This window comes from Schistocerca americana, chromosome 5 (genome assembly GCF_021461395.2).
Source record: "Schistocerca americana isolate TAMUIC-IGC-003095 chromosome 5, iqSchAmer2.1, whole genome shotgun sequence".
In the NCBI taxonomy this organism is placed as follows: Eukaryota; Metazoa; Arthropoda; class Insecta; order Orthoptera; family Acrididae; genus Schistocerca; species Schistocerca americana.
In genome coordinates this window covers 386594716-386666804 of record NC_060123.1, presented here as the reverse complement: position 1 = coordinate 386666804, position 72089 = coordinate 386594716, and the positions used below count along the sequence as shown (strand labels likewise).

The 72089-nt window shown below is 40.3% G+C and overlaps 2 protein-coding genes across 2 annotated transcripts; one reads left to right on the top strand and one right to left on the bottom strand.

Annotated features, from left to right (window-relative positions):
- Positions 1-20048: 20048 nt before the first annotated feature.
- On the bottom strand, positions 20049-20543 carry LOC124616396 (NADH dehydrogenase [ubiquinone] 1 alpha subcomplex subunit 11). The gene has a single exon (XM_047144701.1). It carries the CDS (start codon positions 20541-20543, stop codon positions 20049-20051), a length of 495 nt encoding a protein of 164 aa, XP_047000657.1.
- A 323-nt stretch (positions 20544-20866) lies between these two features.
- Positions 20867-71411, top strand: LOC124616039 (protein XRP2-like). The gene is made up of 7 exons (XM_047144264.1): positions 20867-21060; positions 21164-21373; positions 23389-23561; positions 23709-23865; positions 23970-24126; positions 40422-40577; positions 70933-71411. Exons 1-7 carry the CDS (start codon positions 20894-20896, stop codon positions 71053-71055), a joined length of 1143 nt encoding a protein of 380 aa, XP_047000220.1. The 5' UTR covers positions 20867-20893; the 3' UTR covers positions 71056-71411.
- Positions 71412-72089: the final 678 nt, after the last annotated feature.

Below are 72089 nucleotides of genomic sequence, written 5' to 3'. Positions count from 1 at the left end.
GATGAGTCAAAGAATTAGTGCATAAGGCACAGGAAGTAAATCCTAACTTACAAACTGACCATTGTCTCATCCACTGTGAAGCCATAGTTGCTAAGTCTTTGCCATTTCCTCTGAAAATTGTGACGGACGAAATGGTAAAATTCATGAACTTCATCAAATTGTGGATCTTATAGAAATGGATTTTCATGTTTTGTTTCAAGAAATGCGATCACAGCATGTCACTCTTCTGCTACATACAGAAGTACTACAGTTATCTTGAGGTAACATGTTAAGGCAAATTTTTGAACTCAGAAATGAGGTACCTGCAATTTTTACTATTGAGGGGCATGATTTATGTGGATTTATTTGCAGGTGATGAATGGATGTCTAAGTTGGCATATCTTTTCAATATTTTTGTGCAGTTACATAAACTACACATAAAAATGAAAGATACAAATTAAAATATTCTGACTAGTGTGATAACATTCAAGAAATAATTCAAAAGTCAAATTTGTGGATACAGACAACTGAAAGTGGACCATGCAATATGCTCCAAACTGTATGGGCCCTTACTGATGATAATCAGGTGCTGATGGACTTAATTACAGAACTTTTAACAATCTTGCACAAGGATTTCAAAAAATATTTCAGAGAAAGAATTGAAGATTCTGTCTGGATTCATGATCCACTCATGAACATTCAGAATAATTTAATTTTAGGCTTGCAAGGGGGACTGGCAGATTTTAAAGCAGACAGAAAATTGAAATCTAAATTTTTCAAATTGCCTTAGGTTAAATTGTGTCTGTCAATAATTGGCGAATTCAATAATTAGTGAATTCCAGGCCGTCTCAGAGATGACAGTTAATGTGTTGTTGGAGACTAGTGTTTAATGTCTCATTGACAACAAGGTCATTAGAGACAGAGCACAAGCTCAGATAAGGGAAGAATGGGGATGGAAATCGGCCATGCCCTTGCAAAGGAACCATCCCGGCATTTGCCTGAAGTGATCTAGGGAAATCACAGAAAACCTAAATCAGGATGGCCAGACGCAGGATTGAACAGACGTCCTCCCGAATGCAAGTCCAGTGGACTAACCACTGCCCCACCTCGTTCGGTTTTAATATGTTGTTAGTGAATGTGAATGTGAACTGGGCTTCTCAACTGAAATTGAAACAAAGAGAGAGAGACTCAGATCCATCAGTGAAGGAATGAAGTTTGCTTTATGAATGATTCTGCCATGAATCAGCCATCTGTGTGCAGCCGAACAGGCTCAAATACATACTGAATGTAGGAGTAGAGTTATTTACTTTAAAATTAATATTACAAATGTCTATTACCTATTGTGAATTAAAGTTAATAAGTTGTTAATAAATTCACAAGACCATTCCTGTTTTATAATAATAATTGCTTACATAATTATGTAACAATTCATAATTATACACTCCTGGAAATGGAAAAAAGAACACATTGACACCGGTGTGTCAGACCCACCATACTTGCTCCGGACACTGCGAGAGGGCTGTACAAGCAATGATCACACGCACGGCACAGCGGACACACCAGGAACCGCGGTGTTGGCCGTCGAATGGCGCTAGCTGCGCAGCATTTGTGCACCGCCGCCGTCAGTGTCAGCCAGTTTGCCGTGGCATACGGAGCTCCATCGCAGTCTTTAACACTGGTAGCATGCCGCGACAGCGTGGACGTGAACCGTATGTGCAGTTGACGGACTTTGAGCGAGGGCGTATAGTGGGCATGCGGGAGGCCGGGTGGACGTACCGCCGAATTGCTCAACACTTGGGGCGTGAGGTCTCCACAGTACATCGATGTTGCCGCCAGTGGTCGGCGGAAGGTGCACGTGCCCGTCGACCTGGGACCGGACCGCAGCGACGCACGGATGCACGCCAAGACCGTAGGATCCTACGCAGTGCCGTAGGGGACCGCACCGCCACTTCCCAGCAAATTAGGGACACTGTTGCTCCTGGGGTATCGGCGAGGACCATTCGCAACCGTCTCCATGAAGCTGGGCTACGGTCGCGCACACCATTAGGCCGTCTTCCGCTCACGCCCCAACATCGTGCGCCTCCAGTGGTGTCGCGACAGGCATGAATGGAGGGACGAATGGAGACGTGTCGTCTTCAGCGATGAGAGTCGCTTCTGCCTTGGTGCCAATGATGGTCGTATGCGTGTTTGGCGCCGTGCAGGTGAGCACCACAATCAGGACTGCATACGACCGAGGCACACAGGGCCAACACCCGGCATCATGGTGTGGGGAGCGATCTCCTACACTGGCCGTACACCACTGGCGATCGTCGAGTGGACACTGAATAGTGCACGGTACATCCAAACCGTCATCGAACCCATCGTTCTACCATTCCTAGACCGGCAAGGGAACTTGCTGTTCCAACAGGACAATGCACGTCTGCATGTATCCCGTGCCACCCAACGTGCTCTAGAAGGTGTAAGTCAACTACCCTGGCCAGCAAGATCTCCGGATCTGTCCCCCATTGAGCATGTTTGGGACTGGATGAAGCGTCGTCTCACGCGGTCTGCACGTCCAGCGCGAACGCTGGTCCAACTGAGGCGCCAGGTGGAAATGGCATGTCAAGCCGTTCCACAGGACTACATCCAGCATCTCTACGATCGTCTCCATGGGAGAATAGCAGCCTGCATTGCTGCGAAAGGTGGATATACACTGTACTAGTGCCGACATTGTGCATGCTCTGTTGCCTGTGTCTATGTGCCTGTGGTTCTGTCAGTGTGATCATGTGCTGTATCTGACCCCAGGAATGTGTCAATAAAGTTTCCCCTTCCTGGGACAATGAATTCACGGTGTTCTTATTTCAATTTCCAGGAGTGTATTAAGATTCACATGGTTTTGAGGGAGTAGACATTTTGGTGTACCAGGTTGAGTCTAAGCTCATCTGGATGTACTGTGAGTGACAAAAAGTTGTGTAACACTGGGTTAAATAGTACTTCTTGACCTAACCCTTGGGTACGGACAGAGCCTGAAAAAACACACAAGGCCAAGTGCCTTGGAAGATGCAACAGCATTAAATATCCTAGATGACACTAACAGCACAAGAGGTGCCATAGCTGCTATGCCAGAGTCCAGCCTAGGACAGAAATCATGTGAGACTTATAAAAAGTTAAAATACAAACTTCAAAGAAGCACACCATTCTGTACCCCGTAATACCACACAAATTATAGGATTTATTGGCTGCAGATTTCTATGTTCCACTGCATCAATGGTGGTGGGTGGGAGAACAGTGTACATCTTTACCATTTTGGAATACTGGTCTAAATCAGTCAAATTATACCCATTGAAGAGAGCTATGACCAGTAGTGTTATTTTTAAGCTGAGGGATAATTATTTCAAACATATGAAAACACCTAAGAACTAATTTCCTGATAATGGAACCCAATTTACAGCTAAACAGGTTAAAGAGATTCCAGCTTGGGAGAAAGCAAATCACATCTTGATTTCTAAATACCGTCCACAAACCAACCCAGGTGGAAAGACTATGCGTGAATTGAACAGGCAATGCCAGACATATTGTCAGTGGTAGAGTAAGCCCATCATAGGCCCAGGGCAGCAAAACTACATGAGGCCCCAAGTCTGGTTAGATATTAATGTATTTTTACATGAAACAGTTTGTAAAAAGTGAGTAATTTAAATGTAAAGGCAGACAAAAAAATCAAGTATATTTAATTTGTATCTTCTGCACACTCTTAATTTTATTATGAATTAGCATTTAATACAGCAGCCACCATATAGAGCGCAAAGAAATAATAAAGAATAGAATAAGAAAATTATCTTTTATCTTACACGTCCAGAAACAAAGGTTATGCAATTATAACAATATCAGTTAGTTTCACAACCTTAGTACAAGATAGTACTTATTAATGATACTAAAATTCTCAATGACATCACTGACATCTGTTTCATTTGAAACTTTTCTTTCAGTTGATAAAATGGGCAGATTGGTTAGTAGTTCGTGATTCATCACAAAGTGAAGAAAATTATTTATTTGTCTGAATTAAAGAAAAAAAAAAAAAAAAAAAAAAAAACTTCTCTCACATGATGTGACTGAGACACAAATGGTCTAGAAGCATTGGATTATGAGTGATGCACAGGGTAATGATTCGCTGAAGTCAATTTAGTTATAAATTGAAGGATTTCCTGGTCTATCCATCTACCAGTGACATCCACACTTGTATTTGCTGCACATAAATGCCTATATCTTTTATTTCTTGCAGTACCTGTTCCTTACCAAATCCATTATAAATTTCTACCAGATTCTCCAGCACTACAGCCAGAGCAGTGTCGGAAAATTCAAGCATAAATTTTGTTTGAACAATCGGGAAAACTTTGGTGATTCCCTTAATGGCCTTGTATCGTTGCAAAAATTCTTGTATAAATCAGTCTATCCATCAAACACCTATTGACAAACTTTTTCTTAAATAGATAATCCAGTGACATATGCTAGTTCACCTGGCATTGTTTTATTTACCCTCCTTCTTCCTTGTTAATATCCATATCATCACATTTGTAGTGCCAAAAGCAATAGCATTGCCTATAATTGTAGTTCATTTTGTCACTAAAAACTCATTCAGTGATTTTAATTTGGCAAGTCCTTTATCCACAATTCATTTTTGAAGACTAGATATTCTTGGACTAAATTTACCTCCTCATGAGCCAAAAGGTGATGTACCTAAAAAAGGTGAAATCACAAATAGCTGGAAGAAGCAGATTGCTGCAAATATAGTATCAAGGTTCGCCTTGTGTGTACCTTCAACAGTGCTCATAATTGTTTCCGTATTTTCTTTTATGAATTTAACTGGATCATCATGAGCACCCCAGTGAGTATCAAACATTTAACAATATTTTGAAGAGGATTGTTTCTACTCACCATATAGCAGAGATGCTGAGTCGCAAATCGGAACCATCATTTAAACTTTCTTTTGTTTTTCTCGAAGTACTTCCCATTTATATGTAGAAAGCGTGAATAATGACTATAACTCCTCTACAGGTCCAAAACAGGCGATGTTAGAGGGAATAGATCAAAATGCATGAACTTCACAAACATTTAAGGAATGATTAGCACATGGACTGAACAGAGCTTTTGGATTGATTACTTGAATTTTTGTTGTATTCTTCCATATACACCTGACATGTGGTAGTGTCATAAACTTGAACACTACATGACACAATATGTAGCCCATCTTTTTCCAGTTTCTGTTCAATGTCCTTTGACATATCCTCTGCAGTCTTTCCCAACATTAAAAAACCTAAAGATACTCCAGCTTCCACAATGTTGTCTTCTGTAGGGACATATCTAATTATTTGACTCATTTGGTTAATTCTGCTTTCATCAGGAATGCTGTCAAAAATTATTCCTTAAATTTAGCCATTTTCTTATGAAACAGCTTCACAGTGACTATGGAATGTGAGATTTTGCTAGGCTAAAAATGGTGTAATATCTAAAATGTAATGTAAAATGTTTCTCCATTTCTCAGTCCCATCATTAACAATCAGTTGACTATTGTAATGAATCACTGAAAGATGTCTACAAATGGTCTACAGAGAATAAAGTGACCTTAAATATTAAGAAAACAAATAGCATACGCTTTAGAATAAACAGAAAAAACAGTCCCCTAAAGTTAAAGCTACATAACACCTCTGTAGACGAAGTGCCCACCACAAAATTCCTAGGGTTGCATATTGACAGCCAGCTTAGGTGGAGTGAACATGTTAAAAAACTCACAAAAAAGATATCTACAACGTGTTACGCACTTAGAGTTCTCTCCTCAGTATGCAGCGATGAATGTCTAAGAACTGTATATTTTAGCTATGTACATTCAGTCATAAGCTATGGGATAATTTTCTGGGGAAATAATGTACTCAACTTACAAACAGTTTTTAAAGTGCAGAAGAGAGCAGTGAGAATTATAACTAAAAGCAGTAAGTGGGCTCACTGCAGAGAACTATTCAAAATACTTGGTATTCTAACTGTTCCCTGTTTATTTATGTTCCACACTATAGTATATATAAAGAAAAATATAGTGAATTATAGTACAAACAGCATTTTACACAGCTATAGCACAAGAACAAGCCACTGCCTTCATCTAGATAGGAGAAACAAGCATAAGACCCAAAAAAGTTTCTTGTATCAGGGTGTAAAATTGTATAACAAGCTGCCACAGGAAATCAAAGAAATTAACAGCATGTACTGTTTCAGAAAAACTCTTAAACTGTATTTTCAGGAACACTGTTTTTACACAGTAAGTGAATATTTAAATGTTTGAATGTAATTTAAGTGACATAATGACATTGTATTGTATATTCTGTAAATGTATAACAAGCTGCACAGGACATCAAAGAAATTAACAACATGTACTGTTACAGAAAACCCTTAAACTATATTTTCAGGAACACTGTTTCTAAACAATAAGTGAATATTTAATTGTTTGAATGTAATTTAAGTGATAAATGTCATTGTATTTGTATACTCTGTAAATGCATATAAAAGTGTCAATGTATCTGCAAAAATCACTGTATCCAAACTGACAACATCCATACATTGCAAAATGTCTACGGATGGCTAATCAAATAAATAAATAAATATTTTTGTCAATGGTTATATGAAGTTTCAGGCTCATAGCAGTGTTTTTCATTTTGCTAAATTTGATATATGTTCAGGCAATGATTCATGGTTTGATATCTATGGATTCAATTTTCACCACTGGCAGAAGCCAGAAATAAATTTATTTTTGTTAGTGTCACCCTTAGAGGCAAATAACCAGCAGCAAAATGGTACAGTTTCTTTGTTGATGTTGAGTACAGTGACAATTATCTTAAACATTCAGTCTCATTCAAATATGAGTAAAACCACAACAAAATTAAACAATGGTGTGTTCCTTTACAATGTTCACTTGGTCTTTCTGAAAGTTCAAAAGGTCCCTTCTTGTTTTTATATACTTCACTACCATTTTCAGTAATCTTGATTCTGATATGTTCTGTAACAGTTACTGGCCAATTTGCAGTATTATTGGATGACGAGAAATTGAAGTTCAATGCATCAGAAATATGTTCATTCTCAGTAACTTTCTCATCATTACCATCTTAAGCAATTCCCCCCCCCCCCCCCCCCCCCCCCCGGTGTCACTTATGTCAAAATCTTCATTAAAGTTACATGTACAAGGTTTTTCATTTGTGCTTGTCATCTCAACATCAATAATTATCTGTATAATAGAGGGAAACATTCCACACGGGAAAAATATATTTAAAAACAAAGATGATGTGACTTACCATACGAAAGCGCTGGCAGGTTGATAGAAACACAAACAGACACATACATACACACAAAATTCAAGCTTTCGCAACAAACTGTTGCCTCATCAGGAAAGAGGGAAGGAGAGGGAAAGACGAAAGGAAGTGGGTTTTAAGGGAGAGGGCAAGGAGTCATTCCAATCCCGGGAGCGGAAAGACTTACCTTAGGGGGAAAAAAGGGCGGGTATACACGCGCACACACGCGCACACACACACACACACACACACACACACAGCACACACACACACACACACACACACACATATCCATCCATGTATGAGTATACACTCGCACACACACACACACACACACACACACACACACACACACACACATATCCATCCATGGATGGATATGTGTGTGTGCGAGTGTATACTCGTCCTTTTTTCCCCCTAAGGTAAGTCTTTCCGCTCCCGGGATTGGAATGACTCCTTACCCTCTCCCTTAAAACCCACTTCGTCTCGTCTTTCCCTCTCCTTCCCTCTTTCCTGATGAGGCAACAGTTTGTTGCGAAAGCTTGAACTTTGTGTGTATGTATGTGTCTGTCTGTGTTTCTATCGACCTGCCAGCGCTTTCGTATGGTAAGTCACATCATCTTTGTTTTTCAATAATTATCTGTATAGATGTGAGCCTCAACAGTTGATTACACTTTCCTTCACCGTATTTATTTTCTCCAAGAACTGAAAAGTATTCGGATAAAGATCCAGCAAGCAATTTTGCATCTTTAGTCTTTGCTTTTCTTTTCTGAGAGCCAGATGGGTGTAGCTCATGTTAGTGAGTAGATAGGTACCATCATGATCATAAATTCATGGTCATTTTCAACTCAGTGTTGTATATAGTGTTCATATTGCAGCTGACAATAAAGCCAATTTTTCAGTGGATAAAAAAAAAAATATTTTCATTTTATTATTTGATAAACCATTACTTGTCCATTAAACATCAAGATTCCATTATTTGTGGCATCTTTCAATATTACAACAAAGTGTTATTTGCTATAAAACAGTGTAAAGAAAGAATATAACGCGTGCAAAAGATTTAAGTGTATATGTGTTTTGGATCATGATAGTATGCACTAGAAAATTTTGAGATAATAATAATTTAATTAGAAATGTAGGTACTTGTTTTTTGGTCTCTTCTTTGAAACACAATAATACAATCACTCTTTAAATTCACTTAACATGCCACAACAAAAATCAAAGAAGAAATTACTTTAATTTTTTAGTATTTCTAATTGAGTTTTATGAAGAATGAATTGAAATGATTGCAAGCTCAAGATAATTTAGATTTTAGAGTGCATACACAAGCAGAATGAGTGTTCCCTGTTACAGTGAGTATTCCCCAAGAGTTTGAAATGGAAGACAAAGGGAAGCACACCGTGGCTACCATCTTCAGTGGTCTCCTAACAAGTTATACATTATAACATAATTTCATAACAATAAGGTTCAGACAGATTGCGCTCTTTGCTAGTCTATAACAGGCACGTTGTTCCTCTTATGAAAGAAATTATCAGATAATTTCTCTGGTGTTCAGATCTATTATGTATTTTATGTTCACACAGAAGCCATCACAGAGCAAGCAGGGTGCACTGCTTCAGTGTGCTACTATAACTAAATAAAGATTTATGTGATGTTGGGTGTGTTCAGCAGAAAAAAGTTACAAAACATTTTTCTATGGTTAGTTCTGATGTGTAAAGTCTATATGGCTCTAGAATTGTATTGATGTCTACATTGCTTAAATCAGATTACTAGTTCATCTAACTGGATTTTCATATTCATAAAATAAACTATAAAATTAATATAATATTTTAGGATAATGTACTTGAATGAAGTACCAATAATATAATATAATAATATAATATAATATAATATAATATAATATTTTAGTGTATATAAAAACAAAGTGCTGTAACTTACCAAACAAAAGCATTGGTATGTTGATAGAGACAATAAAAAACACACAAACAAATTTCAAGCTTTCGCAACAAAAGGTTGCTTCATTAGGAAAGAGGGAAGGAGAGGGAAAGACGAAAGAATGTGGGTTTTAAGGGAGAGGGTAAGGAGTCAATCCAATCCCGGGAGTGGAGAGACTTACCTTTGGGGGAAAAAAGGACAGGTATACACTCGCGCGCATGTGCCCCCCCCCCCCCCCCCCCTCACACACACACAGAGACAGACATATGGCATTTACATATGTCTGCCTGTGTCTGTATACGTGCGGAGTTACCCACGTGCACGAGTTGCTTCCTGTTGACCTGCCAGCAAGAGAGACCTTTGCTTGCTTTAGAATTTCTTGCTCGCATGGAAGTGGACAATTCTTGGCTGTGGAAGATTTTGTGGACAAACTAAGCCCACTTCCATCTGACAGAATATGTCAGTACACAGAATTGTCGAATATGGACAATGGAAAATCAACACGCAAATCAGTCAATACCACTTCATCCTGAACATGTCATTGTATGGTGTGGGTTTACAGCATCATTTATCACAGGGCCATATTTCTTCAGAGACGGGTGCTTCCAGTCCTGTTATCTGTACCGTCACTGGTAAGCGCTATGAGTGCCTTTTATACAACCATGTCATTCCAGCTCTCCAAAAGTGTGGATGGGATCATTTTTATGCAAGATGGCGCACCTCCACACATTGCAAATCCAGTACCACTTCATCCTGAATGTGTTATTGTATGGTGTTGGTTTACAGTATCATTTATCATAGGGCCATATTTCTTCAAAGAGACGGGTGCTTCCACTCCTTTTATCTATACCATCACTGGTAAGCGCTATGAGTGTCTTTCACACAGCTACATCATTCCAGCTCTCCAACAGTGTGGATGGGATCAATTTTATGCAAGATGGCACAGCTCCACTCATTGTAAACCCAGTTAAGCAGCTGCTTAAGAGCCATTTTGGATATGCTAGAATTGTCAGCCACCACTTCCCTACAGCCTGGCCGTCCCGGTCACCTGATCTTAATCCGCGTGACTTCTGGCTGTGGGGCTATCTGAAAGATATTGTGTTCAGGGTTTTGATTGCAAACTTAGCTGCATTGAAGGCACATATTGTGCAACACATTCTGAATGTGACCCCAGAAACACATTGATCAGTTGTGGAACATGCTGTTTCTCGATTGCAATATGTTGCAGAAAATGGTGGACAGCATATTGAACATGTTTTGCGCCAGTCACACAGAAATTAATAATCTGAATGGATTTTGATTTATGCTTTTTATGCAGTTTTTGGCCTCAGGACAATTAAAAACTGATTTTTGTCATCCGATGTGATGTGACCTTGCTGTGGCGGATAGGCTTACGTAACCAACTGCATCACGCCTCTACACCCATGCATACTGAATACTACAGTTTGTTTAACATCAGATGTACACCTTTAGCATTGTTGTATGATTCATTTGTAGTTGACCACTATTAAATTATGATGCTTACAGCACCATCTATTGCTACATTTTGTAACTATTTATTTTTCTTCTGCCATATGTTTTCCCCCTTCTCTGATAATATTCCATTGCAATTCGACGTCATTTTGAACAGTGGTGTTAGTTCTACAGCAGTATGAAAGTTTAACTTTAATTATATAGTCCTGGAAGAATTACTTAAATGCATCTATTAGTGGACTACAAATGACCCACCAGAAGCATCATATTTTGTTTGATATCTATTCTGATATCATCCTGTTGAGTACTTTATGTAACACATGCTGACTGACAAGTTCAAACTCCATAGTCTTTACCAATAACTTCAAAGGTAACGATATCTGAATTTTAAATTGTAACTCTATCAACACCCAAATAGGGCACAACCTACACAACTATTTTGAAAAAGGAGTCCACGTGATGTAAAGATACAAAGTTGGGATTTTAGATACTAATTATGGATATGTAACACAGGGAAAGAGAAAAAGTTTTTATTGAGTACATAAAGCACAATATTCAGATATGATTATAATACATTAGTTATATAAGTGTGTAGTTTAAGAATCATTTACTGAATTATAGGGGCACTGGATGTAAAAGTACAAGAGCATTTTATGAAACAAACGAGAGTTTGTGTGACATTAGTCAATGGACTTTTTGATTGAGCAAACATGATCAGTTCAGATTACAATTCACCAAAAATGAAGGTGTTTATTAGTTGACATGGTAGTATGATTCTGTATTTGGTTGGGTGTGTTTTTTATGTTTGAGGCACTCCTGGAACATTGTTTCACAATGCAAAGTATCTATTTGATGTGCTTGCATCATCACCAGTGTTTCCTCAGAGTCTGCAATGCAATGCAATAACGAGCAACACATCCTTGATGTACATCCCAATTAATGAGCCAGTCTGAATAGAGTGTCTGTACAAAGTCCAATGAAATACTGTAAATGAGTTGTTCTGTAGGTAATAAATCCAGTCACCAACCACCAAGCCAGCCTTCCAACCACTTCTGTTCAAATTAAATGAAGTTTTATGTCCAATATATATCGAGGTAATATACAGATTGGTTACAGCTCTGCTGGAGGAAAAACAAGATTAGAAATTGCTGTGGCATTTTGAATTTTTATAGGGAAGCAGCAGAGTAGTGTTAATGTGCTGCTGACTATAGAAAAACACCAAGAAAGGCAAATCAGTAGTACTACACCAGGTTTTAAATGTGTGCATGAATCCAGTACTTAATCTAAGGTAACTGTCTGTATGAATCACAATATTCTCCTAGATAAACTAAAGTATTATGGGACTGATTGTATAGCCAACCAGTGGGATAATGTCATATACAACCAAAAGAATGCAGAAAACTGTACTTAGTAATTCAACCAATGTAGTTCAGGAGCATTATTCTGATGGGGAAAAAGTTGTGTATGGGGTCCACCAATTCTCAATTTTAGTCCACTGTTTCTTCTCATGTTGTTGTTGTTGTGGTCTTCAGTCCTGAGACTGGTTTGATGCAGCTCTCCATGCTACTCTATCCTGTGCAAGCTTCTTCATCTCCCAGTACCTACTGCAACCTACATCCTTCTGAATCTGCTTAGTGTGTTCATCTCTTGGTCTCCCCCTACGATTTTTACCCTCCACGCTGCCCTCCAATACTAAATTGGTGATCCCTTGACGCCTCAGAACATGTCCTACCAACCGATCCCTTCTTCTGGTCAAGTTGTGCCACAAACTTCTCTTCTCCCCAATCCTATTCAATACTTCCTCATTAGTTATGTGATCTACCCATCTAATCTTCAGCATTCTTCTGTAGCACCACATTTCAAAAGCTTCTATTCTCTTCTTGTCCAAACTATTTACCGTCCATGTTTCACTTCCATACATGGCTACACTCCATACAAATACTTTCAGAAATAACTTCCTGACACTTAAATCTATACTCGATGTTAACAAATTTCTCTTCTTCAGAAATGCTTTCCTTGCCATTGCCAGTCTACATTTTATATCCTCTCTACTTCGACCATCATCAGCAAATAGCAAAACTCCTTTACTACATTAAGTGTCTCATTTCCTAATCTAATACCCTCAGCATCACCCGACTTAACTCGACTACATTCCATTATCCTCGTTTTGCTTTTGTTGATGTTCATCTTATATCCACCCTTCAAGACACCATCCATTCCGTTCAACTGCTCTTCCAAGTCCTTTGCTGTCTCTGACAGAATTACAATGTCATCGGCGAACCTCAAAGTTTTTATTTCTTCTCCATCGATTTTAATACCTACTCCGAATTTTTCTTTTGTTTCCTTTACTGCTTGCTCAATATAGAGATTGAATAACATCGGGGAGAGGCTACAACCCTGTCTTACTCCCTTCCCAACCACTGCTTCCCTTTCATGTCCCTCAACTCTTATAACTGCCATCTGGTTTCTGTACAAGTTGTAAATAGCCTTTCGCTCCCTGTATTTTACCCCTGCCACCTTTAGAATTTGAAAGAGAGTATTCCAGTCAACATTGTCAAAAGCTTTCTCTAAGTCTACAAATGCTAGAAACGTAGGTTTGCCTTTCCTTAATCTTTCTTCTAAGATAAGTCGAAAGGTCAGTATTGCCTCATGTGTTCCAGTATTTCTACGGAATCCAAACTGATCTTCCCCGAGGTCGGCTTCTACTAGTTTTTCCATTCGTCTGTAAAGAATTCGTGTTAGTACTTTGCAGCTGTGGCTTATTAAACTGATTGTTCGGTAATTTTCACATCTGTCAACACCTGCTTTCTTTGGGATTGGAATTATTATATTCTTCTTGTAGTCTGAGGGTATTTCGCCTGTTTCATACATCTTGCTCACCAGATGGTAGAGTTTTGTCAGGACTGGCTCTCCCAAGGCCGTCAGTAGTTCCAATGGAATGTTGTCTACTCCGGGGGCCTTGTTTCGACTCAGGTCCTTCAGTGCTCTGTCAAACTCTTCACGCAGTATCGTATCTCCCATTTCATCTTCATCTACATCCTCTTCCATTTCCATAATATTGTCCTCAAGTGCATCGCCCTTGTATAGACCCTCTATATACTCCTTCCACATATCTGCTTTCCCTTCTTTGCTTAGAACTGGGTTTCCATCTGAGCTCTTGATGTTCATACATGTGGTTCTCTTATCTCCAATGTTCTCTTTAATTTTCCTGTAGGCAGTATCTATCTTACCCCTAGTGAGATAAGCCTCTACATCCTTACATTTGTCCTCTAGCCATCCCTGCTTAGCTATTTTGCACTTCCTGTCGATCTCATTTTTGAGACGTTTGTATTCCTTTTTGCCTGCTTCATTTACTGCATTTTTATATTTTCTCCTTTCATCAATTAAATTCAATATTTCTTCTGTTACCCAAGGATTTCTACTAACCCTCTTCTTTTTACCTACTTGATCGTCTGCTGCCTTCACTACTTCATCCCTCAGAGCTACCCATTCTTCTTCTACTGTATTTCTTTCCCCCATTCCTTTCAATTGTTCCCTTATGCTCTTCCTGAAACTCTGTACAACCTCTGGTTCTTTCAGTTTATCCAGGTCCCATCTCCTTAAATTCCCACCTTTTTGCAGTTTCTTCAGTTTCAATCTACGGCTCATAACTAATAGATTGTGGTCAGAGTCCACATCTGCCCCTGGAAATGTCTTACAATTTAAAACCTGGTTCCTAAATCTCTGTCTTACCATTATATAATCTATCTGATACCTTTTAGTATCTCCAGGGTTCTTCCATGTATACAACCTTCTATCATGATTCTTAAACCAAGTGTTAGCTATGATTAAGTTGTGCTCTGTGCAAAATTCTATCAGGCGGCTTCCTCTTTCATTTCTTAGCCCCAATCCATATTCACCTACTACGTTTTCTTCTCTCCCTTTTCCTACGCTCGAATTCCAGTCACCCATGACTATTAAATTTTCATCTCCCTTCACTATTTGAATAATTTCTTTTATTTCATCATACATTTCTTCAATTTCTTCGTGATCTGCAGAGCTAGTTGGCATATAAACTTGTACTACTGTAGTAGGTGTGGGCTTCGTATCTATCTTTGCCACAATAATGCGTTCACTATGCTGTTTGTAGTAGCTTACCCGCATTCCTATTTTCCTATTCATTATTAAACCTACTCCTGCATTACCCCTATTTGACTTTGTGTTTATAACCCTGTAGTCACCTGACCAGAAGTCTTGTTCCTCCTGCCACCGAACTTCACTAATTCCCACTATATCTAACTTCAACCTATCCATTTCCCTTTTTAAATTTTCTAACCTACCTGCCCGATTAAGGGATCTGACATTCCATGCTCCGATCCGTAGAACGCCAGTTTTCTTTCTCCTGATAACGACATCCTCTTGAGTAGTCCCCGCCCGGAGATCCGAATGGGGGACTATTTTACCTCCGGAATATTTTACCCAAGAGGACGCCATCATCATTTAATCATACAGTAAAGCTGCATGTCCTCGGGAAAAATTACGGCCGTAGTTTCCCCTTGCTTTCAGCCGTTCGCAGTACCATCACAGCAAGGCCGTTTTGGTTATTGTTACAAGGCCAGATCAGTCAATCATCCAGACTGTTGCCCTTGCAACTACTGAAAAGGCTGCTGCCCCTCTTCAGGAACCACACGTTTGTCTGGCCTCTCAACAGATACCCCTCCGTTGTGGTTGTACCTACGGTACGGCTATCTGTATCGCTGAGGCACGCAAGCCTCCCCATCAACGGCAAGGTCCATGGTTCATGGAGAGGGTTTCTTCTCATACAAGTAAATAATCTTTTGTCTAATTTACAACAAGCAGAATTATTTCTTCTTGCAGATAATACCAGTATTGAAATCAAACCACGCATAAATACAGAAACAGAAAAATAGTGAACACTGTACTCAAGAGCGTCATTAACTGGTTTTCTGCAAATGATCTCACACTCAATTTTAAAGAGAGAGATATTCAATTCTGCACATCTAGGCATACTACTCTAATGATAAGCACAACAAATGTTGAGGAAATAATAAATTGGGTGGAAATTTCAAAATTTTTCGGTGTCCGAACTGATTAGAATTTGAGCTGAAAAAAGCACATTTTGGAACTGCTAAAACAGTTCAGCCACATTTGCACTGAGAATCATCATGAATCTTGGGGAGACAAAAATCAGTAAGTTGGCATATATAGCATATTTTCTTTCCATAATGTCATATGAAATAGTGGTCTTGGGTAACTTATATTTAAGAACAAAAACATACTGTAAGAACATTATGTGCTCAGCCACAATCATCTTTTAGATATCTGTTTAAGGATGGTGCTGGGTGCCCCATGGTAGGAAGTTTGTTTTTGTTGTGGTCTTCAGTCCTGAGACTGGTTTGATGCAGCTCTCCATGCTACTCTATCCTGTGCAAGCTTCTTCATCTCCCAGTAACTACTGCAAACAACAACAACAACAAACATAAAATTCACGATGGAACTGGAGAAGGAGGGACAATTTCCATTCCTGGATATACTAGTCAAGAGAAAGGCATATGGCACATTTGGGCTCAGTGTGTACCACATACCAACTCACACTGACCTATACCTGCAAGCCAATAGCTGCCACTGCCAGCACAGCAGAATGGAGTGCGCAAAACTCTAGTCCGAAGGACATATGATCTGTCAATCCTGACAGTTTTTGCGACAGAAATAGAACACTTATAATTGGTGTTCAGCAAAAATGGGATTTCCTCTAGAGAGATCCAGAAGGCACTTTGACCTGTCAGTCAGCCACAGGATCCAGAAGTTGAACCAGAAAAGACAAAGAAGACGGCATACCTGCCATACGCTGGACTGATCTCTGTCAAGATCAGCAGAATTCTCATGAAGGATTACATCAAGTTGGTATTTTGCCCACCCACTAAATTTGGGACAATGCTGGGGAATGTAAAGGATGACCTGGGGCTACGCAAGCTCGGTATTTACAACATCCCATGCCAATGTGGAATGTCATACATCAGCCAGACCACCAGGACTGTGGACATCAGGTGTAAAGAACACGAGAGGCACACCAGACTCAGACAGGCAACAAAATCAGCCATAGCAGAACACTGTCTACAACTTGGTCACTCAATAAATTACAAAGACACCCACCACTATCACACAGAACCCAAGATACTGGGGCAGTGTTATGAAAGAATCCATTGAGATAACGGTCATTGAGAATCTCATCAACTGTAACTGGATACCAGCTCAGCATTGCTTGGGACCTCACTCTTGGGCTTCTGAAAACTCAACATAGGACACTTCAAGATTTTGCAAGAAACAGAAGTGCAGACCAAGAAACCAGCCATGAGCAAGAGCACCAGACATTACAAATTTGGTTTGACACACCTCAGATGATGACCACAACCACAGAAGACGGACAAGCTGGGCGTAGCTGTCATTTGGAACACCAGTGCGAGAGAGGACCATTGGAGCCACTCCTGATGGGCGTGGACCACGGACGGAACATCCCATGTGATGCAAACTGGTTACAGAATGCCCAGCAAGAAACAGAAGTAGAGACCAAGGAAACAGCCATGTGACAGAGCAACAGAAAATTACATACCGGCTTTGACACACCTCAGATAACGACCATGATCCTTGGGATACTGAACACTATCCACCTATGAATCATTCTCAGGTGACTCCTGAAAGAAGACAGCGAGTTAAGCCGTCAAAATACCAGGTGTGAAGGACACGAACATCAAGCAGAGATTCCAATTATTCAACATGTCACCAGATCACTGGGAAAGCCTGAAGAAATACATCTGTTTAAGGAGTTAGGCACTCTGACAACTGCTTCACAGTATATTCATTCCCTTTGCAAATAATCTAGCTTACTTCAGTGTAAAAGGAATAATGACAAACAGAATTACAATACCAGAAGGAAAAATGACATTCAACACACCACATTAAGATTGCCTTAAGCACATAAAGGGGTGTACAATGCTGCAACCAATATTTTTCATAACTTACCTGGTGATGTAAAATTTCCAACGGACAGCAAAGTAAAATTTGGATAAAAAAAGAGCTTAAAGTTTCTCCTTGACAACCCCTTCTGTTCCATAGAATAATTTCAATTGCTGTTCCTATGAGAGAATTGAAGTTCCCATGCCTCATGCAACCCCAGACGATTTCTATTACTGTAATGTGTAAAAGGTGGTAGGTAAGAACTCCTACCTCACATTTGTATAATTAAAGAAACACTTATAAATGTTCAGAATGTCACCACATTTACAGATTAAATTGTGCTCTTGCAGTTTGACATACCTTTGTGTGTTCTTTGCACGCCACAATCACTGGCAGTAGTAATGTGATATGTAATAACAATATTAAGAAAAATTTTAAGATATGAAATTAGTTTTCTTGCACACATTTACATTCTTAAATGCATAAGATGCCTAGTCACTACAAAAATTAATAATCTAGTCAACAAAATCTGCTTGGGAGTGATATCAAGTCAATTGTGAGCGAGTAATTTATGCAACATCACATAAGAAAATTACAATTAAACTGAAAAGTAAAGGGAGAAATATCCAAAAATATTTCTCAGTGGTTTGGTATTGGTACATAGAAGTTTACCTGCAAAGAAAAATTTGGAATAGATTTAGTGGCTGACCTTCCTCCTGTAAATCTTTTTGATGTGAACCTATACCTGAAATCCAGAAGTAGCCACATGCCTGTTGGTTGGTTTGTGCGATTAAAGGGACCAGACCACATGCCTGTGCAACAGATGTGGGAGAGTGAAGATAAGGGTAAGTTGTCGTCAGTGTGTGTAACTGACCACAGTCGAAAAAGTGTAGAACCACTGATACAGGTCGCCCGTATTACCACAACCACATTACGTATACTAGGCCTGTAGCTATTATTTTGTTTCCCTGGTACATCTTCAGTATTACTTCCTAGTTGTGTTGCATGGATAAAGGTAATGATTTGTATTGTCCATGCTTCAGTTATATACTCTGGAGGTAACATATTCAATAAGCTCCATCTAATATAAAGCAAAAAATTGGTAATTCCTACCAACTCAAACTAAACTTAAAAACATACATCATTAGCTACTCTTTTTATAAATTATCAGAATAGCTAGATACGGGCACTGGAAGGTTCTGTTAGCCACATGACGATTAGCACTGTTTGTTACAACTAAAAATGTATTACGCATAATCTCAGTATCCATAGATGTAAAAACCAGCTTCTTTGAAAAATGCTGTTGCAACCAAGTAAATATTAAACTGCCTACGGCAGCTATACAATAAATTGAAGGAGCAGCAGCTTCCTTACCACTTTATTAAATTTACATGGCATTAAGCACTATAGTGACAGTTTATTGTTACTTCAACATAAAAATCAAGACTGTCTTACGTTACAGATTTATATCATGTAAGCTATAATTGTTTTGCCCATATATTTAATTCAGATTATTCACTGATAGTTTTTACGTAATATGTTGTTATTCATATTTTTTTCTGTATGTAACATATGACAAATCCCATATCAATGTACATGATAAAACGGGTGCTCAATAAACTGAAACTGTTAATGTCACCCTTGACTCATTTCACACCACTAATGTTTCTCTTTCTTGATTGAATTCATGAAACAATGAATAAATAGGTGAATTAAAATTTTCAGGATATTATTGTTAGTGTAATAGAAAAGTTGCATGATACCTTCTCCGTCATGTTAACATGTAATATGCTGCAAACAACAAATTTGAACAATGATGAAAACACTATCAAAAGACAGTCAAATGAAAGTACTTAATATTTAAGATATCAGTTGTCATATGGACACATCAATAAAACAAGAATTCATTGTGAAGAAAGCATGAATTTCATTTCGGTAATTTGCATTTTCATTGCACCTCTCTACAACTTATAATACAGACTTTCCTTGACAGCACAGTTTCAAAGTTGTTGACATTCATGCATATTTATATAATATTGCACTTTCTAACTGTCTTTCATGGATCCTTATTAAACAATCAGGAACTGGGGGGAGGGGGTGCCAAAATTAATTTCAATTGTAACCAGGCTATGCTACATCAAAATATAATTCCAAACTCGTTTCCCGAAGATTACCAGAGAAAGCTTTGTAAAACGTCTACTTCATTGCCATACATCATTTTCTTATTTGATGCAGGTCATGTATGTATAAATAAAAAGCATAAGTAAAAGCATACAACAGCCATTAGATAACAATTTTGCTTTATTCACATTAAATAAGCTACACAGACTCTTGACAGGTAATGTCACTGATCACATTCATCTATAGCTGCTAATATACACATTAATCAGTTGTATACAGTTACTCTGAAACCTTCCAGTTTCCTGGACGGTGATCAGTTATAGTCCAGTCCTGTCGTACCCCTCGAAGAGATCCATGGATATGTCCTGGAGGTTTACCGATGAACTCCCAACCTTCTTCAATTGACAGCTTCTTGGCGACAGCGAAGCCACCCAGCGCCACACAACCAAGAAATCCAGCAAAAATACTCCTCCTCCACGCCCCGAACACTCCACCAGCAGCACAGCCACCCAGGAAATAGTTAAGTTTTCCGTCCTTCCCGCGAGCATTCGTAGCAATACATGTTGTGGCAGAAAATGAGGCTGCCATTCCCATAATGGGAAGGGTAATATATCCATATCTCATTAATGTAGGAAAATAACCTTTTGGCCGAGAATACATAATAACGTCAAATGACGACAGTCCAAGGCCGATAAGTGCTCCAATTTTTGTGGTATACCACATTTTTTTCAAACAGTCTTGCCCGTCTGGGGAATCATAATATTTGTAGCCCATGTTTCGTCTATGCGTTCGTTTTTGATCTCTTCGACTACCGCTCAACTATGTTAGTACGTTGGACTACACTCTCGGATCTCGCCTTCTGCGCCCCCCCCCACTTCACGGCAGTGAGCAGCAGCAGACTTTTATTGTAAATACTATGCCTCGATCAAAGTTAATGCGACTATTTATACTGAAAGAATATATTTTCATACTTTTGTTTTAAGGAACTACGTTACTTCCCCCTTAAATGTAATATAGGGTCGCTATATGCAATAAATTAATAAAATTTCAGATTTCAATCCGTAACCGAAAATGTAACACGATATGTTACTCGCTCGTCAGAGATTATAGTGGTGTGTAAACAAATGGCTTATGGCGTGGGTCGGGTATCTTATCGAAAACAAACACTGCTAGAACAGTATTTTGTGCAGTGGCTGAATTTGCAGCAGGAAAAAGCATCGATTATGGGATGTCTTTTCCACAAGGGAAGGCGACAGGATACTAAAGATTCAAAAGTAAAGGAATATTCGTGGTATGACACTGTCAATAATTTGACAGTTTTTGTTAAGTTTTCTCCTTTCGTGCCATTTTTCTACATCTATCCATTTTTTTTATCATCCATATTTCATTCTTAGGGACAAACGAGATAAAGTCAACCTGAAAGATTTTACTGTGGAAAATTTGGACAACGAAGAAATTTGGAAGCTGCCGGGAACAATTAATGGCCAACAGTTTGTTATTCAGAAATGCAAAACATCAACTGTATATTTATTAGATCATATAAATACCATAACTATCGACGATTGTGTGAATTGTAAATTTGTAATAGGTGCTGTAAAGGGCAGGTGAGTTAAGTGTCATGTCTGTAGCCACCATTTGTCAAATGATAAAACGCGATTTACAGCAGAATATACATAAAATAGTGCATACCGTTAAAAAACCAATACATAAAATAGTGCATGTCATTAAAAAAACAGTTTTTAGAAATTTTGCGTTAGATTATGTAAATCATACACAACAAACCCATAGAGAAGAATCTGATATGTAGCAAGAAATAAAGTGTGTTCTATTTATTTAACTACAATACAGTAAAATGGCTAAAATATTACATTATATTATACTGTTAACATGTATTGTGCTACTGCCCGGATGAATTATAGTTGTCTTCCATGGAGTAGAAGAAATCACTCTACAGAAAATGTGTGTTAAATGACAAAGAAAACGATTTTTGTAGCTAGTAAATTGCTTGCTTCTAGGATGTGCATATCTAATACTTAACTAAATACACCTTAGAGTGCACACACTGTTCGAGCTAGGAGAAGTATTAGTTTTTTCTTTGGGAGTGTGAGAGGAATAACGCGCGATAGCTTAAAAGGAAATGTGTACTACATACATCTTCAAAGCATGCAGATCCTTCCCTTTACTGTGGCCTAAGTGACCAGCTCTTCCTTCATATTTTTCCCCAACCTGTCCTTATTTCCTGTCCGAGACAGGAATTATTAGGCTAGTTTATGTGCATATTTTTATGTGAGAGATTTCATTTATTCACTGTTACACTGCTGCATATTACTTAGTAGACATTTAACAACTTCGTTATCATGTGACACTGACATCAACTCACAGGCCTTAATGCCATTCAGGACGTATTATATTCACAGGCACTTTGCTTATATTATGCCAGTCATATCATATTTACCATTTACAGCTATGTACAGTACCATGTGCATCAATGGCCTTGCCGCAGTGGTAACTCCAGTTCCCGTCAGATTACCAAAGCTAAGCGCAGTCAGGCCGAGCTAGCACTTGGATGGGTGACCATCCAGTGTGCCAAGTGCTGTTTGGCAAGCAGGATGCACTCTGTCCTTGTGGGGCAAACTGAGGAGCTACTTGATGGAGAAGTAGTGGCTCCAGTCTCAGAAACTGTCATATGGCTGGGAGAGCGGTGTGCTGACCACCTGCCCCTCCATGTCCACATCAGGTGACACCTGTAGGCTGAGAATGACACGGTGACCAGTCAGTGCCACTGGGTCTGCTCGGGCTTGTGGGCGGAGTTTATGTTTACAGTAGCATGAAATAGTATTATACTAAACCTGCTGAACTATCTATCCAGTGAGGCCTGATGCTCGTTTTAATTTATAAAACAACAAATCTCAAAACTTGATTCACTATTATAAACCTTTTTATTTTTGATAATGCTTTCAAATTAGTTTCTGCATAAGAATTAGATAGAGAAAACCTTAATGCTATTTTCTTGGGGGGGGAAAATTGAATGTGCCATCTTTCTAATCACATCATAAATCAACACACATCAAAGAAGCAATCCAGACGATAGTGTTTCTCACAGGATGGTCATTTGGCCTTAAACTGTGGAGTTTTTGTCGATAACATACTGCTTCCTGATTCACAGTTACCATTGCATAAAGCACAATGTTCCATCTTCCTTGGATATGTATAACTTCCAGGTCGTGAGCAGAGATTTTCTGCTGTAATTTTGGCATCTGAATAGTCAGTAGTTACAGCTACTAGCATCATATGAGAATTACTGTAGTTTGTATAATGGGTCATTTTTAACTTAGAATGCCATCCATTTACTTTGAGATATATTGATAGTTTTTTAGATATTTTAATAGCTGTCTCCTCAGTAAGTGAGAACTAGTGCTTTATTTTCACTCGTATTTGTATCATCTGTAGAGAAGATAAAAATTTCCATGCCGTGTCACTGTAAGTGAGAGTTCATTAATGTATGTTTGAAGTAACAGAGAACCCAAATAGTGTGCCGTGTCTGATTGTTTCAATTTCAGGTTACGTGTTACTGTGTGACACTGAGTTGTACAAGGCTTTGCTGTTCTCCTTGTTCCAGCATTTTTCTGAGAAACTGCAAGGACTGTTCTTGTGTTGTGGCTTGTGGACAGTTTCGATCCCGTGACTGCAGGAAAATAGATGTATTTTTATGTTGCCCAACACAACCTGTCATAGAAGCATCAACTAGTATGCACTTCGGCTGTTATCAGTTGTATTATGATGACCTCGAAGGTAATGTAGTTTTTATAGTTATTCCAATAATTTCCTTATGGAGAATGTACTAAATATCTTTTGTTTGTGTTTTCCTTTTTATTGTATCTACTATATTACATTCAGTTGTCTGTAGTTAATTCATATAAATGAGTATGGAAATTGCAGATCAGTTTCATCAAGCAGGGTTAAGTGCATTTAATAATGAGTGGAGTGTCATTCATGACTACACACCTGTAGAAGGAGAAAATAATTGGTGCCTTCTTCCCGATACAATAACAATCCATGATTATATCTCCATTCCAAAAGCAGAAGAACTGAAAAAGTAAGCATGAAAGGCTATTGTTGTGACTATTAAGTATTCGTCAGCAATTATGACTGAATAGTTTTCAAACTAATGCTCATGAAATGTATCAATTTGTCTTGTAGGTTAAATCTGTCTTTGCTTGAAGATAAAAGTGTTGTGCCATACACTTGGGGACCACACAAGACAATGGATGGGGAATCATGTCTTGTAATATTTTTCACAGATGGGCAGCAAGTTCAGCGTGCAAAAGCTTTCATCAACACCCTGAAGAGAGAAAACGTAAGACATAAATGAAAATATGACATCCATATTATGTTTCCAGTTGATGATTTAAATTAAACCTTTTCGTTTTGGCAAGTAGAATTTACATAGCAATTTAGACATTTTCTGTTATTAAAATGTTTATCAAATTTTTATCAGCTTTAAATTAAGTTACATTTTGATGCTAATGTGGTAAGCAACTAATGTGGAAGTGTGGGACAAAATAACAGAAAACTGTTTTAATAAAACAAAACTAGTGGTTCCAAAGACATTGGACCAGCCTTGGGAGAAAACAAGATTCAAATTTCTATCTGGCCATCCTTTTTTAGATGTTCTGCAATTTCATTGTCTCTACAAAGAAGAATAGCAGCATGGCTGTATTGAAAAGGGCACAGCCATTTCCCTTCCCCCACCATTTTCTTGTCCATGATTATGCTCTGCCTCACGAAGTTGTTGGACATTAGATCCTAATCTTCCTTTACATTTATCTTCTGTTGATGCCTTTCTTGATTTTATGCTGTATCTGATCTTTGGTTTGCTATCTTTTATTTGTAGAATATCAGAAGCAAGTGGTACGAAAATTAAGTTGTATCAGACTTCTGAAGGTGCCTAATATGCTGATATATCTATAACAAGGACTGTGTATTAATTTGTGTTCAGACCCCAGCACCTTAATTTATGCAGACATGCAAAAATTATAGACATTTTATCAGCTAAGAGAAATTCTAAATAAAAGCCAGTCATAATCCAGAGTTACCACAAGCATCTTGAAAGAACTGTGTTCTTAGAACCTGGTCCCTAATCCATAACAATCAACACAGATTCATCACAAATTAGACAGAGTTATGGGGGCATTCCGAAACTCCTCTTTTTACTTGTTAGTGCATATTGTATTGTCATGAATATAGACATGTCAAGTTCTTCATTTGTTCAATATTGTCCTGTAGTATTTAAAACTGCCATTGTGCCAACACACACAGTTACAGATATTGTTATTGTGTTGCACATCTGAAAGCCAAATATAAGTAATTTTTCTTAGTAACTCACGTGTCTGATTTAGATATCATGGATAAAGAAACTTCCTGGCAGATTAGAACTGTGTGCCGGACCAAGACTCAAACTCGGGACCTTTGCCTTTCGCGGGCCAGGTCCCGAGTTCGAGTCTCGGTCCGGCACACAGTTTTAATCTGCCAGGAAGTTTCATATCAGCGCACACTCCGCTGCAGAGTGAATATCTCATTCTGGATTATGGATCAAGTTTTTCAGTTTTATTGGTGATTATGTAGGTCACAAATGAATGATGGAGGATGAGACCTCTGACCAACTATCCACTTGGATAAATGTCCACTACCAAACTGTGACCAGGAGCAGAGTTGACCATCCAATGGGGAACACATCTGCTGTACATACTCATTTTCACGAATACCTGCTTTACAACCCATACTATCTGGAAGCCCCCCCCCTCCTCCACACCCCAGCACCAGATTTTCTGAACTACATAGATGGGTGTTTATCTTCGCAAGACATGTCCACATGATTCTCCACGTCTCAATCTCCTGTAATCCCCCACCTCACACTTGCCTCTCAGCTCCACCATACCCCAGAAACCTAACTTTCTCATCCACCATCCACACATGCTCTTCGTCTGAGTCTCCCTTTTCTCTGCTGTTATGTCACCCCTTCACAGTGCAGTCCCTCATGCAATTGTTATTGTAAGCTGCACAAAGTCTCTCTCTCTCTCACACACACACACACACACACACACACACACACACACACACAAATTGTGATAAAGTTGTGTAGGTGTTGTGTTGCGGTTCGTAGTGCCCTCTGGTGATGTGTTTAGGGGTTTCGCGTTGTATGGTGTAATGGGTTCACTTTGGTCTTACTGATTATAATGGCTGGTTTGCGTTTTGGCTGTGTTTCGAGCGGAATTGGTTTCAGTGAGTTAATGATTTAGTGGTGTTGTGTGAAAGTTATTGTAGTGCTGTTCACTGTAGGTCGTATGTTAATGTCAGTAAATGAATTTGTTGTTGGTCTTGTTAGGTATGGATATGACTGATAAAATAAATAGTGTGCGACTCCGTACTATGATGGGCGCGACTCAGTTGGAGCTGATCAAATTTCTACGAGTTTTTGGGTTGATTGCGGAGCTGGTCAAGTGTGCTGTCTGTCGTAAGGAAATGACATTGGCAAAAGTTCCAGCGTCTCGGACCGGGGACGGTTATATGTGGTGGTGCTGTAGGGATAACCTATGGCACTCCATACGTCACGGTTCCTGGTTCAAGAAGTCTAGGTTTGCGCATGCGCGAGGTTGTGTTGTTGATGTATTACTTTTGTTATAGATCCTCTCGAAGTTTTTGCGTGCATGAGACTGGGGTGAGTGGGAGGAGGGTGCTTGACTGGTTTTCGTTTTGTCGTGAAGTATGTTCTGAGTTTATTAAGTGCAGGGGTAAGTTAGGTGGGCCTGGGGTTTTGGTGGAGGTGAACAAGTCACAGTTTGGGAAAAGGAAGTATGGCAGGGGTAAGTCTGTGGTTGGTCTCTGGGTGTGGGGGGGCTATTGTACCGGGGGGTGGGTGGGTGTTTGGAATGTGTTTTCAGGGTTGTGGTGGGGCAGTCTAAGGTGGAATTAGTGGGGTTAATTGATTAGTTTATAGAACCGGGTTCCACTGTAGTTTCAAATGCTTTTTCTTCTGATAGGGGGTTGGGTGAGAGGGGGTACAATCATTTAGTTGTTAACCATAGTTTAGAGTTTAAAAATTATGAGACGGTAAGGGCTATTAGTAAGATGTACAGGCCGAAGGAGGTTGGTTTGGGTGGGTGGGTGGCTGCGGCTCAGGGTGGGGGGGGGGGGGAAGGGGGGTTTTAATTGCTGGTACTGTTTGTGAGGGGGGTGGGAGTGGTTGGTTTGTCATTTAGTTGTGGAGGATCTATTTTGTTGAGCTGAGTTGTAGTGTGTGATTGAGATTTTTTTATTTTGCACTTGGTTTTTGTTTATGGGTATTTTATTTTGGGGTGGGGGAAGGTTGTGTTGGGTGTGAGTGGGTTGGGTTGGGTCTTTCTATTTGCTGTGTGTTTTTTCGTGGGTTTGTGGTTTTTGTGTGTGTGTGTGTGTGTGTGTGTGTGTGTGTGTGTGTGTGTGTGTGTGTGTGTGTGAGAGAGAGAGAGAGAGAGAGAGAGAGAGAGAGAGAGAGAGAGAGAGAGATTGTGGTGGCCGACCTAGGTTGCGGTGCCGAAACTTTGTTGTGGTAAGTTTTTATTTATCTTGTTCTTAGTGTATTTGTTGTGTGTTAGGTTCGAGGGAAGTGTTCCATTACAATGTGTGGTTGTGGCTGTGGGTGTTCTGGTATCGGGAGTTGGTGTTGAGCCATATAGGTCAAGGGAAGTGTTAGATTCTAATTTGTGGTTGTGGCTGTTTAGGTATCGCAAGTTTGTGAGAACGGGAGCTGCTGTTGAGCTACATAGGTCAAGGGAAGTGTCTGATTCCAGAGGATATTGTGTTTAGTGGAATTTTGGGAGTTTTGTGTTGTCGCTTTTTTTTTAGTCGTTTTGTGTGGTTTGGTATGGAGGTGTGTGTCTAAATGTGTTTTTATTTACTTTGTCCCCACCCAAAACCCCCAATTTCCCACGCTTGTCCCGTTAGTGTTATTAGTTTTTTTGTGGAACGTGTGTGTGTTGGTCTTTCGATATTTCCATGTTTGTTATCATGTTTACATAATGACGTCATTGGCGCCATATTGGAGTTGTGGTGGATGGTGTGACTTCATGGGTCAAAGCAGATGGGTGGAATCGAACACTTCTGTATTTCCCAAGGTGCAATGGTTTACATTAATTTTTATCTTCACTTCCCCTTACCCCCCCCCCCCCCCCCCTCCCCAATACTATCTAAGCCAGTCAACTGTGGTATAACTTTTTTAATCATCACCACCAGTATGATCATCATTTGTATGCCCACTAGCTATTCTTCCTTCCTGATACTCCTCCCATAGCATGTCATCATCTATGCGAACCATAGCATTGAATATGCAGCACTTTTTGAATTATCGTAAAGAAGACGCATTATAAGTTGCAGACAGGCACAATTAAGACACTTACTTAAACCTTTCAGCCACAACCTTCATCAGTAAAAGAGAGACATACACACCATTCGTACACAGAAGCAAACACACGTCATACACACATGACCACAAACTCCAGCATCTCAGGCTGAAATGCCAAGATGCTGGAGTTGGTGGTCATGTGCGCATGTGCAAACCACTTTCACCCTAGCATCACGTCATTTCTCATCCGTCTTTTTCTTGGCAGCTAAAGATGAGTCCAGCAGCCATGAACACTTTTAACACCCTTCACATCAATGGTAACTTTTGATGGCATTCCAAAATAAACAGGGCTCTGATCAGCGTGGCCCATGTGGCTAAGCAAATAATTGTCCCATTTCCTTAGATTGGTCATGTTGTTGTTGTTGTGGTCTTCAGTCCTGAGACTGGTTTGATGCAGCTCTCCATGCTACTCTATCCTGTGCAAGCTTCATCTCCCAGTACTTACTGCAACCTACATACTTCTGAATCTGCTTAGTGTATTCATCTCTTGGTCTCCCTCTGCGATTTTTACCCTCCACACTGCCCTTCAATGCTAAATTTGTGATCTCCTGATGCCTCAGAACATGTCCTACCAACAAATCCCTTCTTCTAGTCAAGTTGTGCCACAAACTCCTCTTCTCCCCAATTCTATTCAGTACCTCCTCATTAGTTATGTGATCTGCCCATCTAATCTTCAGCATTCTTTTGTAGCACCACATTTCGAAAGCTTCTATTCTCTTCTTGTCCAAACTATTTATTGTCCATGTTTCACTTCCATACATGGCTACACTCCATACAAATACTTTCAGAAACAACTTCCTGACACTTAAATCTAAACTCGATGATTCAAATTTCTCTTCTTCAGAAACGCTTTCCTTGCCATTGACAGTCTACATTTTATATCTTCTCTACTTCGACCATCATCAGTTATTTTGCTCCCCAAATAGCAAAACTCCTTTACTACTTTAAGTGTCTCATTTCCTAATCTAATTCCCTCAGCATCACCCGACTTAATTCGACTACATTCCATTATCCTCGTTTTGCTTTTGTTGATGTTCATCTTATATCCTCCTTTCAAGACACTGTCCATTCCATTCAACTGCTCTTCCAAGTCCTTTGCTGTCTCTGATAGAATTACAATGTCATCAGCGAACCTCAAAGTTTTTATTTCTTCTCCATCGATTTTAACGCCTACTCCAAACTTTTCTTTTGTTTCCTTTACTGCTTGCTCAATAAACAGATTGAATAACATCGGGGAGAGGCTGCAACCCTGTCTCACTCCCTTCCCAACCACTGCTTCCCTTTCGTGTCCCTCGACTATTATAACTGCCATCTGGTTTCTGTACAAATTGTAAATAGCCTTTCGCTCCCTGTATTTTACCCCTGCCACCTGTAGAATTTGAAAGAGAGTACTCCAGTCAACATTGTCAAAAGCTTTCTCTAAGTCTACAAATGCTAGAAACGTAGGTTTGCCTTTCCTTAATCTTTTTTCTAAGATAAGTCGTAAGGTCAGTATTGCCTCACGTGTTCCAGTATTTCTACGGAATCCAAACTGATCTTCCCCGAGGTCGGCTTCTACTAGTTTTTCCATTCGTCTGTAAAGAATTCGTGTTAGTACTTTGCAGCTGTGGCTTATTAAACTGATTGTTCGGTAATTTTCACATCTGTCAACACCTGCTTTCTTTGGGATTGGAATTATTATATTCTTCTTGAAGTCTGACGGTATTTCGCCTGTCTCATACATCTTGCTCGCCAGATGGTAGAGTTTTGTCAGGACTGGCTCTCCCAAGGCCATCAGTAGTTCTAATGGAATGTTGTCTACTCCTGGGGCCTTGTTTCGACTCAGGTCTTTCAGTGCTCTGTCAAACTCTTCACCCAGTATCGTACCTCCCATTTCATCTTCATCTACATCCTCTTCCATTTATATAATATTGTCCTCAAGTACATCGCCATTGTATAGACCCTCTATATACTCCTTCCACCTTTCTGCTTTTCCTTCTTTGGTTAAAACTGGGTGTCCATCGAAGCTCTTGATATTCATACAAGTGCCTCTCTTTTCTCCAAAGGTCTCTTTAATTTTCCTGTAGGCAGTATCTATCTTGCCCCTAGTGAGATAAGCCTCTACATCCTTACATTTGTCCTCTAGCCATCCCTGCTTAGCCATTTTGCACTTCCTGTCGATCTCATTTTTGAGACGTTTATGTTCCTTTTTGCGTGTTTCATTTGCTGCATTTTTATATTTTCTCCTTTCATCAATTAAATTCAATATTTCTTCTGTTACCCAAGGATTTCTACTAGCCATCATCTTTTACCTACTTGATCCTCTGCTGCCTTCACTACTTCATCCCTCAGAGGTACCCATTCTTCTTGTACTGTATTTCTTTCCCCCATTCCTGTTAATTGTTCCCTTATGCTCTCCCTGAAACTCTGAACAACCTCTGGTTTAGGCAGTTTATCCAGGTCCCATCTCCTTAAATTCCCATCTTTTTGCAGTTTCTTCAGTTTTAATCTACAGTTCATAGCCAATAGATTGTGGTCAGAGTCGACATCTGCCCCTGGAAATGTCTTACAGTTTGAAACCTGCTTCCTAAATCTCTTTCTTACCATTATATAATATATCTGATACCTACTAGTATCTCCAGGATTCTTCCATGTATACAGTGAAACCTCTTTATAACGGTCCCTCATACAATGTTTTCCTCTATGTTACATCTGTTTTTTTCAGTCCCGGCTAAGCCCATATAAACAATGTTAAATTTTCCTGTTGACTGCGTTTCCTCTATATTGCAATTTCCTCCATGTAATGCTTATATTTTTGGAACCCTGGTCAGTTATTTACCTCTTTATAACGTTTAAGTGACTAGATGCATCGTTTTCCATTCTGTGGATTCACAGTTTGCACCGGCTCGGAAAGCCCGCGCTCAGCGTGTTTCATTTGTCAGCGGCAGAACCTGGTCATGTGATATATGACGCACATTCTACTTGCGATCTTTTTAGCGCCATTTACTTTCACCCATCCACCTAATGGCCCCATGTTTTAATTACAAAAAACTAATCATTTGATACATTGATGATTTGCAATGAATATCATATTAAAGTGTTGTGAAAATTTAAAATGTCATCTATGGCACCATTTGTCAAAGCTGATTAGTGGTATCCCGATCTTCAGTAATGCCCTATAATTATTATTTGGAAGTCTTCCTGTTTATAGTGTTTTCCTCTATACAGTGTTCAGAATTTGTGGTCCCTTGAAAAATGTTATATAGAGGTTTCACTGTACAACCTTCTTTTATGATTCTTGAACCAAGTGTTAGCAATGATTAAGTTATGCTCTGTGCAAAATTCTACCAGACAGCTTCCTCTTTCATTTCTTAACCCCAATCCATATTCACCTACTATGTTTCCTTCTCTCCCTTTTCCTACTCTCGAATTCCAGTCACCCATGACTATTAAATTTTCGTCTCCCTTCACTACCTGAATAATTTCTTTTATCTCATCATACATTTCATCAATTTCTTCATCCTCTGCAGAGCTAGTTGGCATATAAACTTGTACTACTGTAGGAGGCGTGGGCTTCGTGTCTATCTTGGCGACAATAATACATTCACTATGCTGTTTGTAGTAGCTTACTCGCACTCCTATTTTTTTATTCATTATTAAACCTACTCCTGCATTACCCGTATTTGATTTTGTATTTATAACCCTGTATTCACCTGATCAAAAGTCTTGTTCCTCCTGCCACTGAACTTCACTAACTCCTACTATATCTAACTTTAATCTATCCATTTCTCTTTTTAAATTTTCTAACCTACCTGCCCAATTAAGTGGATCTGACATTCCACGCTCTGATCCGTAGAACGCCAGTTTTCTTTCTCCTGATTACGATGTAACCTTGAGTAGTCCCTGCCCAGAGATCCGAATGGGGCACTATTTTACCTCCGGAATATTTTACCCAAGAGGACGCCATCATCATTCAGCCATACAGTAAAGCTGCATGCCCTCGGGAAAAATTACAGCTGTAGTTTCCCCTTGCTTTCAGCCGTTCGCAGTACCAGCACAGCAAGGCTGTTTTGGTTAGTGTTACAAGGCCAGGTCAGTCAATCATCTAGACTGTTGCCCCTGCAACTACTGAAAAGGCTGCTGCCCCTCTTCAGGAACCACACATTTGTCTGGCCTCTCAACAGATACCCCTCCATTGTGGTTACACCTACGGTACGGCCATCTGTATCGCTGAGGCACGCAAGCCTCCCCACCAACGGCAAGGTCCATGGTTCATGGGGGGGAGATTGGTCATACAACACTGATATATAAATCGTTTTCCATCAGCCATAGCGGAAAGTTGCAGAGCTACCACTGTTTTGCATCACAATGTAAGCCCCATCCTCTTCGTCATCCTTGTGCATCAGGCACAACTTGGTTTGAATTCCATTACACATGTAGTTGGAAAATCCTCTTTACCTCCTGTGCCTTCATTTGAAGAATTTGTCAAGTAATCAGTGAGCCTTCACTGTGTTTCTCTAGTACATGCTGAACAACCTGCTTCTTCAGTTCAGGAAACCCTGCCCCTCTTCAGTCCCCTGAAAGTTTGGCATGTGGAACTGCTTTCTTCAGTTTATTCTTTATCTGATACCACCTAAAGACATTCATTTTTGTGACACCAAGTTGTCTTCCTGTTTCACAGTTATTTGTGGGCTTTGCTTCATGATTCACTATTCAATCAGTATTTTATGCATTTATGCAATTGTGAACTGTGATCTTGTAGGTCTATATTTCACAGCAGAATCGTGGCTGCTATTTCCACGCATTATTGAGTCCTCCAGTTTACTGTTCTGACAATATAAGCAAACTGAATCATAATAGTATGTTCTGCTCTCAGCTCCCTACAGCTGTATTGGTTGTAATCTTACCTGCTTGGGCTAATACTGCCACCAGCGTAGAAAAACAATGGTGCTGTAGAGCAGTAGTAGCTTTAATCTTTTTTTTCAAGTGTTCTTTGTGAACAAATTTTTGTTAGCATTAATTTATCTCCTATAGAAATGTATATCATCAGTGAATATGTGTCCAATTTTAAAGGCAATTAAGTTCTGACAAAAAATGAATTGAAATGAACTTCAGTTTAAAACATAATAGGTGTCCAGAAAAAGCCAAGGTGCACATTCACACAGTTAGCTGTGCAGTGAAATTTTCTACCCACTAACTACTTCCCTCCTCACATTTGTCCTAGTGCTCCACCAGGCTGGTGTTGCTGTTCCTCCTCCAGCCCTTCTAAAATCTTCTAATTAAATGTGTAAGTGACCTCTTTTGCCAGTTTAATCTGTAAAAGTAAGACAATCCATACATTAATCTAGTACAAAGCATAAAAGCATTGACTGCAGTAAAAGTTCAGTCTGTGAAGGTAAGACAAACCTTCATTTTTTAGTGACAGATTTGGGAAAAAAAACTCATCTTATAGCCATGTAAATACAGGATGCACTATAGCTCAAAAAAGAGTTTATCCAGAAACTAACAGAGTTTTCAGTCGGTTTATGTGCATGTTGACAGTCTTAACACACCTACTATTCAGTAAATTGTTACCTTTCCTCCAAAATTATTTATGTTCTGCCAGAACATTCCATACCTCATGTATCATAGTGGTGATTTGTGTTTTAAGTCAGGAAAGAGTAGTGAAAGGACGCCCACGTTCAGCGTCATATTCTTCAATCCAACATGGAGTTCATTACAATAATATCAAAATGCTCATATTGCATATGTAGCAAAAAATATGAATACACCTACTTAATATGTAAGTTGTGAAATGCAAATCTTTTTGCTAGTGGTACCTGTTATTTGTTGATCACTCAGTTGTGACCATCTCACCAGCTCACAGTATCAGTCATGAGGGCACACAGTCAGTGAGCAACTTTACACAATTTCATATTTAGTGAGCTTGTCAACCACTCTGGGGAAACTAACGGAGTAACTGATATTTTATGAGTGTCGTACAGCAAATTCATGTAGGGCTGGTGGCCTGTAGTGTGTTTTTAAATGTTGTAACAAAAATAATTTGGGAGTGGTGACTTTTGTAAAAATAATGAATCATTAATACAACTGAGGAGTGCTGTGAAAAGTGAAAGTTGAGATGTTCCAGTGACTGGTACTTGCCAGCATATTCTGCACTTTGATATCTGATTATGCAATACAACAGTAGTTAACCTAGAAGCATACCCCTGATGACCTTATGCAGTAGACAGTGTCAATGTACTTTGACTCTCTCATCTGTAACTGGTGTAGATTACCATTATAAACAATCTAGTTGGTACTACTAGCTTATCAGTTGGGTGATAGACACATATTAAAAAGTCTCGCCAAATGAAGTGGGACAGTGATAAGTCACCAGACTTGCATTTAGGAGGACAGTGGTTCAAATCCCGATCTGTCCATCATGAGTTAGGTTTTCTGTGGTTTCCATAAGTCTTAAGGCAAATGCCAAAATGGTTCCCTTCAAAAAGACTGTGTGCTCCATTTCCAATGACCTTGTAGTTGACATGATATTAAACCTTAATCTTCCGTCTTTCCTTATTAAATGTATTTTAGCTTAACAACTTGTCAGCTTTCCATTACTCAGTTTGTATTTTTCATCAACACTTTGGTGTTATTTATCCATGACAGAAGGTGTCAAAATGGCAGACGAGTGATGGAAATTGTATGGTCTGGGGTATGTTTAAGTGACAGGAACTGGGACTTCTAATACCTGTAGGGAAATTCGTGGAAGATTTACAATACTGCCAATATGTAGAGCAGAATGCAGCTGACAATGTTGCAAATTTACCCAAACAGAGGGGTATTTTTCATGGTAAGTACAAATTGTGCTATGCTACATATTTCATACAGGAATTGTTCAAAAATTCTTTATCAGTTAGAATGGTTTCTGAATTCTTCATGTCTTAATCCTACTAAATGCATCTTGTCATAATCCACACATATGCCATTCTTGGCATGTTGTATATTCCGCCATGAATACATTCCTCGTAGTTGTTAGTCTAGGATTTTTTCAGTCATTGTACAAGTTTCTGCCCTCGCCTACCACCTTTCACGAACTCTAGCTGTCACTCATTACACTTCCACCTAGCTAACAGACCATATTGCTTGCAACGAGCCTGTCATGCCCACTCTGGCTATGGTGATGTGAGATGGTTTACCACATGAGGGGCCATCACTGATGACACAGTTATTGCAGGTTTTTGTTCTGTGGTTGAGAAGGGTGGGGGGGGGGGGGGGGGGGCAATTGCCGTTGTTTGATGTTTGTCTTTGAAGTGACAGATTCACTGTTGGGCCTCTTGTGGCAAGTGCAAGTAGGACCTACTCACCTAATTATTAAGTCATGCCAAAGCAGTCACTTCAACTGTATGAGCTTTACAACCTAAGGGTGGGAAGCTGTGTTACATCGAATTACGTCATTGCTTTGGTATAGGATGAACATTTGATCACTTTAATTTCTTCTCTAGAAAGAATGGGCATTGTTTACTCCATGTTCAATAATTTTTCTGAATAATTAATATAGTTTTCAAGACATGTATGCAGTACCATGCTAATGAAAATCTGTACAATATTTACCACAAGTTCCTCGACCATACATTCCAAAATTGTGTTGTCAAACCTGTGGCACTTGTAACAACTCTTTGGGTGGAGGAAGTGCAGATGTAATTTCATATGTAAAAACTTGTAACAATAAATTCATTGAGTACAGGAGAAATGAAAGCCGTAGTTTGCGTTTCACCTTCCTCTTTCCCCCCTCCCCCCACTCCCCCACTTCTGTGACTTCTTTATACTTCCATCCTTATTGGAGCTTGGAGTTCTGTACAGCTCATGTGTACTGTAGCTTTCTATGCTACAGAATTTTTGTTATTATTTTTATTATTATTGTTGTTGGCTATTGTCCAAGAGTTTTATTTCTGAGAAGATTATTTTCACTTCCAGGACGATACCAGTGTGTATGGACATGATTGTATGTGGAATGGCACCTGTCAGTTAGCAAATGTGGGGTCCATAGAAAGTTATTGAGCTCTGCTAGTAAGGCTCTTTCTGGCTCAGTGACTTGATTTAGTGTAAAGCATTTATATTAATTTCATCTGATCCATTACTCTTATACTCTACTATAAGATAGCTACTAAACAGTTTTGTGATATTTCAATTATTTCCCATTCTATGCACTCTCTATTTCAGTGGTAGCAAAGGTACTGGGGAAGAGTGTGGTAAGTAGCAGTCTATCCTCTTCATGACATTGTCAATTTATGTCAAAATATACCCGTGAGTTGACATTCACTCACGTTCTGTTACTGAAAGAATACCAGCTTCTGCTCCAGTCCAGTTAAAAGCTGAACTGAGATTACATGACTGTTGTAATTTTTTTCTCTTACTCTATCTTCTTTCTACACTTGTGAGACATTCTTTTGCTGATGATACTAGGTAACTACAGATTCTACAAATTTATTCAAACTCTAAGACCTGATTGTACAGTATGTTGCCTGTCAGTATAATCAGTTTCACAAGACATTGTCCACTAATCCTCTTCACAGCAGTAGCACACTGAGAGAGTGCCTGATTGTTAACAAAGAACTGTTTTGTCAATTTTGTCCTGTTCATAATTTGAATGATATACAAACTTAATATTCACATGCTGTAATTGTAAATTATGTCAGTGAATATTTCTTAACTGCTGTACTGTGTATTTGAAAAAAGCATGATTTTTTGCCCTGGTCATAGCTTCAGAGAGTGCAAATCAAATCCACTTTCTTAGCTTGCTTCACCCCATACCTTGACATGTTTCAATTAATCATACAGCAGCCACTGCGGACAAAGAACTTCTTATCTCTAATATTGCATTATTGTTCTCTTTGTAAATGTGGTAAAATTCTGTGACTTCCTATTTGCAGAAGTTATTTAAGCATCAGGTGCCATATTTAGAAAGAATGGATTTCAGATCCACGTCTGGCATCCTAATTTAGGTTTCCTGTGGTTTCCCTAAAAGAGTTCAGGCAGATACTGAAGTGGTACACTAATTGGGGCATCTGCTGCTTTCTCCCTTCATCTTTCTCCAACAGAGCTAAACCTCCAACTGTAATGGCCTCAACATCAGTGTGTCATTGAACTCTATTCCTCATTCCTGTCCTGATTGAGAAAGAAACTAGTCACTGAACATCAAATACTGAACCTTCTGTTTCTAGGTTAGATGATGATGTGGTATCCATTGACATCAGACTTCCTCAGCATGTTGACCCTCAAGGAAGATCTTAAGAAATGGCTGCCAATCCAGTCCTAAGAGTGCATGGGATGTGCTGGTAGGTGCAGTGGCCATCCTCTTCAGTCTTTCTCTTAAACACAATGAATGACAACTGCTTCGAAAGAAAGAAAATCACCAAGTGCCAAATGTCAGCTCTTGATTCACTGTTCTGCACTCTAATAAACTTTGAAATAACCAAATATTAAAATATAATTGCATGGAAATGCTCCCATATCATAACTGATATTGACGGAATAATGTATGAGCCTGACAGTTGAGTCTCTTCAACACTTTCAGTAACTGCACTTTCATCTGTTTACATTGTACATTATCACTTCTTCTTCCAGCAGTTTGCAGGCACACAGCTGAGAAGTTATTTCTCCATAAAATTTCAGCAGAATAATTGAAAAACCTAATTATAGCTCTGCTGCATGCTCAAACCTGATAGATCATTCAGCTTGCTGGAAAAACTGAAATACACATACAACTTCTCTTTCTTGGAAGTGAGACACTTGTCCGTAATTTAGTCAGTCAGTCATACTTGCAGATGATACGTGTTCCTACAACTTGTGAAATTCCTGCCTATACAAAAAAAAAAAAAAATAATGTTGTATATTCTAAAGACTGTACGTAGTGTAGATCAAGGAACTTTATATCTCATAAAATACACAGATGTGTTTGATAGAGACTAGAGTCACACATTACTTATAAGTCCAATCAAAACTACTTGGATCCTGAATCATGGGTCTGGCACTTTATTTTGTATTTCATCACTCATCATACCCCCCCCCCCCCCCCCCCCCCACACACACACACACAATGATGCTAATGAAATACATGCATTTCATACAGGGCACTAACCAAACACTACTGGGTACTTCTGCACAAGATATGATTCAGTGTCATCTATGCAGTTGTCATAATTACAGAGATTGGCTTACAGTAGATAAGCTCGCACGACATTGCGTGAAGTCATATTTTCAAAGATGGCAATTCATTGTTGTAACTGGGTCACCACAGTCATAACTAGAACTGCTTCACACAGTGTTGTGCTTTAGTGCAATTATTAGTGTATGAACTTCAATTGTAGAAAGTTGTAGGTTCGGAGCCCATCAAGGTAGTGAAGTTATTTTCATTCCTAAATCCAATCAAAAAGGATTTTATTATTATTTTCATTCAATTAATTTGTTTAAAAGTATCATTCTTTTTCATTTGGAATCTGGCTGTATCACCTACAATCTACAACCAAGTGCCATGAGGATTGCTCAGTGGTTGGTAACGGAGCAGCCTTTGTAGCAAGTGTGAGAATAGTTTTAGGTAACCAATGATAGCTAAAAATTACAGTTTGCTTTTAACGTTGAAACTGAACCTTTTCTGTCTACAGTTTACTAGTAGAGGTTAGCTTTAATTCTGGTGAACAAAGTGATCATGATTTTAGTTCTGCAGCAGATTATTGACCTCTGTTTTCTCAGATACATTACACATCATACGGTTGTGGTTAGCTTAGGACATGAGTTTAAACTCGAGGCTACAAAACCTGTTGTCTGGCGCAGTTTAGTCACTGGTCTCTTGAAATCAGCCGTCAACAGAACAACTTGCATTTCCAACATACCTCATAGTGGTCACTTCGAACATTGCTCCACATTACACATTGTGAAGTGACCCACCTTGTTTGTATGTCAACTATAAATGAGCAAGTGAAGGCTGTGTTTAGAAAGTCAGCCAGTACTTAGCACGATAACCAGTCCATGTGAGGGTCATCTGGTACCTGCACAGTAATAGCCCCCTGACTGATGATACCCAACACTTACCTTCCTGCACATGCTGAGAGTATGTGCTTGTATGTGTGATGGGGGTGGGGGGTGCTGGGGGAGGGGGGGGGCGGTGAGGCAACAGGACTCCGGACACCGTCAATCCAGCCAAGTGAGCATTTCTCTGGCTGGGTGCCGTCTTGTGGAGGGGAGGGGGGGGGGGGGGGGGGGGGCACCGCGTCAGGGGTGGGAAACACAACTTAATAATGTTAGACCATGACTTCTACTTCTTCAAGAAGCAAATCCCCCTCAAAAGCGACGGTGACTGCTCTGGTGTCAACCTTATTGTCTGACAGGGCTTGATGTATACAATCTGTGAAATGCACCCCTCATTTCTCCAAGTTTTCATGTTATTCTTCGTTAATCTTCAGTGTTACATTGTACTGAAACATCGAACCCCTTAACATGTTCAGGTTCGTATTGGACCGTATAGTAACAAGTACATCACCACGTTCTTTTACAACAGAGTAATGCTTGGCACCGGGTACGATCAGTTTAGGAGATAGAAAGGATCCTCCATCTGCTCAAGGGGAAGTAAGTTTCTGCAATTTGCTTGATTTTACTTTCGTCCTATGACATGAACAAGAAGTGACTCCCCCCCCCCCCCCCATACCATAAACGTTCGTACACACTTTATTTCCTGCTATTTTGATGGCTATTTTACTTGGCAAACATTGTTTGATTTGAGAATGGGCGTAGCTCGAAACCAGTCAGCAACTAAGTAAACTTCCATTTTAGTTGCATCTCTGGCTGTCTCTTTTTGCATCATACACTTTTATCTCTCTTTATATTATTTCTCATGTCTGGCATCAGTATTGCTTTCAGTGCCTCAGTTTTACCACTCCTACATACTAACACAATTTGCTCAAGTTTCTGGCTGATGTCACTAACTCCGTATGGCATACCTGTTGAATGAGGGACTGATGACCTTGCTGTTTGATCCCTTAAACAACCCACCATAACTAACCTGTGTAACCCTCATCCCAAACATGCACTTTGCTTGACCTAGAACTACTACTACTACTACCACCACCACCACTGAAGCTATATTAATTTTCTCTGTGCTTATGTTGAATGGTTGAATGAGTCCTGTTGTATCGTAATAAGTATTAATATCATCTTTGTTATAAGTGTTATCACTTATTTTTGTGATATTGTTCCAGGCTGATTGTTTGTTACTTCTGAGCAAGGAGGTTCAGTTGAGTACAGCCGAAGCGGAGAAAGTTTTTAGGTCAACTTCTTACAACAGCATCATTCAGAGAGGCCCTGTTGTTGGTCTCCATTATTGTGGACCTGAATGCATTTCTTCATGTCAACAAGTAAGTTTCCCCACACCCACTTCAGTAGTGATTTTATATAACTGTTTTGTAGTAACTGTTTACTCACTCTACTGTAATTTCAGCATGTCATAAACATTACAATGTAATTTGAGTACTGTTTTCTATCATAGACTTTTTTGTGTTCCTTAAACCTTCTTGCCGTTATGTGGCAAGGGCTGTTAGGTGTGATAACTCTAAGCAGCTTGGTACTCTAAGCTTCTTGGTAATTACTTGGCTATAATAGGGCCACATTTCAGTTTCTTGGTTATAACAGAACTTCAATAAAATTGTACTGTTGTGCATGAATGATAACTTTTATGAACATAATGAATAGAAAAATTATCAAGTTCGAAAAACCTTCTCATTGCATTAACGTTTAATAACTGATCACAACAAGACCATGTTAAGGCTGGATCTGTCACTGAAGCTGGTACACAGGCAACTAGATAACACAGTGTTAATGTGTATACTCAAAAAATGCTGCAGGAAAGTTGCTTGAAGAGTAAACACCACATACTTGTTTCTGCAGGGATTCATCAACTGGTCTTGTAGTGACTCTGTCATGATAAGAAGCATCATATGTTAAAAACAGTATAAGAGAAGTTATGGTAATAACATGTATACCATAAACCAGAGTGAAAAAAGCCTGTCTGTCATGACACTATTTTTGTCAACTTTCAGTTAACCTATACTGACCTACTAGTAAACACACTGGACTCACATTTAGCTGGATGACAGTTCAAATATGTATCTGACCATCCAGATGTAGGTTTTCCTTGGTTTCCCTAAATCATTCCAGGCAACTGCCGAAGTGGTTCCTTTGACAAGGGCTTAGCCAACTTCCTTCCCTGTCATTTCATAATCGCATTTCATAATCAACCTTTGTTGACAGGGTTTTAAACTCTAATCCTCTTTCTCTTCTACTAATGAAGATGTAGAATGGCATTGATTTTTTAAAAACATCTGTAGTAACAACTAGAATCTCATTCAGACCTTCATGAAAGACTACATGTTTTAACAGTGAAGTATTGTGGGAGCAACGATAAAGGTGAAAGGACTCTGTTTTCGTGAAGTTCATATACTACTACTCATCTGAACCTGTCAGTGGTAGTATGTTCGGTTGGTGCATAATTTCATAGCATTTTTCCATAAGTTTAATAAACACAACAGCTACACAACACAGACTTTAGGCATCAGTTATTATTATTATTATTATTATTATTATGTCTGAAATATGGTGGTGACAAAATTGTGAAACTGATAACACAGCTCTTCAACAAAATGATACATGGAGATTCAATACCCAACAGATGAAGCTAGGTTACATTAGTACAATATTTAAGAAAGGGGATCACAAAATTTGTTCAAACTATTGAGGAATTTGTGTTACAAACACATTAATGAGAATTTTTGCGAAAGTAATTAAAAACAAACTGGAAAAAAATTGTAGAACCCAAGATGAACAATGTGGATTCACGGCTGGGAGATCTTGTGTAGACCATATTTTCACATTACGACAGATTTTGGAGAAACATAGGGAAAAATAAAAAAATATAGGATTAATTTTCATAGATCTAGAATAAGCGTATGATAATGTTCCAAGAAAATTACTTTGGAGAGCACTACATATGGCAAACATAAACCCTTCCTTGATTAAAATAATACACCAGATGTACAGGGCTATTACAAATGATTGAAGCGATTTCATAAATTCACTGTAGCTCCATTCATTGACATATGGTCACGACACACTACAGATACGTAGAAAAACCCATAAAGTTTTGTTCGGCTGAAGCCGCACTTCAGGTTTCTGCTACCAGAGCGCTTGAGAGCGCAGTGAGACAAAATGGCGACAGGAGCCAAGAAAGCGTTTGTCGTGCTTGAAATGCACTCACATCAGTCAGTCATAACAGTGCAACGACACTTCAGGACGAAGTTCAACAAAGATCCACCAACTGCTAACTCCATTCGGCGATGGTATGCGCAGTTTAAAGCTTCTGGATGCCTCCGTAAGGGGAAATCAACGGGTCGGCCTGCAGTGAGCGAAGAAATGGTTGAACGCGTGCAGGCAAGTTTCACACGTAGCCCGCGGAAGTCGCCGAATAAAGCAAGCAGGGAGCTAAACGTACCACAGCCGACGGTTTGGAAAATCTTGCGGAAAAGGCTAAAGCAGAAGCCTTACCGTTTACAATTGCTACAAGCCCTGACACCCGATGACAAAGTCAAACGCTTTGAATTTTCGGCGCGGTTGCAACAGCTCATGGAAGAGGATGCGTTCAGTGCGAAACTTGTTTTCAGTGATGAAGCAACATTTTTTCTTAATGGTGAAGTGAACAGACACAATGTGCGAATCTGGGCGGTAGAGAATCCTCATGCATTCGTGCAGCAAATTCGCAATTCACCAAAAGTTAACGTGTTTTGTGCAATCTCATGGTTTAAAGTTTACGGCCCATTTTTCTTCTGCAAAAAAAAGTTACAGGACATGTGTATCTGGACATGCTGGAAAATTGGCTCATGCCTCAACTGGAGACCGACAGCGCCGACTTCATCTTTCAACAGGATGGTGCTCCACCGCACTTCCATCATGATGTTCGGCATTTCTTAAACAGGAGATTGGAAAACCGATGGATCGGTCGTGGTGGAGATCATGATCAGCAATTCATGTCATGGCCTCCACACTCTCCCGACTTATCCCCATGCGATTTCTTTCTGTGGGGTTATGTGAAAGATTCAGTGTTTAAACCTCCTCTACCAAGAAACGTGCCAGAACTGCGAGCTCGCATCAACGATGCTTTCGAACTCATTGATGGGGACATGCTGCGCCGAGTGTGGGAGGAACTTGATTATTGGCTTGATGTCTGCCGAATTACTAAAGGGGCACATATCGAACATTTGTGAATGCCCAAAAAACTTTGAGTTTTTGTATGTGTTTGCAAAGCATTGTGAAAATATCTCAAATAATAAAGTTATTGTAGAGCTGTGAAATCGCTTCAATCATTTGTAATAACCCTGTATAAAGATAACATTTGCCACGTGAAAGTTGGTAATAAACTTTCACAGAAATTTAGAACAAGCAAAGGCCTTTTACAGGGCTGTCCCATGTCCCCATCATTATTTAAAAACTATATAGATATTAGCCTTAGAACATGGTCTCGTAAATGTAATAGTATGAGATTAGAAATAAGAGATGGAGTTTACCTACATCATTTATTGTTTGCTGATGATCAAGTAGTCATAGCACAAGATGGGGAGGATGCTAACTATATGTGCAATCAACTAGCAGTAGCATACAAAACTTGGGGTTTGAAGATTAATTACCAAAAAACAGAATGCTTGACTAATGATTCAGATGAGCTATACATTGAAGGAAAGAAAATCAAAAAGATAAACACTTTCTGTTATTTGGGATCCATTTTAGAAATCAAGGGAAAATCAGAGTCAGAAATCAATAAAAGAATTAGTAGCGGACGGAGGTTCATTGGGATGCTTAACTCAGTCTTATGGAGCAGGAATGTAATGAGCAGAACTAAAAAATTAATATACAAATCCATATTAGAGTGTGTGGTTCTGTATGGAACGGAGACCTGGACAATTAACATGAAGTGTATTAAAAAATTACAAGCTCTAGAGTTGGACTTCTGGAGAAGATCGGCAAGAATCTCCAGGAAAGAAAAGATAAGGAACACCGAAATAATAAGGAGAATGGAAATAAAAGAAAGAATATATGACGTAATGGATAGGAAGAAATTACAGTGGTACGGGCATGTACAACGAATGGAGAAAACCAGAATACCAAAATTGATACTGCAGTGGGAACCGAAGGGGAGAAGAAGAAGAGGATGACCTATGACCACCTGGCTCCAAAATGTACAGCACACAATGAGAAGAATGGGCGCAGAGGAAGAGGACACACAGGGTCGAAACACATGGAGGAATATTTTGAAAATTTATTGTTTGTATTGTAATTTCCAAGTAAATTGTTATGTTGGAGATAAGCCTCTGTAATGAGGAAAAGCTCAAAATAAGAAAAAATTATGATTTCCAATTATTCCCATTTAAAGAGAGTGTTTGAACTTGAATTCCTTTATGATGATTGTTTATGTTTTTTCTGAGCCCAATTTTTTTTCATGTGTTCATTGTGTTGTTTCTTTCACTCCGCTGTCCATTTCTATCCTGGTCTCTTCTGTGTTGTGGTGTCAAATTTATGTTTTTTGATGATCTTCCTGAATTCAGTTCTATTTTCTGCATCATTTACTGTTGTGTGTGCTTGTCTGAGGTCCTCTTCAACTTCTTTTATCCATTTTGTTTTTCCTCTGCCTGAGTTGATGACTTTAAGAATTTGCTTTGAAATTCTGTTTTCATTCATCCTGTGGATATGTCCTTAGAACTGCATTCTTCTTTTCCTTATTGTATCTGTAATCTTGTCTGTGTATTTATATAATCCTGATGTTGGTCTCTTCTTCCAGATTCCTTGCTCTTGTATTGGGCCAAAAATTTTCCTGAGAATTTTCCTTTCTTGTTTCTCTATTTCTTTGATTTTAGATTGCCCACCTATTTGTGTTGCTTCAGATGCATAGAGAGCCTCCAGAAGTACGACAGTGTTGTAGTGCCTCAATTTTGCGTTAATGGATGTGGACTTTTTGTTATAATAGTTCCACGTGAGTATATATGCTTTCTGCAGTTTTTTAATTCTTTCCTCATTGGCCTTTAGGTTGATCCCTGATGGCTGGATGATTTCTCCCAGGTACTTAAAATGTGGTACTTGTACAATTTTCCCATGGGTTGTCACAATAGGCAATTTGTCTCTGTGTTTTCTCATACAAGATTTGCAGGCCAGTTCTTTGTGCAATTTCCTGTAACTTCTCTATGGCGTTAGCGGCTTCTTTTCCATTATTTGTGAGGATTGCAAGATCATTTGCAAAAGCTAAACACTTCACATTGAATCTGTTATCTTTTCTAATGCCAATTTGGATTTCTTTGACTTCTTTTTCCCATGTCCTGATAATTTTTCCAAGAATGATATTAAAGAGTAATGGTGAAAGTCCGTCACCCTGTCGCACTCCAGTTTGGATTTCAAATGGTTCAGAGATATCCCCCACAAATTTAACCTTGGAGATTGTGTCAGTTAATGTTTTGCCGAATGATTGCTCTTGTGTTTCTGTCAATGCTGAATTCTTCCAGCGTGTTGCAGAGCACTACTCTGTCTATTGAGTCGTAGGCCTTTTTAAAATCTATGAAAGTGACCACTGTGTTTCAGGTGTTTCTCATCTGGAGAATCATTTTCAGATTCCAGATCTGCTCTATGCATGATTGTCCCTTGTGAAAACCAGCCTGGTATTCTCCTATTTGTGGGTCAGCTTGTTCTTCTAATCTATTCATGAGAACTTTTGACAGGATTTTATATGTGACCGGCACGAGTGAGATACCCCTGTAATTATTTGGTTCAGTTTTGTCCCCTTTTTTGTGGAGTGGATGGATGAGTGCGCATTTCCATTCAGAAAGGATCTGTTCTGTTTCCCAAATGTTTAATATGATTTTCTGGATTTTTCCTGTTAATCTTTCATCATTTAGTTTCCATAGTTCTGCAATAATTCCATCTTCTCCTGCGGGTAATATAAACTCTTTTACTATTTATAATGATCTCCCAATGCTGAACTACCCTTCTGAGTATCCGACTGTAGAAATTGTGGTATTGAAGTAAAGAACTCATCAAGCCATGTTTGGAGCACTTTAACTTCCTGGTAGGAAGTTCCTTGAAGGTTGTTTGCTAGAGTGCAAAAGGTGAAAGTCAGTGGGTGCTAGATCAGTTGAATAATATGGTTGCGGAATGACTTCCCAATCCAACTCCTGAATAGTGCTTTTTGTCCCTCTAGCAGAATACAGGCAGGCATTATCGTGGAGTAGCATCACGTCACACAGTCTTCCTGGCCATTGTTCTTTGATTACATCTGCAATCGTCTCAGTTGTTGACAAAATGTCAGCAGTCGTAGTTACACCTCAGGGAAGCAATTTGTAGTACACCACACTGTTGCTTCATTTGCATAACCTTATCTTTTGTGGATGTGCGCAGGTATTTTGCGGGGAGTTGCTGCTTTGTTTTGGTTCAACGATTCCTTTATTTTCCTTAAGTTAGCATAAAGACACCATTTCTCATCACCAGTAATGATACAGGATAGGAGTGGTTGTTGTTGACCACGAGCGAATTGATGACGAGCAATCAGAGATGCACCCACAAATTTTCGTGATTTTGGTTTAGAGCATGCAGTATACTTACACCTGATTTTTTAACCTTCCCCATTGTATGCAAATTTCACACAATGGTGGAATGATCACAGTCTGTCACATTTGAAATTTCTTGAGTACACTGGTGTGGATCATTGTGGATTAACTTGTTTAAATGATCTTTATCAAACCCAGAAGGTCTTTCTGAACATGGAGAGTCACTAGTAGCAAAATGATCCTCCTTAAAATAGGAAAACCATTTTCTTGTCATGCTCTGTACAGCAGCATAATCCCAGCACACAACACAATTGTTTCTGCCTCCACTGTTGTCACCCCGCTGTTGAATGCAAACAAAAGAATATGTCAGAAATGATCTGATTTATCTGCTTGACAGTCCATCTGTAGCATCCACAGCTTCACTCACTATCTTCAAATGACAAAATGGTGATTTGTAAACTCAGATAGCAACAGAGAACTACAAATAAAAAATAACAATCGACAAATAAACCCATAGCAACTGGAATACCAACATGTAAAACAAAAATGCTATGAACTTATGCCCCAAGCTAATATATTATGTTGTAGGGCATGCCCTGTGTATGGCAGGGGATGACCTTTTCAGTTTCTATTAGATGAAGTCCTAGGCAGTTACTTTTTTTTCATTATGCAATTCTGTTCTCATAGATACTGCAAAGTGGGAATTGTCTGATAAGTTGAAGATCAGCAACTGTCTCACAATTTAGTTTCATACATAACACAGTGATACCTTTGAGTGGAATCCACTGGAACACATTATTTAGCAAATGCTTCACAGCTGTTATTTGAACGGAGGACATGATGAATTACACCATGGAGCATGTGTACCCACTCCTCAAATTTTTAAACAGTTTCAGCATGTGGTCATAGGTGAAGTGAAGAACCTTTCTTTACCGTGCCAAGCACACACAGCTGCAAAACCCCCCAGGGGGTCCACAACTCTTTTGTGGATACGTGTGTAGCAAGCACGGGACGCCGAGCTAATGTGGCGCTCCTTCCTTTCCGGGCTGCATACCTTCCTATTCTGCATCCTTCCCCATCCCCCATCTTTGCCCCCCCCCCCCCCTCCCCCGTCACCTCCACCTCTTTCCTTCCCTTTCTCCCCCTCTGGGAGTATGTTTTGTGCCTACGTCCGGAGACGGATGCTCGAAAATGTAACACATTCTTCGCTTTCTGTGCTTGCAAGTCTTCGTCCTTCCTTTGTCCTTCTCTTTTCCTTACCTCTTCTCTTTACCCTTTCTCCGCTGCGGCGTTTGAGACCTCTCTTCTTTCCTTTCCGCTTCTTTGTTTTTCCCTTTCTCTTTTTTCCTCCCTGTGCGTGTCTGAAGGCCGACCCACGCATTTCCATGCGTAGCCGGTGACGGGGTAACGCGTAATTCCCCACCCCCGGTAGACAGGTAGACCACGTACGTACCCCCTGGTAACGGCCAGGCCCAGGGAGGGGTAATTACTCAGGCTGATACCTTTCGAAAGTGCCGATTGGTCCCTCCGTCCGTTTCTCGGGAGATGTGACCTGAGGTGTGAACAATCACCTAAGGCGGGAGTGCCCTCAGAGAGGGCCCCCACAAGGGAGGAGTGCGCCATCGGATACGCCGGTAATCAAGGCGGATACTTCCGCAATGGTTTCCTCATCTTCTACTATGTCTGCTCACAAGTGTAAGTTCAATGAGTCTCAGCCACAGACAGTTCTTCTATCGTTTCCACAGTTCCTTGTTGTTTCTCGGTCTGACGAAGGTCACGACTTCTCCACGGTCAACCCTTTCATTATTCAGAAAGGTGTCGACGCAATTGCAGGTCCTGTAAAGTCTTGTTCCAGATTACGAAATGGCACCTTGTTGTTAGAAACAGTCAGTGCCCTACAGGCACAAAAATTACTGCGTTCTTCACTGCTACACACCTTCCTTGTCCGGGTGGAAGCGCACCGCACTTTAAATTCCTCACGTGGAGTCGTTTATAAACGCTCCCTCGACGGTTTGTCTGATGAGGAAATTCAACACTACCTGTCTGGCCAGGGCGTAACTGCTGTTCATAGAGTCATGAAAAGGGTTGACATGAACATCGTTCCAACCCGTACTGTTTTCTTGACATTTGACAGAGTTCAACTCCCATCGAACATCAAAGCGGGCTATGAGATAATTTCCGTTCGCCCTTACATCCCAAACCCTACACGTTGCTATCGGTGTCAGCGGTTCAACCATACCAGCCAGTCCTGTTCCAATCCGGCCAAATGTGTTACGTGTGGCAAGGATGCCCATGAGGGTGCTTGTCCACCCCCATCCCCTCGTTGCATCAACTGTATGGGTGACCACGCTGCTTCCTCTCGAGATTGCCCCATCTTTAAAGACGAAAAGCTCATTCAGGAAATCAGAGTGAAGGAAAAGGTGTCGACCTTTGCTGCTCGAAAATTATTCGCCAGTCGAAAGCCCACTGTGCCTCAGACAGGTAAATGCAGCACTGTCCTTGCTTCTCCTCGGCCAACAAAGGAGGCGGCCACGCAGACTTGTGATCTCACCTTCAGTGCCACAGTCATCAGATCGGCCAGCGCAAAGATCGCCCGTTCAACCTCCCCACTTTCGCCTGCTCACACTAAGGCTCACCCTTCATCGGGTTCTGCTAAATCTCGAGCCCAAAAGTCAGACACCCGGACTTCCAAAAAAGAGCCTACACGTGAAGATTTTTTACGTACCCAAATTAACAACCATCAGTTCCTCCTTCATCTAAACATCCTGTTTCCAAGAAGGCCAATAAGAAACCCAGTTCCTCTCCTCTGCAACGGTGTGTCTCATCTACAGCACCACCTGGCAGTAGCCACCCTCGGCCGTCTTCTGTGTCGCCAAGGCGCACTGCTGGCGGCTGATCAACCGGCCGATCGCTGGTGGCAGGAGCTGCTCCTGAACAACCTATGGATCAGGATCTTCTGCCTTCGGCTGACTGCCGTTCCACACTGTCAGTCGCAAGCTCTGAGCTGTCGTTGAGTTGAGGGCAACCTTGGTCACATTCTTCCATTTTCTGAGCGCCCTATGTCCATTATCATTGGAATATCCGCGGCATTCGAGCCAGTCGGGATGAATTGTCGATCCTCTTACGATCCTACTCGCCAGTCATCTTCTGTCTTCAGGAAACAAAGCTGCATCCCCACGACCGCTTTGTTTTCCCCCATTTTCAGTCAGTCTGATTTGATCTCCCCTCTGTTGTAGGCACTCCAGCACATGGAGGACTCATGATTCTTCTCCATGATACTCTCCATTATCACTCAATCCCCTTAAACACTTCCTTCCAAGCTGTCGCTATCCGTCTTTCCGTTTCTGGATACACCTTCTCTCTTTGTACTTATAGATTCCATCATCCACACCAATGGCACGAGCTGATCTCCTTCATCTTCTTGGTCAGCTTCCACCACCCTATTTGCTGGTTGGGGACTTCAATGACCACCACCTGCTTTGGGGATCTCCACATCCCTGTCCGCGTGGCTCACTATTGATAGACGTCTTCCACCAAGCTGATCTTGTTTGCCTCAACATTGGGGACCCTACATTTTTGTCTGCGTCCACGACAAATTTCTCTCATTTGGACCTTTTGGTCGGTACTGTTCCGCTAGCTCAGCGCTTCGAATGGATCGCCCTTGCTGATATACACTCGAGTGACCACTTTCCATGTGTCCTTCGATTGCAGCCACACCTGCCATACATGCGCCCGGGACACTGGAAGTTTGCCCAAGCCGATTGGACACTTTTTTCGTCTCCAGTGACATTCGATGACCATCACTTTCCTAGTGTCGACGATGAGTTCACTCACATTACAGACGTTATACTTTCAGCTGCGGAACGTTCAATACCTCGCACCTCCGAATTGCCCCAGCACCCCCCCAGTTCCGTGGTGGAACGAGGCATGCCATGACGCAATACGTGAGCGGCGGCATGCTCTTCGCGTTTTCAGACACCATCCTACATTAGCCAACTGTATCCGCTATAAGCAGTTCTGTGCGCAATGCTGTCGCGTCATCCGCGATAGCAAGAAGGCAAGCTGGGACTTCTTTACTAGCTCATTTAACACCTTCACTCCCTCCTCGGAAGTTTGGAGTCGGATTTGGCAGTTATCTGGTGCGCCTAGTTTCTCCCCGGTCTCTGGGCTCACTGCCGCACATGATACATTAGTGGACCCCGTCGCAATTTCTAACTCATTGGGTCAACACTTTGCTGAGATTTCGAGCTCTTCAAATTACCCACCAGCGTTTCTCCCGAAGAAATGCGCTGCGGAAATGCAACCTCTTGTTTTCTCGTCTCAAAATCGCGAAAGCTACAACACTTTTTTCCCCATGCGGGAACTCCAACATGCACTCTCTTCTTCTCGCTATTCCGCCCCAGGACCGGATGGTATCCACATCCAAATGTTGCTGCATTTACCATACCATAGTCTGCGTTACCTCCTTCGCCTTTATAATCGAATTTGGACCGACAGTACTTTTGCCAGACAGTGGCAGGAAGCTATCGTCGTTCCTGTTCCGAAACCTGGAAAGGACAAACATCTCCCCTTTAGCTATCGCCCCATTTCTATCATGAGTAGTGTATGTAAGGTTTTGGAGCGTATGGTGAATTGCCGTCTAGCTTGGTGGCTGGAGTCCCGCAGTCTTTTAACACCTGCCCAATGCGGTTTCCGAAAGCATCGTTCTGCAGTTGACCATCTTGTTGCCCTCTCCACTTATATCATGAACAATTTTCTCCGGAAATGCCAAACGGTAGCAATATTTTTTGATCTGGAGAGAGCATATGATACCTGTTGGAGGACAGGCATCCTCCACACACTGTTCTCTTGGGGCTTTCAAGGTCGGCTGCCCCTTTTTCTTCGCGAATTTATGGCAGAGCGCACATTTAGAGTGCGGGTGAACACTACTCTCTCTCCCATACTTTCTCTCAAGAAAACGGGGTACCCCCAGGGCTCTGTGCAAAGTGTTGTACTGTTTGCCATTGCCATAAATCCCATTATGGATTGTCTCCTTCCTGATGTCTCGGGCTCCCTCTGTGTGGGCGATTTAGCGATCTACTACAGCTCTCAACGGACCAGCCTTCTTGAACGACGTCTTCAAGGATGTCTGAATCGCCTCCACTCTTGGAGCATCGAAACCAGCTTCCGCTTTTCTCCCTGTAAGATCGTTTGTGTTAATTTTTGGCATTGTACGGAGTTTCTTCCACCTTCCTTACATCTAGGACCTGTCAACCTTCCGTTTTCGGACGTCACTAAATTCTTGGGTCTTACGTTTGACAGAAAACAGTGCTGGTCCTCCCACGTTTTTTATTTTTCGGCTCGCTGTCTGCGATCCCTCAACACCCTCCGTGTCCTGAATGGTACCTCCTGGGGAGCGGACCGAGTGGTCCTCCCCCGCCTCTATCGCACCTTAGTGCAATCGAAATTGGACTATGGAAGCATAGTTTACTCCTCTGCTCGGCCATCTATTCTTCGTCGTCTCGACTCTATCCACCACCGTGAATCACGTTTAGTGTCTGGAGCTTTTTACACCAGCCCTGTGGAAAGCCTTTATGCTGAGACTGCTGAACCTCCGCTGCCCAATCGGCGAGCTGTCCTTCTGAGTCGTTATGCTAGCCATCTGTCTTCCATGCCTGCAAATCCGGCTCATGACATTTTTTTCGACGCCTCCTTGGATTTAGGGTATGCAGGCCGCCCTTCCTCCCTACTACCACCAGGAGTCTGCTTCCGTCAACTGCTCCATTCTCTTTCCTTCCGCTCTCCTAAAACTTTCTTGACAACTTGGGGGTACAGCACCGCCTTGGCTCTGTCCCCGGACCTGCCTGCTCCATGACCTTTGTCAGTTTCCCAAGGATGGTACCCCTTCACTTGTTTATCATCGGGCATTTGCTGCTCTATGCGCACAAATGAAAGATGCCACATTTATTTATACTGATGGCTCAAAAACATCGTTAGGTGTTGGGAGTGCCTATATTGTTGGCGACACCCCAAATCGATTTCGACTTCCTGACCAGTGTTCAGTTTATACTGTGGAGCTTTACGCTGTTCTCCAGGCTGTCCAATACATCCGTCGCCATCAGCGGATACAGTATGTTATCTGTTCAGATTCTCTCAGCTCTCTCCTCAGTCTCCAAGCTCTCTACCCTGTCCACCCTCTGGTCCACCGGATTCAGGACTGCCTCCACTTGCTCCACTTCGGGGGCATCTCTGTGGCGTTCCTCTGGCTCCCAGGACACTTTGATATCTGTGGAAATGAGGCAGCCAATATAGCGACCAAGGCAGCAGTCTCTCTTCTTCGGCCAGCTATTCGCATGATTCCTGTCGCCGATCTACGGAGTGTTTTATGTCGTCGTGTTGCTTTTTTATGGCACGCACATTGGTTGACACTTCCCAATAATAAATTGCGAGACGTGAAAGCTCTTCCCTGTGCTTGAACCTCTTCCTCCGGATAGGGCACTGTCTTTTTAGCCATCAACATCTTTTATGTGGCGATCCTCCCCCACTCTGTCCCCACTGCTCTCAGCTGTGGATGGTAAGACACCTTTTACTTGAGTGCCCCTATTTTACTCCATTATGCGTCCATCTACAGCTGTCGCCTGATATATCTTCCATTTTAGCAGATGACACACGCTCAGTCGATCGCGTTCTCGATTTTATTAGTGCCAGTGAGATGACGTCAGTCATTTGAAGCTCTTTTTGGAGACAACCAACCCCCTTCTGTAGTGGTTTTTTAAAGCTTTCCTTCTGTTTTTAGTTTCTCTAATTTTTTGAGTTTTGTTCCCGTTGCTGCTGGTTTCCAGTTTCGTTTTTTAGCTTTTCCTAAGTCACAGACCGGACGCTAATGACCATAGCAGTTTTGCGCCCTTGAAAAAAACCAGCTGCAAATGTTGGATTGAAATCGTGCTGCAGGACGTCATAGCGTTTCAGGTCATGAGGAGAAGATGTCTGCAGCTTCTTGAAGTGAGTAGTAGTGTGGCACGTTTCAGTTTTCTGTAAACTATGCCACTGGATATGGTTTTACACGAAATAGCCAAAGAGGATTTGAAGATGAAATGGAGTTTGGTCTCTCATTTCCCCTAAATTCGTATTTGAACTGAGAGTGGAATGTTCACAAATTTTGCAGCATTTTTGTTACGTCGTTTTCAATTATAGGTGAATCACTGTTGATCTTTTTTTGCTACTTTCACATAAAAGCAGTTGAATGGGTTAAAGCTGCTATGTTAGCAAGGAAGCACACCTGTCCTCATAGTAACTGCAATAGTTTGGCCATAATGTGTAAATGGTATTTCATCAGACCTTCAACTGTCCATTGCGCAAAACTCTAGCATAATATCAGTGCATCTGATATTGGGTGCTTGAGCATGGGATTATTCCATCTCTGAGATCATGCAGGCCCATATCATGTACGATATGATAAAGGTGTCACCAATTCACAGAACCAGTGAGCAGCCATGCTGTCCAGAACTGTCACCTTACTTTGATGTACAGGAATGATTGTACAACATTTTTTTCCCTGATCATTGCATGGAACTGATTGCAGAGATTAGCAACAATGCCTGAACACTACCTCTGGACTCTCAAAGCATGGCAGAGGTTGGGCAGGGCTGTTGAATCTTGGTTCAATTCAGGGGAACACTACATGCAGTGATGCATCCCACTTGCCAACAGGAGACTGTTCAGGCAGGTGATGGAGGTTGTCTCATGTGGTGGATATTTATATGTGGTGAAACAGGACCCCTTATACATCTGACATTGTATCTAACCAGCTACTGATACAGGAACCTACTATCTGATCATATTTGTGTGTTTCTTCAGCACAGCATCTCACAAATAACTTGTAATCGCAGTAAAACAATTTACCACCCTGTCATTCCTGAATTGTGGTTTAAGGAACCCTCAGAGGAAATGATGGTCATCTTACCTCATTTCTGCTGAACTCATTTTGGACATTATTGAGTGAGATGTGGTCTCCTTGGATCTAGCTGTGCCCAATATCAAAGAATTGTTGGTGGTGGCATTCGTAGATTAGGGGGGCTTCCCAACACCCACACCTTCGGATATTTCATCATTTTGTGGGATCAACTTTTGTATCTTTGTGTCATGAGAGTCTGTCACCTGGAGTTTGTTCCAGTGTGTGGAAGCTGCCTGTACTACTTCATCATTACAGAAATGTTGAAGAAATAAGAATTTATAGGGAGGTAAGAAAAGTTGAAAAATTTTGCCATAGTATGGATGAACAAACAAAATGTGCTGAATCTTTGTGGGAGAGTTATGTTCTGAATCAACTCATCAACTGTGTTGTGTACCTATCCATGCTGTTCTAAATAGACTGTCACGGTTTTCCATAGTGTTTTATTATAAAGGGCTCCGTACATGATCAGACAATTTTCAGAACTTTACTGCATGTACCAAATATTTGATGGTGTGCGGTGGTGTTTGATATGTTTGTCAAACATAGAACATGTTTGAGAGAAATTTTGATTGACAGGAAATTTGACAAGTTTAGTGGTCATTGCTTATGTTGAAGTTTCGCCACATGTGTAGTGAAAAAGAGTTTTACTACAATTTATCCCACTGTATTGTGAGTTTTTACAACTGTGGAAACAATGATCAAGGATAAAAGAATAGCACTAGCAATTACCAAAACGATAGAGGTGGTTTGTCTTTCCCAGCCATACAAGGGTATTATAAATGATTGAGATGATTTCACAGATTTACTGTAGCTATGTTATTTGACATATTATCACAGGGTTTTGTACACAAGTAGAACAAAATCAAAAAGCTTTAATTATTATTATTAATATTATTATTGATAAGAGTGCTTCATATGTGACCCCTCCTGATTCTGCAGATATCAAGCTCATCCCATTTCAGTGTAGCATGTTCCTATCAATCGGTTCAAAAATACTGTTGATTTGAGCTCGCAGTTCGGTAGGTTTGTTGGTAGAGGAGGTGTTAACACTGAATTTTTCATGTAACTTCACACAAGAGTGTGGAGGCCTAACATGAATTGCTGATCATCAGCCCCATCATGACAGATCCATCGGTGTCCCAATTTTCTGTTTAAGAATCTGTGAACATCATGATGGGAGTGGGGTAGAGCACCTCCTGTTGGTAGGAGCACACTGTCGGCCTCCAGTTGTTGCATGAACCAATATTCCGGCATGTCCAAATACATGTGTCATGTAAAAGTCTTTTTGCAGAAAAAAAAGGTACCATAAGCTTTAAACCATGAGACAGTGCTGTACAATAGCATAGGGATTCCTTGTCCCTCAGGTTCACACATTGTGCCTGTTCACTGTATTATTTATGAGAAATGTTGCTTCACCATTGAAGAGGGGTTTCTCACAAAACTGTCTTCTTCCATAATTGTTGCAACTGTGACAAAAATTCAGAGTCTGACTTTGACATTGGGAGTTAGGGGTTGTAGTAATTGGAAGCAGTAAAGCTTCAGCTTCAGTCGCTTCCTTAAGATCTGCCAAACAGTCGGTTGTGAGATCTTTCAGCTCTCTGCTTGCTCTGTTCGTCGATTTCTATGGGCTACGTGCAAAACTCGTATACGCATGATCAATCGTTTCTTCACTTTCTGCAGGCCGACCTATTGATTTCCCCTTGCAGAGGATTCTGATGCTTTAAATGGCACATACCATTGCCGAATGGAATTGGCAGTTGGTGTATCTTCATTGAACTACATTATGAAGTGTTATTGCACTGTCATGACAGACAGATGTGAATGCTTTTCAAGCCCAACATACACTTTCTCGGTACCTGTTGTCAAAATTTTTGAGTTTATCTATGTGTTTTGAGTTTTGTGCCAATATGTCAATTAATCTAGCTACAGTGAATTTATGAAATCGCTTCAATCATTTATAATAACCTTGTATATTATGCAGGAAGAGATTAAGAACAAATTCTGTGCACGGCATACAAGTGGAAATACAATTAAAATTTTTTAAAAAATACAGATAAAATAAAGTAAAAATCAAAGTTCTCTGGTTCTTCCACATGATATGTAGGCTATATGCTCCCACATTGTAATACCTTAACAAAATGTCATTGGAGGAACAAGTAAATGAGAAATAATTTTCACATGCTTGTGTTTTCTGTTTCTGTGTGAGGGTGAAGTGACTCTAAACAAGATGTTAAATGTTTCGCTGTCTGTTTGTAGAAAGTTGATGTAGTCATCAGGTTCTGAGTACAATGTAGATTTACTTGTGTATATTTTTCTCTCATTTTATACCATTCCCTGGATGAGCATCTTGTTTTCTTCTTCTTCTTTCAAGACGTTGCCATAGTCAATGTTAGAAATGTTTTATTTGCATTTGTATTGATTCCCAATTGTTTCAGAATACAACATGAATGATTAGCACCTGCTTCAGAAGTGAAATTAAGTTGGCAAACTTGTAAGATTGTGTACGGGCTTGGTTGACACATCCATGGTTCTATAAGAGCAAATTTGACAAATAAGTTTGATTGTATATGGGAACTCTGACATTAAATGTTCTGTGTTTCACTTCTGTGCAAGTCATTGGTGAATGAAATGTATTTTCTGTCTCCAATAACTAACATCTGTTTTAATGCTAATACAGTTAGCATGAATGTTGTCTTGTGGGAAGGACCATCAACCAACATGTCAGTGCATCAACTTCACCTAAATTCCTAAGATAAATCAAACAGTTGTCCATTCATCATTTGTGCAAATACTATGCAATAATTTGTTGCCGTCATTTTGATACAACTGCACAAATGATAGTGCTATTTCTACACAATGGGCTTTGTGTTTACACATTAAGGTCTTTGCCTCTCACCTAGCTCACAATTTCCTGAACAACAGATGCTTCATTACTACTGACCCAAGGATATGTTGAGTATGAAAGTGATAATTGCTCTGTAGAAAAGTGGAATGTAATTCAGGTGTGTAAGTTGTCAGAAAAATACTGTATAATTAAAAGTAATGAGTTGTGCCTGTTGGTTGGTGCAGCGTATGGCTCTGGAGTGAGGCAGACGGTGAAAGGTAGTGGTAACTGTGGGTTTACTGCAAATATCTACTGGGGAAACATTTCCTGCCATCTTCCACCACAGGAAAACATACCAAGGAGTCAATAGGAACAACAAAAATTGCAATATGCTGCAAAAAAATTTCTAAAACCAGAATTACATATAAATTTTTCCGTGCTTCTTTGTAATGCAGTGAAAATAATATGAGGATGTTTCGTATTCTTTTAGGAAGTGAACCACAAAATGTGATATGCATAGTGAGATGATTAACAAAAATGAGAAAAGGCAACCACTCAGTTAGTCAGTTGATGGACAGTGCATAGAAAATAGCACAGAGATTTGCAGATAACACCAGCACACTAGAGAAGGAAAGGCAAAATTTTAAGTACCACCTCGCAAAACTAAAGTTGCTTAATGAATTTTTTGACACTGGTCTTGCTGCAGTGGTTTATACCATTTCCTGTCAGATCACCGAAGTTAAGCATTGTCAGGCTTGGCTAGCACTTGGATTACATAACTGTGGGAAGCACAAATAGAAAGACATTTTTATTAGTGCAGCTAGCTATACCTATGACTTGGTGACACCAGAAAAGAAAGACAAAGCGGTAAATTACAAAGCCAGATGCAGTCAGATAGAACGACAAATTTCATGGCTATTTGGAGATTTGGAGAAACAAATTAAAGACCTGCAAATGAAAATTACTGTACAGGATGAACAAGAGTTCACCTTTACAAACAGCCAGCCTCGGCAGCAGCCAGTGGAACAGTGGCACATAATGTGGTCACGAGTTCCTGAATGAAGAGACAAGTGTTGAAGTTGCTATCAGAGAAGCCTGAGGTTTGGTTTGCCATGTTGGATCTAGCATTCATGCTGAACAACATGACAGAAGATTACACTAAGTACATGGTGGTTGTCAATAGCCTGGATGCACAAACGGTAGAGGCAGTGTCAGATGTTGTATTTAAATGCCCACATGAGACTGGTACTTTCACTTGAGAGACACAGTAATACAATGAAACTTCCTGGCAGATTAAAACTGTGTGGCAGACCTATACTCAAACTCAGGAGCTCGAGTCTCGGTCCACCACACAATTTTAATCTGCCAGGAAGTTTCATATCAGTGCACCCTCCGCTGCAGAGTGAAAATCTCATTCTGGAAACATCCCCCAGGCTGTGGCTAAGCCATGTCACCACAATATCTTCCTTCAGGAGTGCTAGTTCTGCAAGGTTCGCAGGAGAGCTTCTGTAAAGTTTGGAAAGTAGGAGACGAGATACTGGCAAAAGTAAAGCTGTGACAGCGAGGCGTGAGTCATGCTTGGGTAGCTCAGATGGTAGAGCACTTGCCCACAAAAGGCAAAGGTTCCGAGTTCGAGTCTCGGTCCACCACACAGTTTTAATCTGCCAGGAAGTTTCATATCAGCACACACTCCGCTGCAGAGTGAAAATCTCATACAGTAATACAGTGTCCATGCACATCCATAGACCAGCAAATGCAGCAGGTCGTGCACCCAGAACGTATTGTCAATAGGACACCTTCTGAGTTTTGGCGGCATCTCTTGAAATATCGTAGAGGAGATACACTAAGACATGTTTGACTCACATTGATGCCACTGTTGTTGAAGGCGGTGATTGTCACATGTACCTCTGATAACATTAACTCTGTGTTGTCAATGCAGATAAAAGAGATGCAGTAGTGGGACAAGTAAGCAGAGCAGCAATAACACAAGATGTGGACGGTGACAGCGCTGTGGAAGCTGCAGCCTATAAGGCAAGTGCTGAGAGTTAATGTTGATGCACAACTCCGTGATGTGAAGCTACAGACTGACATAATGCATAAGTAGCTGTCTATGCTAGTGGCATATCTGTCCTGGACGACAGAGGCAGGCACAGGTGGGATGAGATGAACTTATATGTTGGTACCACAAACAGTTAGGCTCAAGGGCTACTAGCTTCACTTCACGTTCCTCATTCCCGAATGAGCTCAGTGCAGTGCAGTAAGCGTAGCAGGCCGTATGTTTTCTGAAAGTTACCAAGATACAGATGAGGTGACAATCACTACAACCATAGTAACTGAGTGTGAAATCGTAGGAAACAAACAAGGTTCTGCACTCATGGTTGGACCAATTATGTGAGAGAGTTTAGCCAGGACAACAGAGAGAAAACTATCCATCTTTTGATTTGCAGCTCCTTGTATTGGCCATGTTTGCAGTTAAAATTGTCGGATGTGAGGTCTGCCAGTTAGGCAAAACACCGTTTTTCTCAGTACCCAGTGCCGAAGCATGTTTGGGTACTGAGAAAAACGGTTTTTCGCATAACTGGCAGACCTCATATCCAACAAGAGAGAAAATTGTTTGACTACTCACATTATCTGGGCACCTTTACGTAAAGGACCAATAAACAAACTGACATTACCTAGTCCAGGGCTTCACAACATACGTGCTCGCGGAGCAAGTTGTGAGCAGCAAGGCGCGAGCACGGAGCAGCGCGAGCACGCTACCCCCACTACCGGACCAGAGCGGAGAGTGGGGAGAGTCACGTGGGGCACACAACAGCTGCCGCCAGTCAATGTAAATCTGCGGCCACCTGCAGGGATATCACTCACGAATTATTACTGCGACAAAAGAAACAAATAAAGGAGAATGTACACATGCCACATAATTTTATTAGCTTAGTGTATGCCTCTACATTCGTATTAATTTGTGAACTGTTACACAATAAAAGATGTCACTGAAGTGTGGGATTCTCGGTTATCTTGTACTTTTTGCTCTTTACAATTGCGTCTGTGTTCGGAGTAATTGTTCTTGTGCATTGTAGGCGCAGCGTGCAATTTAAATTTCGATCAGACAATGCGTTTCTCAGGCGCGTCTTGTTACATTTCATTGCAGAGAACAGTTGTTCACAAACATACGTGGAACCGAACATTGATATTATTGTAGCTGCCAATTTGTGCAAACGAGGAAATCTATCCTGAGGGAAGTGTCTGTAGAATTCCAAAATGTTTTTCTTGTTCTGAAATTTGTCTCTGTATTCTATCTCATACTGGACGTCAATAGTTTCTAGTTGCAGCTCAGGATGAATCTCTTCAATATTCGCCGAATATGGAGAGGAGAATGGATCAAAATCACTGTCTAGTGCTGTCAGATCTTGAAGGCCTTGATCAAATTCTTCCTTAAGGGCAACTAAACTATGTGAATAACGTTCACAGTCTTTGTGAACACCTTGCACAGATGATAATTTAGGAAAATGAGCTAGATTTTTTGTTTCCAGTTGACTCACCCAAAGCGTCAATTTCATTTTAAAAGCTCGTGTTCGACCTATGAAATGAGTAATTAGCAGATCTTTACCTTGTAGTGAAATGTTCAAAGCATTCAGATGGCTAGTTAAATCTGCTAAGAACGCGAGATCACATTTCCATGAAGGCTCTTTCAATTCAGGAACACACATGTTATTTATTTCCATGAACATATTTATCCCATCTAATAGGCAAAAAAATCGATTTAATAATTCGCCACGACTAAGCCAGCGGACCTCGCTGTAATAAGGCAGGCTACCATACTGGCTTTCATGCTCAAGAAAGCTTTTAAATTGCCTGTGTTGTAGCCCATGCTTCCTTATATAATTGGTTGTACAAACAACAATACTCATCACATTTTTTAGAGTGATACTCTTTGCACATAAGTTTTCCTGGTGGATCGCAAAGTGAACGCCCCTTATTTCATTTGGCACGGTCAGTTTTTGCATTTTCTCTTTCAACAGCGCAACGAAACCTGACTTTTTCCCTGTCATCGCTGGTGCACCGTCTGTAGGCACTGAAACTAAAGAATTCCACGACAGTCCTATATTTTCAACACTTTCTTCAACACTACTTAAAATATCACCTCCGGTTGTAGTGTTCTTCATGGCTACTACATCGAGGGCTCCTCCCTCACCTGAAGATCTCTATTAACACCTCTAATAAATATGGCAAGCTGCGCTGTTCCAGTGATATCGACACTTTCGTCCAGAGCTAGACAATACACCATAAAATCTTTACAGATATTTGCAGGCTGGCTCTGGACGTCATCTGCCATGTCCTGTATGCGACACTTAATGGTCATGTTAGATAATGGCACAATCCAAAACTGTTCAACTTGATATGGACTCAAATGTTCCGCTGCAACTACCAGACATACTTTTATTAAATCGCCATAGTGAAGGGGTGCAGGGATTTTGCTAAAAGCAAAGCCATTTTGTAACTCACTCTGAGAGCTGCCTCAGTTGATTTTTCTTCGGATAGCTTTCTTTTAAGTTTAATAACTTCCTGTGCACGATCTGGTCCATCACATTTTCCACTTCCGTAGTCTTTCGCGTGGTACGACATATAATGTCGCTGCAAATTAAATTTCCTAAAAGAATTCAGCGTTTTGTGACATACTAAACATTTTGCAACACCATCTTTTTCTGTAAACAGATACAATTCCTCCCAATGGGGGTTGAACTGCGAAAGCATGGTTGGGGTTACACAACGGCGACTTGACATGATTCTTAACCAGCGAAGTGACTGTTAGAGCTGATAGTAGTACTTTAAACGTTACACAGTCGGCACGAATTCAATAGGCACGCTGCGGCCCTATTCAAACGTGCGTGCGCATTTCCCCTCCCTCCTCTCCCTCCCTACTCCGCGACCTTGCACCTGCTCGCGAGCACGTGCCTGAGCAGAGGCGAGTACTCGCGCTCAAAACCGGCCAGTTGTTAAGTCCTGGCCTAGTCGATACGGCTTAGATATCACTATGCTGCCACATAAACGTACTTAAGAGGAAATAGTGGGTGCAGCACTTCATCTAATGACCACCAGCAATTCACTAGTTAAGACATATGGTGAACAATAAGTAACAGTACATATCGAGTTCAGTGAGAGATTCAAATGGAAGTTTGTACTAGCAGAAGTGCCCAAGTCAATACTGGGAGCAGACTTTATCCACCACCATGGGCTACAGCTACAGCTGAGCACAGCACAAATTAGACAGAAGAGTTAGGTAACTATGGGTGCTGTAGCAGAGTTTCAAGCAATGCTGTTGCTTACTTAATAATGCAGTTTCACCAGAATTGGGCCATAAGGTGCTTCACAACACTGTGCATAACATTAAAACCACAGCAGGTAAACTGGTTTTTCAAAGGCTGAGAAGACTGGCCCAAACTGGTTTGCAGGAGCAAAAGCAGAGTTTGACAGCATGTTAGAAGCGGGCATCGTACGGAGATCAGATAGCCTGTGGGTGTTGCCCTTGCACCTGGTTCGAAAGGATTCAGGCACTTGGAGACCCTACAGGGATTATCATGCACTAAACGCAAGGACATTCCCTGACCACTACCCTGTTCCCATTCTACGGGATTTTACAAATGTGTTGGACAGAACCCAAGTTTTCAGCGTGGTAGACTGGCCTACAGCCAGCTCCTAGTGGCTGAAGCAGACATTCGCAAGACTGCCTTCATAACCTGATTCAGCCCCTGCTGTATTGATATTTTCACAGATGGCAGAAGTACATGAAGACCAACTGAAGATGGCGTTCAAGGTAATCAGGAAGTATGGGCTAATAATAAACAACACTAAGTATGCCCTCCAGCAAAAACAAGTCACATTCTTAGGGCGTGAAGTATCGGTGTTGGGTATCCGTCCTCAAAGAAAATGTGTAGGCCATTAAAAACATCCCACTACTGCAAACAGGCCCTGCCATCGATACCTGCCATGCAACAGACCTTTGAGAAGGTAAGACACAATTTACAAGAAGCAATACTTTTGGCACACACTGCTCATAATGTGACATTGACAGTTGTAGTGGACGCCAACCAGTTTGTAACTGGTATGGCCCTGCATCAAAAAGTTGAGCATAGTTGGAAACCTTTAGGACTTTTCCTCAAAAAAGCACAAGCTAAGTTGAGTGTGTATGACAGGGGGCGGCTGGCCATTTATGGGGCATTTCAATACTTACTTTCGTATGTCAAAGGTTGGCCTTTTACAGTTTGTACCGATCATAAGTCATTTACCTTCACATTACGGGGGAGGAAAGAAGCTTGTTCTCCACAGCCATTCCACCAGCTGGAATTCAGTGGGCAATTTAACACCTATATCAAGCTTATAAAATGGATGCACAGTATCATGGCGGATTTGTTCTCAAGGGTCGGTGCATTTTATACACCAGCAGATTATGATCAGCTAAGAACAGAGCAAGCCATGGTTGGACATCTAGAGCAATTATTGCAGGACAACTCGATGTCCCTTAAACTCCAGCAAGTGTGGATATTATGCAAGGAGGGACTCATTCAGTGTGACTCACAGCCTAACACAACCATCAAATTGTTGATGGAATGTAACAATACTATGAAAAGGAACGTTGCTACTCACCACATAGTGGAGATACTGAGTCGCAGATAGGCACTACAAAAAGACGCTCACAATTAAAGCTTTAGGCTGTTAAGGCCTTCAACAACAATAGACCACACACACACACACACACACACACACACACACACACACACACACACACACGTCATGCACACGTGACTACAGTGTCAGGCAATTGTATCCACTGGTCGTCTATTTTTGACAAAGGCCTTATGGGCCAAAACCGTTATTTGTGATAGTCTGTGCCTGTGGCTCAGCATCTCTGCTATATGATGAGTAGCAACTTTCCTTTTCTTAATATTGTTACATTCCATCCTGGATTTTCTGTTGTTTGAATTCTTGATGGAGTAATTTTTGTGGCCTGGTATAAAGAAAAATTTCTGGAAGATGGTGAGCAAGTGCCGACCCCGTCAAAAGTGTAATCTTATAGTGCATTTAAAATCAGTCGCAACTTTTGACGTTTAACTGACCAGAGGGGGACGTGACACCGTTGTCCAGGTAACACCAATGGCAAGCTGGCTTTCCACACCAGCCACCAGCACTTCGGCTGGTAAAGCGCCCCTTTTGCCACATCACGAGTAAACAGTAGCATGTGGTGTCAAGCATTAGATGCATCAGTGTTTGTCAGCTCTTGTAGTAAAGTCATATTTTCTGGTGTCGAAGTGTTCTGTAGTCATCAGGTATCGTGAATAAGTGTTTTGTGTTGGCGTTGCATTAATGACAACAGTGCAGTACTTTTGAATATGAGATTTGCAATAAAAGTGTAATCCAAGAACACATTCACCAGGTGGGAAGGTAATGTTCTGCTGCAAAACATACCTCAGAATTTGATAATAGTAATGGACAAAACGCCATACCACTCTGTTGTGATGCATAAAGCTCCAACAACGTAGTGGCCGAAAGTGGATATTTTTCTCGGGGTACAAAGAAATGTTTCATGAGATAAAGTTTAACCTAGCACGTATAAGGTGACATTAATGAAACTTTTAGTGTTTTACAATCCAAAACTTCACGATACCATGTCGACGAACTGGATAATGGTAAAGTACGTAGTTTAATCAGGCTTCACCCATATCATGCTCATTTAAATCTGACATAATATATTGGCCTAGGTGAAAAGTAACATGGCAAAAAACAGGAAGAAGTTTACACTCACTGAGACTGAAATGCTGATAAAAGAAGCCCACTGCAAATGTTACACGACAGGACTGGGCTTGAGTTGTCAGCCATAATACCAAAAAGGTAGTTGAGGAGACATTGATTCATGAAGGATTGTGATGAGTTTTGAGGAATTCGTAACTTCACCTGTTTCCATGTTAAAATCTGCTTCTCTTGTTAAAACACAGCATAGTTTGGAAATATTCATCTCACTAACATTGAAATGCAGTCGAAATTGAAACAGAATCCTGAAATAGTGTACTATTAAACTAACAACTTAGTGCAAGTCAGGTCAGTAGTTTATGAAACAGCAAATTCTCAGTACACAAATAAACATGTAACTTCTTAGCTTATATTGTTACAAAACCCACAGCAGTTCTTGTTTCATTGTGGTCCTCAATAATTACGTTATTTCATTGAAAAAAATCTGTAGTCACTTGAATATTGCTGTAAGGAAATCCCACTTATTAATCATATGGCAGAACAATCTCATAATCATTTTCATTTGCCAAAATCTTGCTTCGATATCTCAAAACATTTATGATACAAGAAATTTATGAATATTCCATTCTAGTTTTTTTACTGACCCAAGAGTTCATGTCAAAGTGCTTTATGTACATTCCATTTTCTCAAGTTTGGAAACAGACAGTGATATCCTGGCAAGTTTAAAGAGTAATTCAATATATTATGTACATTTAATACACAGCAACAGGTAACCTAACATGCATCAAACACAAATTCATAGGGAACCTATTTTTCACTGCAAACTAAGATTTTCTTGCAGTAATTTACCTACTACTGAAATATCACAGTAACTATGACTATTAACAAAATGATAGGTGGTTTGTCATGAAGCTGACAGCTTCAACTATAGGATGTGAGAGAATGAGAGTTTATTACCAAATAGTTTCTATAAAATCATTTCAGAAAAATTGCAGATCGGCCAGTTTGTTGTTCATGCAGTCAAGTAACCCTGCCATGTTCCGCAGCGACTAGGACTGGCATTATACTGTGGACGTCTGCTCACGCATGTTACACACACTGACAACTATGCGTCCCTCCACTTGCTCTGTGCTGAACTGTCAAAAGTCGCAACTTATTGTAAACACACTATAGCAGAGACATTCACAAGACTGTAGGAGACTCCCCAGAAGCAACAAATCAACTTTTCCCTGTGCACAAAGACCTCGAAGGCCCACTGTCGCCATCTGAGGAGTACTGTTATTCATTTGCAGCAATAGACAGGTATACTTGTTGATCAGAGGCAGTACCTGTCAGAGTCATTTCAGCAGAGACTAAACGGAGGGCCTTCGTAAGCGCAACCGCTATGGTCGCAGATTCGAATCCTGCCTCGGGCATGGATGTGTGTGATGTCCTTAGGTTAGTTAGGTTTAAGTAGTTCTAAGTTCTAGGGGACTGCTGACCTGAGATGATAAGTCCCATAGTGCTCAGAGCCATTTTTTGAGGGCCTTCGTAAACACATAGGTGTCATGATTTGGTGGATGTCCATATCACATCACCACCGATCAGGGGCAACAGTTTGAACTGACCCTGTTCATAGAGCTGTCTACATTATGTGGATTCCGACATCACCACAGGATCAGCCACCATCTAGCAAACAATGGGATGGTGGAGAAATGGCACAGGATGTTAAAAACTGCATTTATGTACCACAATAACTCAAAGGTGACAGCCTTTCCACTAGTTTTTTTGGGGCTGCAGAAAGCCTTTAAGACTGACATGGAGGCCTCCAGCACTCAAATGGTTCGTGGGGAAACTTTGTGCCAACTGATGGATTTTTATGTAGCACAACTGACCGATACATCATCAGAGCCACCGTATGTGCTGCAGTAGATTAAGAGGCTAATAACTACACTGCTCCCTTCCAAAGCCTCATGACATGGTGTATGAAAAGTGTTCATACATAAGGACATTGCAATGTGCTCGCACGTCATGTTAAGAACGGATGTGGTATGCATGCTGTTGCAGCCCCTTATTTAGGATCTTTCCAGATGCTGAAGCAAAACAAACATACATTATAGACAGCATACAATGATAAGCTGCTGACAGGGTTGTAGAGGAGCAACAAACACCGACTACTTTCACAAGGACAGGTCAGCGTGTTCTTCACAAGTATCAACACATACCAGGAGCTCCACTCTGCCAGGAGGGGGAGATCTCTGAGGAAAGCACCTGCTATAGACGACGAATACAGACATATTTATTATTCTTTGGTCAAGCAGCTGAGTTGTAATGAAGCTATTCTTTGGTAGATTTAGTGTTGACAATTTTTTGTTATTGATCAGGTTTCAAGTTGTTGAATGGAATTTTGGAGAGAAATAAATAGGTACAGTGCTTACAGTAGTCTTTCCATGCAGTGCAGATTGTGCAACAAGCTATATATCTATACAACTATTTTTTGAAAGTGATAATTAAAACTTTATGAATACCCCTCCTACTTATTCCACTTTGTTAGTGGTCTGTGCCATTTTGTTTTTCTCCTCTACTGGTGTGTTACAATACTGTGGCAAAAGGTTTCTGTGTGCCAGTGCTGCAGACATCTATCTGCAAGTGAACAGAAAATTAATTGTGTAACTTTATTTCTCTTCCTGTCTGAACTATTTATTTTCCGTAGTTCATTTCCATACAAGGCTACACTCGTGACAATTGACTTTAGAAAAGATTTCGTAAAACATAAATATATATTACATGCTAACAAATTTCTCTCTTTCAGCGGTATTTTTCTTGCTATTGCTGTAGAAAGATTTGTTGACTACTTTTAGTGCCACATTTTCTAATCTCATTCCTCCATAATTGCCTGATATAATTTGATTACATCTCATTACACTTATTTACTGTTGTTGATGTTCATCTTATAACTTATTGTGAGAACACTATGCATTCCACTCAGCTGATCTTCCAAACCCTTTGCTGTCTGTTATGGAATTACAGTGACCTCGACAAACCACAAAATTGTTATTTCTTCTACACAGACATTAATTCCCTTTCCAAATTTCTCCTTGGTTTCCTTAACTGCTTGTTCAGTGTACAGATTGAATAACTGAAAAACATGGGTGATAGGCCACTAATCTGTCTCCCTCCCATCTCAACTACTGCTTACCTTTCATGTCCAGTGACTGTTATAACTGCAGTCTTGCTTCTGTGCTAGTTGTAGATAACCTTCCATTCCCTGCATATTTTCAAGCTACCTTCAAGATTTCAAAGAATGTATTCTAGTTAACATTCTGAAAATTTTCTCTAAATCTACAAATGGTATAAATGTAGTTTAACTTCACATGATCCTACCTTTCTCCAGAACTCAAACTAATCTTCCATAATGTCAACTTGTACCAGTTTCTTCAGTTCTGTAAATAATTTGTCAGTATTTTGCAGCCATGGCCTATTAACTGATGATTTAATAATATTTACTTCTGTCAGCACCTGCACCTGACATGGCTGGCTCTCTCACAGTGCTAATTAATGATAAGGGAATTTCACCTACTCGAAAGGCTTTCTTTCAATTAAGGTTTTTCAGTACTATGTCAAATTCTTTTCACAGTATCATATCTCCCAGCTCATCCTCATCTACTTTCCCTTCCCTTTCTGTAATATTGTGCTCAAGTCCATTCATATTGTATAGACCCTCTATATATGTCTTCCACATTGCAGCCTTCTTGGCCTGCCATCTGAGCTCTTAATATTCATACAGGTGACTATCTTATCTCCAAAGTTCTATTTAATTTTCCTGTAGGAAACATATCTCTTTTACATAGTCAAGTGTGCTTCTACAGATTAAAACATATTTGAAATAAATTTTACTATATTATGGATGTACATTTACTGACATAAACTGTGTAGACTGACAGAATTAATGTTAAAAAGGTTAACTGTTCTGTAGGCAGAGCAAAGATGACAATGAAATTTTATTGCTGTTATGTTCAGTCACAAATCTAACTGGCAGTCGTTAAAAGAATTACGGTTGACAATACCACCCGTTACGAAGACAGTTTAGTGAGTGACGGGAAGTATCATCTATAAGGTATTATTATAAAAACAAAGATGAGGTGACTTACCGAACAAAAGCGCTGGCAGGTCGATAGACACACAAACAAACACAAACACACACACAAAATTCAAGCTTTCGCAACAAACTGTTGCCTCATCAGGAAAGAGGGAAGGAGAGGGGAAGACGAAAGGAAGTGGGTTTTAAGGGAGAGGGTAAGGAGTCATTCCAATCCCGGGAGCGGAAAGACTTACCTTAGGGGGAAAAAAGGACAGGTATACACTCGCACACACGCACATATCCATCCACACATACAGACACATGGTGTCTGTATGTGTGGATGGATATGTGCGTGTGTGCGAGTGTATACCTGTCCTTTTTTCCCCCTAAGGTAAGTCTTTCCGCTCCCGGGATTGGAATGACTCCTTACCCTCTCCCTTAAAACCCACTTCCTTTCGTCTTCCCCTCTCCTTCCCTCTTTCCTGATGAGGCAACAGTTTGTTGCGAAAGCTTGAATTTTGTGTGTGTGTTTGTGTTTGTTTGTGTGTCTATCAACCTGCCAGCGCTTTTGTTCGGTAAGTCACCTCATCTTTGTTTTTATAATAATTTTTCCCACGTGGAATGTTTCCTTCCATTATATTGATACATCTATAAGGTATCATATACATGTTGAAAATCTCTGACGCATGAGCGTTTGCCTTTTATAGGGGAGGCCCTGTCTCTTTTGGCAGTGTGAGAAAATTACTTTCTGATAACTCTGGTATGTTACTAGGGTAGTTGGAATTTAAAAAGTGACACACAGTATATGAGAGATTAATTATTGAAAATAGTGTGCTTCTGGGTGCTTTGCCAAGTTTGTGCTCAAAATGGAATCAACTACTTGGCAAAACATCCAGAAGCATCCTGTTAATTAGTCGGCAGGTAGTGCTGTACTAACTGAAGAGGTCTCGCAAATTTAACCTGGGGTACTTGTTCTAACAGCTAAAAAACATGAAACAGTCACATCTACAGTGGCTCAAAACTGCCGTGTCTGGACTAAGGACTCATTAACCAAAAGATGTTGCTACTTTTCGAACAATATTTTAACTCTTAGTAAAGTTATTTTCTGTTTGTTTGTGTCTAGAGTCCAGGAGGAAAATGTTATTTCTTAGCAAAGTGTTCACATGTTGTTCTACAATAGAAACATGGGGCAAATTGAAGTTAATATGAAATTTTGCAAGTCATGCTCGTGGTAACAGCACTTCTAGCAAAAGTTAGAGCGCCCGGTACAAGAATCTGGCACAGTTTCTGTCTCCTACAGAGGTTAATTCAGTTAACTCTGCATGGGAGGCACACAGAGTTTTGAAAAAGCAAGAAATTGCCTTGGTCCACAAATTTGCTATTAGGAAATATCTGATTTTGTAATTTTCTCTGATAATATTAAGTAGTACGATTTGATCCCTTAACATTTCATGTGTCTGTACAGTTCATTTTTCAGTGCATGCATTGCTGAATTTGCAGCAATTTAAAAGGGTACAACTATGTAAATATTCCTCAGTCACTTTTTGCAATAATCAATGTCCTTTTCATATTTCAGGTGGCAGTGAATATAGCAAAAGACACTGGCTCAACTGGTCTTGTTTATGTTAGTACCAATCCCAAGTTTTCACTTAAGCAAGTGGAAAGTTTCTTCAACTTCACTATCCCATGTGGAGTATGATAATGAGGAAGACTGCTATAATCTGGTGTAAGATTTTGTTTTACGTATCTACATGGGATTTTAACAACTGCACAATCTCTCATTTTGTTACACATGAGCTGTCACAGAGAAATTTTGATGACTTTGTATTGTTCGAACTGATGTTCATGATATATTTATACATTTTTTATGACTGGATTTATTTAACAATGCCAAAATATTTACATTGTAGTCATTTGATGCTAGTCATTAATGTAAGAAAAAAGAAGCACATTTACACTTTTTTAAGTTTTTGTTATTTAAATTTTGCTGTTAACCAATCACAAAGGCTGTCTGTGTTGTAAATATTTATACAAGTAATAACAAACAATTTTTGAAATTATCTATTTTTACACTGCTGCTCTTCAGTACAATGTTATAGTCACTGATCTCTCTTAATGTATTATATAATTAAACAGTTTATTTTATATCGAAAGTTTTATTTAATTTTCGCTATGTTGTATTGGGCATTGTCTTTCCTTTGATGACTTCCATATCATAAATACTCTCTTCGAATGTCATGTGGTGCCATAATTGTAAAGGTAACATATTCTTGGGACTATTTAAAATTAGAGCAGTTGGAGCAAACTTACTCGGATCTCCGTTTTCCATTCCTTTGTTTAGCACATTGCTTGTTGCAGTGAAGCAATCTTTTCAATAGGGTTTTTGTGATTTTCAAATAGCCAGTTTGTTTGTGTCACTTTCTTCGAATTGAGAAGACTTGCTTCTGATTCATCCTGAAGTATGACATTTAAGTATCATATACAGAATGCAAAAGAGAAGTTCAAACAGTGGATGTTGAAATTGAATAGTATGCTAGTTTTTATGGTATAGTTGAAGGTGTACCAAGTGAGAACATGGGTACAAATTGTCTTGTTATATTGCTGCTAAATGAGATTGACTTGGTATCTGCTGTAAATGTTTTCAATTCTTCCAATTTTTTTTTTTTTGTCACATTGTGTGGCTTGGTAGGTAAGTGCCAGACAGCAAATCAAAAAATCTGGGGATTAATGCCT

What these genes read in the sequence shown, in the direction of transcription:
- LOC124616396 (XM_047144701.1), bottom strand. Translation starts at nt 20,543, where the DNA reads ATGGGCTACAAATATTATGATTCCCCAGACGGGCAAGACTGTTTGAAA.
- LOC124616039 (XM_047144264.1), top strand. Translation starts at nt 20,894, where the DNA reads ATGGCTTATGGCGTGGGTCGGGTATCTTATCGAAAACAAACACTGCTA. An exon ending in ATAGGTGCTGTAAAGGGCAG is followed by an intron (nt 21,374 to 23,388) that starts GTGAGTTAAGTG and finishes TCCTTGTTCCAG; the next exon opens with CATTTTTCTGAGAAACTGCA. An exon ending in GCATTTCTTCATGTCAACAA is followed by an intron (nt 40,578 to 70,932) that starts GTAAGTTTCCCC and finishes TTCATATTTCAG; the next exon opens with GTGGCAGTGAATATAGCAAA.